A 72089-nucleotide genomic window follows, 5' to 3' on the forward strand; every position below is an offset into this window, starting at 1 on the left:
ATTGCTCTTTCTCTCTCTGTGCATGTGTATAGATACTATACATGCAATCAGCATCCCCTGGTTTCACTCTCTGATCTTTCTACAAAAGCAGTGAAAGAGACAGAAGAAACTCAACCCTCTGAGCTCCAAAAAGCTCTCCTGTCTATAGTGATAATGGATTTATCCAAGCTTTGCCCTTTGTTAGGGAAGGTCAGGGTGTTGTGTTCTTTGGTGCGTGTGTGTTTGTGTGTGTGTGTGTGTTTCACTCTCTAAATTCTTCAAGGCTCTGAATCCAGTTTGCATATTGAGCTTCCAGGAACTATTTTCAACTTCCAAGGGCATTTGAGCATGAAGAACACATTTCTTGATGTCTTTAGCTACAAATTGGCACGCAGCTGGGCTTGCAGTAGCATCGTGAGGAGGGGGCCAACATCTTAAATCCGCTGTTTATTACCCAGGAAGTTCTGATCAAGTTTATGGTTCTAAAGACTTCAACATATCAACTCCACTGAAGAACAGGACAAGCTATTGTAAATATGAACCATCAAAGCACCAGCCATTTCAATGAAATGAAGCAAATCAATTGTTTTTCGCAAAGGTGCCTTTCAGATCTCCTTTTTCAGGTTCTCCATTACTTTATTGGTTTCAGCGTTTTTGTATGTTAGGCTATTGAATGAAAATAAACTAACTGAAAGGGTCTCCCTCCCCTAATTAAACCTCTGAAGATCATTTGTCTCATTATGGCACCTTGACACGTTTTACTTGACCAAAACGAGTGGAGTTACCTTGAAATGTTGCAGACAGAGACACACCTCAAAGATCACAATCTTGCAGAATAATGTCCTGCACGTCACTTTGAATTTTCTCCTCCTGGAGAGGGAAAGCTGAAAAACAAAAAAAGGAAGAGAAGTAATGAACAGTGTTTGAGGAATCTGAAACCTTTCAATGGGGAGAAAGTGTCCAGCTGGTTTATCAGGTTTTCTTCACATAGGAATATCACTGATTTCCCTCACTAAGGAGGCATTGATGCCTTCTGTGACATCAGTAGCCATTCCAACAATCGCCACATACATATCAAACCTATTTAGTCAAGGTATGTATGCATTCGCCCTGCCTGTACCCCAAATAGTGAAGCAAATCAGGCTGATTTGGGGTGGTCTTTCAGGTTATTGAGTGGCTTCATACTGTTAAAAAGAGGTGTGAAGGTGGATCCGGGAGTGCCCAACCTTCCAAGTAGCTCTGCTGCCTCAGTTTTCCCATGAAGTTAAATATGTTGCAGATTCTCCCCACTCCACCCCCAATTTCTTTTCTTTTCTGAGAAATTAAGCCAAGCTGAGTGGGGAATGCCCAGAGATTGTGGGGGAAGGGTCCTCTCCATCCAGCCCAGAGCTGCAATGGTCCTCTACATTCTTTAGAGATCACCCCTTCTCAAGGCTGGCCCAACTGTGAAGCAAAATGGGACAATTCTCTCCGGCCAGAGGTGCAAGGATAGGAGAAGTGAATTGGCCCTCACATGCCTCAGAATTGGCTGTCCTGTTTTACAAATGGCTAGCCAACGTGCTTGCTCTCCTACAGTGGCCAGCCTAACCAGCAGCCCACCCGCTGAGGCAAGATGAGTCTGGCTGATGCCCCCTCAACTCCCCTCTCTGAGGAAGTGCGAATGGGCTTGTAATTCTGAGCAAGATGGCCAGGATTGTGCCTCAGCTGTTGCAGAGGTTCATTCCCACAGCTAAAAGTACAATTAAAGCTTTTTTTTAAAAAAGAAGTTGTAAATAATGTTCATAGAACTGTAAAGTTGGAAGGGACCACAAGGATCATTTAAGTCCAACCCCCTACCAACTTTGAAGTAACTTTTTAATGAAGCTTAAATGGGATTTGTGGCCACAGTTTTAATAGTATTAAAATGACATTTAATGGCACTTCTGTAGCAGCAGCAGTGCAGGTAGTCACCCAGTCACCTTGCCCAGAAGGATCCCCTAGGTTCCTTCTCGGTGTGATGTGGGGGGGGGGAGGTTGAGAAGGTGACAGAGAAAACTCCTGTGCTGCCACCAGCAACGAAACAGCAAAACAAAATGTGGCTGGGGAGGAGAGATTGATAGCTGGGCCACTCTGGGAATAGTAGCTCTGGGAGGGGAATACATACTTTTAGGCGCCAGGTGAAAACATTCTTCTATCACCAAGCCTTTGGCTAAATAAACAATCAATGGCCTTTTAAATGTGTTTGTGGGAGGGCTTTTTCCTGTGTTTGTTATGCTATGTATTTTGTGTTTTCATTTTGTAGTTTTATGCTGTAAACCGCCCGGCAATCTTTGGATGAAAGACAGTACAGTCAAACCTCGGCTCCCAAACACTGAAAACCCAGAAGTAACTGCTCCAGTTTTCGAACGATTTTCAGAAGCTGAACGTGCTACGCAGCTTCCATTTTGAGTTTTCCTGTTGTATTGAGGCTTCTGCTATCAGTTTTCGGTTGTTGAATGTTTTGGAAGTGGAACTGTCTTCCGGAACGGATTACGTTTGACAACCGAGGTTTGACTGTATATAGATTTAAATAAATAAGTAAAACAGGGTTCTCCTAACAATTCCCAGCACCTTTAGCAAACTACAGCTTCCATAATCCTTTGGGAGAAGCCATGATGGTTTAAAGTGGTGTCACGGTGCTTTAAATGCATGATGCGAATGTCCCCAGGGCTGCCCCATCACTTGGAGCTGATTGAATTACATGGCAAGTCACCACGTTATGTTGCATTGTATCGTGGCAAAATAATATAAACTAGCTTGGAGATCGTTTGACTAGAAAGCTGAGATATAAATCTTCAAAATACACAAATAAATGCATGTTATTACCTAGGACGACATGGTGAGATGAAAATGCATTTCTGGTCTGGAGAATCCCCTCCAGTCCTGTATTTTAGGTTATAAGGCAATCAATTTCTTCTTGGAAAAAAGAAGAAATGAAAGAGATCAAGGCTGAAAGAAGAACTAACTAGGCAAAATAATGGCTCCTGAAGTTGAGATGCAATTATAAGCCTCTTCTTGGCCTCAAACATATTATGCTACTAGCATGTTCTCCTCCTGTTCACCTGCTGCAGGGGAGGATGCTAAATTGCTTTCTTGTTTGTATTTTGGTATGGTGCTTGTCTCTTTATTACTAAAAGCCCTCCATTGATTCAGCTCCCCCCCCCTTTCCCGCATTCTCCCTGTGGCACATGCATTAGGCAAGGCTAAGTGGATAATGGAGCAAGAACAATCATAAGGATAATGGTGGGTTACAGAAACAATTATGTAAGAAATAACACATGACAGGTGATCTAATCCAAAATATATAGGCTTGCTGCCATCTCCGCAGGAAAATTATGAGACTCTGGGACAAAGGGCAACTGCATTTCACCAGCACACCCAGGATGTTTGTGTTAACACCGGCTACTGTTTATCCGTCACGTGGGAGTATTCTTATTATTAGTGTTATTAATATTTTGCATGCATTTACATTCCTATCACAAGAGTGCAGGAGGAGCCCTGCTAGTACAAACTAAAAAAAGGCTGATATAGGCCACATTCACACCACACATTTAAAGCGCGATGGTACGACTTTAAAGAGGCCTGCCTTCCCCCAAAGGATCCTGGGAGCTGTAATTCAGGCATAGGCAAACTCGGCCCTCCAGATGTTTTGGGACTACAACTCCCATCATCCCTAGCTAACAGGACCAGTGGTGGGATTTGTAGTCTCAAAACATCTGGAGGGCCAAGATTGAGGAAGCCCGATGCAGGATAACCTTAGCCTTTCAGGCTGATTGAAAACAACAGCATACAGAACAAAACCAAGTTTGCCTATGCCTGCTGTAGTTTAAGGGTGCTGAGAGTTGTTAGGGCACTCCTCTTCCCCACACAGAGCTGTGGGGGAAAGGGGAGTCCTATCAGCACGAGCCAACTGTCAGGGATAGTCCTGCAACATCTGGAGGACCACAGGTCCCCCAATGCTGCCTTCAGCCAAGCTTCCTTAACCTCGGCCCTCCAGATGTTTTGAGACTACAATTCCCAGCATCCCTGACCACTGGTCCTGATAGCTAGGGATCATGGGAGTTGTAGGCCACAAACATCTGAAGGGCTGAGGTGGAGGACGCCTTCCTTAAGCTCTGTAAGGGCGCCTTTCAATAAAGCCAGACTTGATTGCTGGGTGAAATGGAAAAGTTGTAGCACCAGGTTATAGGCAACAGCTTCAACTGCATTAGTGATTTTATTTCTGTTGGGCAGTCAGATGTGATGCTCTTTCGGAGTCCTGACAGAAGAATTTTTACACCAGCCCCCACCCCCATCTCACCAATTGCCTCCCTGGCAAAGTGCCACCTGCCCGCCTGGAATTAGTGCCACCATGGTGTGTCGTTTCAGGGCTTTGTGGGAAACTAAAAGAGCAAGCACCCTGCAGCCTCCTGCCAGCTGAGGTAAATTCCAAGCACGGGGAAGCAGGCAGGTTGGCCCAAGGCAACACAGGCAGCAGCATCCGTGGAGGGTTGGCAGCCACCCAAAGATGCCAGGGCTTCCTGAAACTACAGCAGTGCAAGTGCTACGGATCTGGCCCAACTGCTGCCAAAGCAGGACCCTGGGATCAGAGAGCAGGGCTTGCTGAGAAACATCGACGCCTTCCAGAATTATGAGAAATGTCCGTAAGCACATTTGTAACCTCTTAGAAAGCAATGCAAGAGGATTCTGGGGTGGGCTGAAGAACCTCAGGCCTGGGGGATGAATGCTGCTGTGTAGTCCTCATAACACTTCCTAGGCCACACACCCTCTTGTCCAGGCCTGTTTCACCTCCCAAGGGTTTTTGGCTGGCTGCAATGGGTCCTTGAGTGCTGATATTGCTTTCTGCATGCCTGGACAGAGGGTACAAAGGTGTGTATTTGTAGAAACTAGCCAATAATACAAAGGGAAATTTTACATTTGTTGCTCCACCCACTTTTGCCTCTGGCTCCTCCCACCACTGCCATGTGGCGTCCAAGTGGTTTCTCAGAATGGAATGTGGCCCTCGAGCTTCTCCACCCCAGAACTAATGTATATGTACGAGTAACCATAGATGGCAAAGCCATTCCCTCTAAACCATGGTCACTTGTCAGTCAGCTGATGTCAATGGGTGATGTCAGCTGATCGTTGTTGTTTAGTTAGTCGTGTCCGACTCTTCGTGACCCCATGGACCAGAGCACGCCAGGCACTCCTGTCTTCCACTGCCTCCCGCAGCTTGGTCAAACTCATGTTCGTATCTTCAAGAACACTGTCCAACCATCTTGTCCTCTGTCGTCTCCTTCTCCTTGTGCCCTCAATCTTTCCCAACATCAGGGTCTTTTCCAGGGAGTGTTCTCTTCTCATGAGATGGCCAAAGTACTGGAGCCTCAGCTTCAGGATCTGTCCTTCCAGTGAGCACTCAGGGCTGATTTCCTTAAGAATGGATAGGTTTGATTGTCTTGCAGTCCATGGGACTCTCAAGCGTCTCCTCCAGCACCATAATTCAAAAGCATCAATTATTTGACGATCAGCCTTCTTTCTGGTCCAGCTCTCACTTCCATATATGTCAGCTGATAGTGGGGTTCAATTCTGCATTGGCTGTGCATGCCAGTTCCCTGCTTAGACCCTTGCAGAGATCAGGCTTGGAGTCTCTGCTCATCGTCTGAGCACAGATGCTGAAGCAGACTCAGCTGAAGAGTGGAGCATTCAGTCCTGCCAGGTGCTGCTTCGCCAGTGTGTTTCTTGCAGGAAATGTACTGACAAAGCAGGTCAACCTCCCCTCATCCCTGCAAGTTAACTTTGATAGGTGAGTGGGACTGCCTGATGCCAGATGACTGACAAGTGATTGGCCCTACCTACCTGTGAAAGTTGGTCCGTGAGGTGAGGTGAGATAAAGATCTAGTGCAGTAGGCCCAAAAGGCCACCCCCCCAAATATAGACAGACACTTGGGATCAGCTTTGATGGACCCATCACTGATTCACTCGCAGAGGTATTAAGAAGAGTTGTCAGAAGGGTCCTGCATGACTGCTACACGAGATAAGCAATCTGAAGGGAAAAATAAAGTCCTTCAGTTAAAAAAAAGTTTGTTTATTCTCCTTTGTAAAAAGTATTAGGGGCTTTAAAAAAAATATTGGTTTCTTTGCCTTCCACCTTGTTTTTTGTAAATCACTCTGGAAGCTCTTTGAACAGAAGTATTTTCAATAAATTTTTTTTAAAAAAACCTTGGAAAGAGGTCCAGTGCTCATTGAACCAGACTGGAATTATGAGCTGGGGGGAAGGTTGTACATATATACATATCTCCCGCAAAAGGAGGAACATGAACTACACCTCCAGATAGTTAATGTACTTTGACATCAGGTAGAAAACGGCTATTTGATATGTAGGCTGCACCCACAAGGTATTAGTGGTATACCAGCAATTACTAACAGTTTGCAAAGAGTTCTACGCCTGCAATATTCTGAATATTATTTTTGTTTCCAAATGCTTTCATTTCTGCAGCAGGCTTTATAGATAATGAAATCTACTACAGGAGAGGGATTGTGAAGCGTGCCATCTCTTTAACATGATGCGCAGGTTAATATATGCAGGCTGAATCTAAAACCGGGAGGACAGCAGCAGAGGTAGAGAGCTTTATCCCATATTTCCATACGTAGAAAGCAGGATGCATTCTGGAACCATAATAATTGCTCACAATGGGGTGCAGGGGGTATGAGGTGGTTAAGGCACAGCAGGTGGGCAGCTAACGTAGGCTCCACTTCTGGGAGCATAGCTAGCGTGCAGCTTATTAAAAAACAGCCTGATGGGGTCAGTAGCCCAGTCTCAGAATACCACCCAAGAACAATTCAGTTTTAATAGCTTTTACTATGTATTTCATAAGCATGCCCATTGAAATTGAGTCATCAAAGCCTCCCGATTCCTCCAAGACAGATTTTAGCCCGAGAGCTTGGAGTAATTATCCCACTGGATGTAAGCCTGTGTAGCTATTTCAACCTCGTTCATCATTTCAAACAGCTACATACTCTGCCTGCTAATTTCATCAGATGGATTAGCCTCTCTTACTTGTCTATCTTTTTTTTTTTATTTCTGGGGGGTGAAATATTGCCTTTTCCCCATTTTAATAAGCTGAGCAGGCATGCACCGCTGCACCGCTTCTGACTCCTATTTCTTTCAGCTCAGGGAATGATCTACTGAGGGAAGATGTGAGAGTAAATGTGAAGGTGAAAAACTTGACCACTCTTACCTGCAGGCTCAAACCAGCTGTTTCAAGCTGTCTTAAAAAAAACCCCAGTAACAACACATTGGTTCATCTTTTTTCATCTGTTCCACATATATACATAATGGTTGGCTTTCAAATTGTTTTTGCTTTTACTTTTTTTTTAGTTTCTCTTACGGGAGACAGATAATCACATTGCAGGAAGCTGAAGTTGATAACGGAGGGTTGCAACTCAAGCAGCAGTGCAATGCTTAACTACTCAGAAATAAGTTCCACTAAAGTGCAGAAGGCTTATGCTCAGGTAGGAAGTGGGGGGGGGGAGGAGAGAGAAACTGACATTTTAAACTCAATCCAAAACAATATTAGAACCAAAATGCCTTTGAAATTTGCACTTCTCCTAGTTTTCTGATGCTGTTCTCTAACCAAAAAGTCTTTATGCATATATATGGGAAAGTGTGCACAAATATGAAAATTTTGTTGGAAATGACATATATTAAGGGAAATTGATTGAAAGAATGTGTGTATTATTAAAATCTGCATATGAAAATGTGTTTACAGTGGTACCTCGGGTTAAGTACTTAATTCGTTCCAGAAGTCCATTCTTAACCTGAAACTGTTCTTAACCTGAAGCACCACTTTAGCCAATGGGGCCTCCTGCTGCTGCCGCGCTGCCGGAGCACGATTTCTGTTCTCATCCCAAAGCAAAGTTCTTAACCTGAAATACTATTTCTGGGTTTTTGGATTCTGTAACCTGAAGCTTATGTAACCTGAAGCGTATGTAACCCGAGGTACCACTGTATTAGGATAAGTTTGCACCAAAATTTTCATGATAGTTTTTTTTTTTAAGCAAACTGATGCAGAAATGTGGATAATTGAATTTATGACCAGACAAATGAGAAACTGAAAGAACTGAAAGGGACAGATACTTCCATCTTTACTCCCAGGCAACCGGGTATACACAGAACAAATTTAGTTGGTCTCTAAGGTGCTACTGGACAATTTTTTATTTTATTTTTTTTATTTTGAGTGTAAAAAAAATGTTAAGTAATTAATCAAGCTTAGGTTGGTTGAATTGGCCGTGCTATGGCAATGTTAACCCTAGTGTACCAGCTTCCCAGCACTGCAAGGCAATAGGTTCATCTATTTCAGTCAGTGCTTCTTAAATCCTGGGGGGTGCAAATGAAAATGGTCGGCACGGTGAATTTTGTGTCAGTTCAGCAGATTGGACTTGATTACCTTTGCATTGCTTCGAGACTTAAGAGTCCGTGCCTCTAATTATGGGTTCCAAAATTTATGAATGGCAGGCATGTATCTTTAAAGCAGAGCAGGTTCTGCTCTGTAGGGAGCCATCTCAGTGCCACCAAGAGCAGAAGATGACGGCAAACTAGAGTTGAAACTTTCAGATAAATAGTTGGAAGTTCCATTGCTATTGCTGCCTTGTGAATCCATATAAGTGTTTGACTTAATACTAATGATCTTGATACTGGTACTGAACCATAACTAATGTTACAAATTTGCAAAAATTAAAAGAACATCACCTAAAATATCAATGAGTCCTAAGATCAAGGTCGTTGCAAATGATATGGATCTTGTCTAACTACTTGGATAATTTAGGTATAATTGAAGGATCTCTTTCCAGCATTTCACCACTTCCTAACACTGGTTTTTGCCTTCCTGCTGGTACAGGCTCCAGTTCAGTTTATTACTAAAAAGGACTTTGATTTTAGTATATTAACAGTCAGACAGCATCCCTTCCCACAAAATTTGTTATTTCTTTCTTGCCCATGAGTAAATAAAGTGTGTTTCCTCTCCCCACCTGATGACCACAATTTACACTATTATTTACACTTTTGTGTATTCAATGATTTGCACTATTCATGCTCCCTCCGTGGGCCAGAAGCACAATTCATGTCAACAAGGAATCAGGTTTACAATCAATCCCTCTTCACAAGGAACTCTGAGAATTGTAGCTCTGTGAGAGGAATAGGAACCTCCTAACTCTCTGCACTCTTAAGGAACAACAGCTGCATCTCGGCGGTTGCCTCCATGGCCCAACCCCCCCAAAAAATCAAAAAGCTGTGCAGAAGCTCCACACCCAACACCCACAGAACCTGGACTTCTGCCTACCTTGACTTGAGAAAGGAAATCCATGCTTTATAATACTGGACTATGTACATTGTAACATAGGAAGTCGCAGTGTGCACCAGCCCCAAGATTTGATTCACTTCAGGAAGTGGTACAATCTGTTCTGAGTCACTCCATAGTCTGTCCGATTCAATTCATGCTTCAGGTTCAAAGCAGCTTCATTAAAAACAAAGCTCCATTTCCCATATTTCGCTATTATGGAGAATCAAAATATGGCTATAACTTTTTCCCTTCTTGAAAGAAATGGATGAAATGTACAGCCTAGCAGCCACTCCAGAGTGGATTAACCCCACCAAATTGCAAGCAAATACCTCCAGGGTTTGGGGGTCTGGACTCTTTGATTTATTTATTTTTAGAAGGAGGAACAATCTCCTTCTTGTTTTATTTTGGGAGAACTGCATGGAATTTGTAGCCATGGTTGCCCCTTTGGAGTGCACAAACCCTACCAAATCGCAGAAGAATAGCTGCTTTTCCTGCAATGACACCTATGACAGTTTGAAGTGTGCCTCACTTACGTGTGTTTTGTGGGCAAGTTCTCTGCAATTGCAGGCATGAGAAAGGTGCTCTTCAGTAGCATACCTGCCGTATTGCAGAAATGTAAGCCCAGGATTAGCTTTTGTGCTATATGCATTTAAGGTTGAATGGGGTGAAATAAACAGGATTCACTTTCCTCCATGTCCTTTTGCTTTGTTTATTGAACCATTGCGATTGGAGAGCCACGGCAGGAATTTCCTCTATTTGAAAATGAGACGTGTTGCTCCTAAAGGAGTTCTCTTGCCCCTCTCCCTCTGAACCCCTGCCCATGTTTCCCTTATGCTTTGTTAATTTTGCTTCTGGTAGGAAGCTCCAACCGATAGTTTTTCTCTGGCAAGACACACTATCATGTTCACTTTATTCAGGGTTGTTGTTGTTGTTTAGTCGTTTAGTTGTGTCCGACTCTACGTGACCCCATGGATCAGAGCACGCCAGCCACTCCTGTCTTCCACTGCCTCCCGCAGTTTGGTCAAACTCATGCTGGTAGCTTCGAGATCACAAAATGCCATTAGGGACTCTTTGGTCCGTGATCTGCAATGCATCGTGGTAGCTGTGCTTTGTACTATCAATGCTGCAAATCACCCACAGATCATCTGATACCTTCCAACATTTCTCCAATGAAAATAGGGATGCCCTAAGGAAAAGTGAAGGGACGCGGGTGGCGCTGTGGTCTAAACCACAGAGCCTATGGCTTGCCAATCAGAAGGTCGGCAGTTTGAATCTCCGTGACTGGGTGAGCTCCCATTGTTTGGTCCCTGCTCCTGCCAACCTAGCAGTTCAAAAGCACGTCAAAGTGCAAGTAGATAAATAGCTACCGCTCTGGTGGGAAGGTAAACGGCATTTCCATGCGCTGCTCTGGCTCGCCAGAAGCGACTTAGTTGTGCTGGCCGCATGACCCGGAAGCTGTCTGTGGACAAGCGCTGGCTCCCTTGGCCAGTAAAGTGAGATGAGTGCCGCAACCCCAGAGTCATCCTATCGGTCAGGGGTCCCTTTACCTTTAAGGAAAAGTGGGACATTCTGGGATCAAATCAGAAACTGGGATCCAGAACAGTCCCTGGAAAATATGGACACTTGGGGGGTTTGTCATTCTCAGTTTTCCTCTTGCCTTGGACTTTGCACAGATCAGTTGCATCATGGCTAACAGGAAGCTGCTCTGTACCAACTCACACTATTTGGCCATTTACTCCTCTCCAGTGTCTCAGGCAGAAGTACTTCCCATCACCTGCTTCCATGATAATTTTTACTGGAGATGCCAGGGACTGAACCTGCTGTCTTCTTCATTTAAAGCATATGCTCTGACACTGGGCTATGGCCTTTTCCCGTGAGAGCTCCCACATGCTCTGTGCCTGGGGTGGACTGGGACTAGTGCACTTACTTGGCTCCTGGTCTGCTTGGGCATCCAGGGGCTGGATTGTGCTTCTTATTGATTGGTTAGTCTTAATTGCAGGTGGCTAAGAGAACTGATGCAAGATGAAAGGGAAAGCATGACTTCACAATGCCTCCGAGTGACATAAACCTTACAAACAGAATAGCCAAGTTTACAGTAAGCAAGAAAGATGGCTAGGGTTAACTCAATATAATAGAGTGGGCTTTCAATCAGAGTTAAAATATGTCTTTTAAATGCAAATAAAGAAAAATGATGGGCATTCACGTGATTGACAGCCTCTCCAAATAGAAGTGTTGCTATAATTAAGCAATAATGTATGAGTGAGTGTACATTATGACAAATTGGAAGTTCGGCTGATTAGATTGAGCATATAAACTGTCAGTATAATTATCACATTTTAATCATTTTTCTCCATTTTTTTTATAACAGCATTGTCTTCAGACTCATTTGGTGCTTATTAGATTGATATTCTAAGAGGAACCGTACAACATAAAACATGTCCTTTAACAGGATGAACTTTAGATAAGACTTCAGGTATGTCTATAAACATTTATAATGGTGGCTGTTGTGCCTTCACATCCTTTTTCATCCCGTGTGCCATTTAATGCCAGGCGCGTGTCCCTTTGATCATGATAGAATATGCTCAGCTTAAAATTCCATCGTGAAATATGGCAGTGGCCTACAATGAAATGCAAAGCATGGAAGCAGTGTACACATGAGACAGCCTTGGCTAACCTGGTGCCCTCTAGATGTTTTGTAGTGCAGCTCCCATAACCCCCAGCTGGCATGTCTTGGATCTAAAGGGCACCATATGGTTGAAAGGGCTGTATGTGTTTAGCCTGGAGAGGAGAAGATTAAGCAAAGCAATGATCATGGTCATCAGCTACAATGGTCTGTTTAATGTCTCTAGGAAGCCATAAGGAGCAGTCATTTGAAGTGTTGGAGCAAAGTGTCATTGGTACACTGATGACACACAGCACTATTCTATTGAGTCAGAAGAGGCTGTGTATTGTCTGGACTGTTGCTTGGGCACATAGCTTTCAACTTTCAGATTTGAAAATAAGGGATCAGCAGCCTCACCTGTCCCAGGCACTCCTGTCTTCCACTGCCTCCCACAGTTCAAACTCATGCTGGTAGCTTTGAGAACACTGTCCAACCATCTCATCCTCATGGTTCAATGTTACTAGTGAGCAAAGTTACCCAGTCAGAATTTGACTCTTGGTCCTAACTTTTGGGGTTAAGTTAATTTTTAGCTGTCCATTAATACTGACAAACCGTATCTCCCATTCATCTCTCAGATCCCCTTGTAAATCTAAAGTACTGACCTCACCACATCCTGCGGTAAAAAAATTCCCCAAGTTAACTACACATTGTGTGAAGGTAAGTGTGTGAAGCTACAGCATTCCTACTATCAGCTTAAGTGACACATTCTCTCTCTCTCTCTCTCTCTCTCTCTCTCTCTCTCTCTCACACACACACACACACACACAGAGAGAGAGAGAGAGAGAGAGAGAGAGTAGATCCCCTCCAATCCAAAGGCCAGAGGCAGAAAGCCCAGCCAGCAGCCAAACAAAGCCTCAAGCGGTGGTTCCCACAGTGCAGCAACCCGGCAAAGGGATACAGCAGCAAGGAAAACCACACCGTCACCTCTCCGCTGGGAAGCGCTGAAGCAAAGGCGAGTCCCCAGGCAACGCGGCCGATTTGATCGGCACAAGGCATGCAAGCTCCACCCCCCAGTCCTTCTCAGACTCCGTATTGGTGAGCAACGCAGCCGAGCAACGCAGTTGAGGAGCCTCCCTGGCCAGCAGGGAGGGAGAGGAGCTGCTTCCTTTGAAATCTGGGAAATTTACGGGATATCAACAATCCGGGATAGCAGCAGGAAATGGCGCTGGAATAAGGGATTTTCCCACCAAATAAGGGAAGGTTGACAGCTATGCTTGGGCACAGTGGTGAAGTGGATGCTAATAAGCAGAGCTTGAACCCAGGGAAGATGGAAGAGGTTCTCATGTCTAGGAGTATTGCTAGTTGTCTCTCTTCTGAATGGGGCTGTATTCCCTTTGAAAGAACAGGTTTGGAGTTTGTGTGTGCTCCTGGATCCATCTATTCATCGCTGGAGGCTCAGGTTACCTGATGTCATGGACTGGCTAGATACAGGGGAGTAGTGGGGAGTAGGGGAATAAGGCTTCTGCTTCTGCCACTGCTTCTGGACATGTCTTTGCCACAGACTCTCCTGTTCACTATACCCTGTTATATCTTCAGCTTCCAACACCTCCTCTTCCCAGTCTTCTCCCTCTTCTCCCACTCATCACTGCCCTACCACCACTCCCTGGGCTTTGAGCCTTCTTCCCTTAGGGGTTCCCTAGCTGGTGCCTCCCACAATTTCTCTGCATCCAACCAGCCCATGATACTGGTTTCAGCTTCCTCCTTATTAATCCCTATAGAAAACAAGGAGCAGGAAGGGGGGGAAACTAGAATTAGATGGCTTCATCTGTCATTGGCTATGGCTCCACCTGCTGTTGACCTTCCTACCTTCTGCCATTACCAGTCTCAATGGGCAGTAGTAGTACATCATTCAGAAGGAAAGGTTCACTGTGGATGTCCATCACAACACACTGTCCAAACTAAATATTTTGGGGGAGAAAGGGAAATGCTATTTGTGCCTCTCACCCCTTCAAAAGATGGTTACTCTGTCTGGTATAAGAACCAAGATAGGTGGACAACAAGAGAGCTGGTTTGCGTGGGAAGAGGACCAGTGAGTTGAAGCGCATGATCTACATAGCTTTGATCCAGAGAAGAACATGGCGGACACGTGTCTTTGATTAATAACTCTCTTATTTCACATTAGGTGCTGCTTCTGCAGTTTTTTTGCCTTCTGGTATAGAAATTGGGGGGGGGATTTCCATGTGGAATGGGCAGGTCTTCCCTCTGCTCTGGATTGGGGTGGTAAGCATGGGAGATCAGTTCTGCTTATTTTCATAGAACTGAGTGGCATTCGCCAAATGGAACGAAACGAGGAACAAGTTCTCTTTCCAGAGCAGTTCTTCAAAGTAACTTCCCATGCACGTGTACAATATTACTCTACAGATTTGCTATTGAAATGAAATACTGCAGTGACCTTTTTAATTCCCCTGATTTTTTATAATCTTTGAAATTTAGCACAACAGCAGGAGTTTAATCATATTCACTGATATAAAAGCCAAAATAAGGCACCTCTACATTCAATTAGAGATATGACCTCCAAGGTGCCAGACTCTTCAGAGATTCTGTGAATGTCTCCAAGGACAATTACATCAATGAGGCATGGGGCTTCCTCCCCTCATTTCCTTCATCGCAAGGCAATCCTATGCATGTTTACTTAAAAGGAGGTCTCGCTCAGTTTAGTAAGGCCCACTCCCAAGCAAATGGGCATAAAATGGCAGATTTAGAGCCAAACTACATGTTGTGTCACTAGTGTGTTTTATTAGTGTGCACACTAATCAAAGCAGGCATTCTGCCACCAAACCCCCAAATAAGGGCTGCAGGATAGGATTAATCCTTCCTCCTCTCCAATTGTTGCTAAAAATCCCCCAAGCTGCTACCCCCCCACCCCCTCGCTTGCAGAGGTGTGCCTGCAAAAGGGTTCTCGGTATTATTACTATCATGATTTATTAATGATATCATATAATTTACTTGATATACCGCTAATGCCAAAAATTGCATTCTAAGTGGTTTACAAATATAAAACCAGTTATAGAAGCATTAACATATCAGCACCCATAACTAAAATATGCAATAAAGCAAACCCATTTCTTATAGCCTGCTAGTAAATTTGGCACAAAAATATTGACACGGTTGTTATACTGTATAACAAAATTTTAAAGTTTGGAAATGAGGTCGCTGTGATGATGATGATGATGGTTAAATCCACATAGCTGTGTATGAATCTATCTCCATTTTACTTTCACATGTGTGTGTGTGCCCATGATTTTTGTAAACCACTTTGAGGTTTTTCAAGTGGTATCTAAATTTTAAGAAGTAAATAATAATTTATAAGACATGATTTAATTCTGATGTTTTCCGACGGTGTAAATTTAAAAGTAAAACATTTACCAGGATCCATATTTCCCCACTAGAGTTCATTCTTATTTTTCCATGTTGGAAGAGTCACAAAAGATAAAGCTTTGCACACAGTTTTGTTCTGTATGCTGTTGTTTTCAATCAGCCTGAAAGGCCGAGGTTATCCTGCACCAGGCTTCCTCAACCTCGGCCCTCCAGATGTTTGGAGACTACAATTCCCATCATCCCTGACCACTGGTCCTACTAGCTAGGGATTGTGGGAGTTGTAGGCCAAAAACATCTGGAGGGCCGAGGTTGAGGAAGCCTGTCCTGCATTTTGGTGCTCCAGTAAGTAATGTATCAAGAATTACATATGGCTTTTATATGAATCTTGGTGCCTCAGTACTGAAAAAGCTTGGCACTTATAAAAAAGTGTGAGATGGATTCCATTTTTTAAAAAAAGGTGTGTGGGGGGAAGCAAGTTTGAAAATAGACAACAAAAGGATTCAGGCATGCAAGCAAGAAACATGCAAGTAGAGTTTTTTAGTCTCACAACAACCCTGAGAAGTAGACTGAATAGAAAGCCAGAGACTCAGAATCAAAGAACTAAAGAATTGGAAGGGACTCTGAGGGCCATCTAGACCCACCTCCTATGATGCAGGAATCACAGCTAAAGCATCCATGACAAATGGTCACCCAACCTCTGCTTAAAAACTACCACGTTCCAAAGGAGTCCGTTCCACTGTTGAACAGCTTTTACTGTCAGAAAGTTATTTCTAAAGTTTAGTCGGAATCTCTCTCAAGAACAGGAGAAAACAAGCTTGCTCCATCTTCCACGCGACAGCTCTTTAGATATTTGAAGATAGCTATTCTATCTCTTCTCGGGCTTCCTCAACTGTTCCTCATAAGGCTTGATTTCCAAAACACTGGTTGCCCTCCTCTGCATACATTCCAGCTTGTCCATATCCTTCTTAAATTGTGGTGTTCAGAACCAGACACAGGACCCCAGACCAAGGCAGAATATAGCAGTACTATTAATTCCCTTGATCAGGGCACTATACTTCTGTTGATGTAGCCTGGAATAGCATTAGCTTTTTTGGCTGCTGCATCACGCTGTTGACTCATGTTGGGGTTGTGTTCTACTAAGACCCCTAGATCTTTTTCACATGTACTACTAGTAAACCAGGTATCCTTGATCTTATATTTATGCAGCTTGTTATTCCTGCCTAAGTGTAGAACCTTACATTTGTCCCCATTGAAATTCATTTTGCTAGTTTGGGCCCAGTTCTCTAATCTGTTAAAGTCCCAATTCTGTCTTCTGCTGTGTTAGCTACCCCTCCCAGTTTGGCGCCATCTGCAAATTGGATGAGCATCCCCTCAATTCCTTCATCCAAGTCATCCAGGACGGAACCCTGTGATACCCTACTTGTCACTTTTTTCCAGGATGCTGAGGAACCATTAGTGAGCACTCTTTGTGTTCAGTCAGTCAACCAGCTACAAATCTATCTAACAGCAACCTTGTCCAGCCCACATCTTACCAGCTTTTCCACAAGAATATCATGGGGGAGTTTGTTAAAAAACCTTACTGAAATCAAAATATACTATGTCCAAAGCATTCCCCTGATCCACCAAGCTTGTAACTCTATTTTCTAAAAAAGAAATGAAATTTGTCTGGCATGAATTGTTTTTGAGAAACCCATGCTGAGCCTTTGAAATTACAGCATCCTTTTCTAAGTGCTCACTTGCCTGAGATTACCCAGAAAGATTCATAGCAACGAAAGGACTTGGACTCAGATTTCTGACTTTCAAATCTGACATCTTTGCTGTTGTGCTTACTGTACCCCATTCATTAGGAGAACTCCAAGGTCAGAAAATGAGCATTTAGTGTGGAGCCCCTTAGTTTTTAAAACAACTTTAATTACTTGTTTTGTAGGTGTGCTCGTTCTGTTGGTGCATATGTTGAGATGTGTGCAAGCATTCATATACTGAACTGCATGCATATGTCCAGCCATTGCCTATAGAAGTGAAGATATCAGTAGAGTGATTGTCTTGTTCTTCCATACAATTTAACAATAAAAACATTCAGAGCCAATTGGATTTTTCATCAATCACCCTGATCACAGTGGCTGTATCAGCAAAGGGTTTAAGAGGGATGATCCGTTATGTCACTTGAGGCACGGGACAAAAACATCACTTTCAAAACATTAATGCCACAACAAAGCCCCTCTTTTTTTTTGTCAACCTGGCATCAGTCAAAAGGCTTATGATGCAATTCCTGCCAAACAGGGTGAGCAGAAACGCTTGACAAGCCTCTTACACAGCTTGGCGAAATATCCTCTTCATTTTATGCCAGACATAAGTGGCAAACATTTTGGTCTTAACTCTGTCTCAATCAGGGTGTATAACATTTTGCATTTGCAAAGTCAAAGTGGAGATTTTGAATGCTGGAAGGGTGGATGTTAATTTCCGCAATCTCTAGATCTCCAGCTTTCAGTTTGTAATGAACGGCCACATAAACCATGGTTGTGCATGGTTTATCTGCCTTGACAAAAAGTGGCTCAACAGTCCTTAAACCCGTTTAAGTCTGGCTACAGTTCAGGATGCTGTCATGCTGTTCAGTCATGCTGGCCACATGACCCTGAAGCTGTACGCCGGCTCCCTCGGCCAATAAAGCGAGATGAGCGCTGCAACCCCAGAGTCGGCCATGACTGGACCTAATGGTCAGGGGTCCCTTTACCTTTACAGTTCAGGATGCAAACCCACAGCTTGAAGGATATAATTATTATGCCTATATTGACATAATACTTAACCTGCTGGCATCGATCTGTCTTGAGAGACAGTGGAACGCACCTCCGGGGGTGAAGTCAAACCACTGTGTTGGCACCTAAGTGACCTCCCTGGAGCACAAGCTTGGGCAGTATGCATGGAGGTCCTGGGCTGCCCAGACAACAAGACTCCCCTCTCGACCTCGCTGATGCAGTCCAAAGGAAAGCAGAGCAGTATGTTCGGCACCAGCCTGGCTGCAGGAAGCAAAAAAAGAGAAGTATTTGCCACAAATTTCCTGCTCAATACAGTATACCACTTTCCCTTCCAATAAATCCAGGAGAGTCCATGCTACCAACTTGCAAAGGATTCATGGTCAGTCAAACACTCCGTGACACACCTTTTGATAGATAGATGCTGTGATAATCTCATCTTCCATGCTATAGTACTTATGTTTACCATTAAGTCATTTGCCCATACTTATATCTTCTTGACATGTTTTGGTAGGCTGCAAACTATTAGAAAAATACATCAGAGTGGCAATAGCTTCCGAGGGGCTGAACATTCACACAGGGACCTTTAACAAGCAGTTTGTGGCCATTCATTACAAAATTTACTGCAAGATACTTTATGTGCTTCTGTATCCCACACATAAAGAACTGTGCAGTAGTTTCAATAAAATTTGTGTGAGATACTTTATGGGACTTAATCTTGGCAATGTGGTGCCATCAGGAAGACCTAGTATCTGTGTATTAGACTTCAATTTGGAAGATTTTCCTAGTAAATGGCTAAATCATTATTCAGTTGAATGATAACTTACTGTAAACAGTATGTTGCTTCTGGATATATCACTTTTGATCAATAGGTTTTCTGTCTGACTTTGCATCTGTTAATATTGTAGAGTGGCTGGACTGAATGCTTCAAACAGTCTAAGTGGAAGGAGAGAGTTCATTAACAAAGATTCACTTTTTAAATATATCATAGGATTCACATATAAAGATGCAATATTAAGGCTGCAATCATGTCACATTATATACCAAGATAAGAGTCGGCTAATTAGTACATGTAAACTCAAAGCAGAAACTCTTTTTTTGGAGGAAACCATTCTCCACCACCCTGAAATCCAAAATCTGCCATTTTTTCACATTTCATTTTTATGTACCAGTGATGCCCTCCAAATTTCTGACAACAGCTGATACAATGCAGACAAGTATGATGCTGACTGGGCTGTTGAAAGTTGAATCAGCACTTTTCAGTGGATTTAATATAAATTTTGAAGTCACATTTCACAGATTGAATTCCACAGCCACGTTATGTGATGCCAGATATGAATGGTAGAGATGAAAGGGGAGAAAGAGCAAATGCCAAATCACATTTGAATTTAGACTTAAAAAATCTAAATTGTTTCTGTGGCAATTGCACGGACTTTTCTGGCAAGAAGTAAATGTGGCAGTAGGAAGTCATGGAAATTTTTCATTGGCTGACTGACTGATTTGATTTCTAGGCTGTCTTTCAGTCCTGAAGGATTGCTAAGACAGTGTCAGGGCCCAACTCTGAGCAATAGCCTGGTTCTTGGAGAGCAACTTGGATGAAGAGGAGCAAGTCAGGTCCATCTGACAAGCAGCAACACAGGCAGAAATGCTGGAAAACTACTTGGGCCCTGACTTCATGAGGCCTGAGCCCATTGGATTGGAAGCCTCTGAATCAGGGACTCCTGCATCAGAAATGCTGGAGTCTAAATCCAGTCCCGTCCCCAAAGAACTGACCACATAAGAACATAAGAGTCTCCTAAATCTGGTCCAGCATCCTGTTTTCACAGTGGCCAGCCAGATGCCTGTGGAAAGCCTGCAAGGAAGACACAAGCACAACAGCATTCTGCTCATGTAGCAACTGGTATTCAGAGGCATACTGCCTCTCACTGTGGTGACAGAACATAGCCATCATGGCTAGGGACCCACACCAGGGACCCACAACCCCAGGTCAACCCATTAAGACAGCAAGGAGCCAGGAGGGAAAATGCAAATGCCTTCTCTTTCTTTCTAAGCCACCCATGGTTTATTTGACCGACTTAGAGGCCTGACAAAGGAAGCCCCATGCCTGAGAAACTGCTGCCATCAGTATTCACATTAACAGACCTCAGCATCACTCTGCACACTGTGCTCATCATCTAAGCGGGGAACAATATCTTAATGGTATGTACACTTACATAATTCTAGGAACACTCTCCTCAAGTTACTGAGCCTATAAGAGTTATATGCTTTAAAACATTATGGCCCAGTCTTTGATGGATGTTTCCTAGCCTCAATTGTTTCTATCCTTGTCATCTTGGCTTCCCTTCCTATTTGCGGTCCCAGGTTCCGTCCCGAGTATTTTTTGAAGAGTCACTGGCAGCCAGTGCCCATAATACTGTGATAAGCAGATCCATCACCTGCCTCAGTAAGACAACTTTTTATGTTCCACCATCTCCCATCATTGGCTTTTTCCTGGATGTTTCTATATAAGCATAGGCACCTTATTATTTAAGTGGTTGGATGCCTGATCCCCAGTAATTCTTGAGGAACTGCTTGACTAACCCCTGGTAGCTTAGCACAGAGTAGAGCCTCTTGTTCTGTCCAAGGCCGTGGTCTCAGCTCAGGGATAATGTGGTTCTAGCCCGGTAGGGGCTTATGCTGAGCACAGAGGTCAGGGACACCAGATCATGTACCTCTAACACCAGTTTCAAATCCCAGCCTAACTCATATTCCAGCAAGGCAAGCTCAAACAAAGCAGAGAACGAGTCCAGATAAAGAAGGGAAGGGCAGAGGTTCAAGTACAAAAAGTGAAAAACGTAAGGTGGGTGGCACCCTGGATAGCTCCAGAAGGAGCCTAGGCTTAACAGATGAAGAGAACTTTAAAAATTGAACAAATGAATAACAAAATCTGTCCAAGTGAAAATCCCACAAAGGATGTTCTTATTTCTTTCTTATTTGTCCACAATAAGCAGAGACTAACAACTAAATGTTGCAGTGTTTCCTCAGCCCCTAGAAACAAGCCCTGTAAGGAGCTCCAACCAGCCTGGAACAGGAACCTAGAAGTGCAGATGTGGAGGCAGGAAAGGAAAAAGGACACCCCTTTTCCATTTCTGTTGTTGTTGTTGTTTAGTTGTTTAGTCGTGTCCGACTCTTTGTGACCCCTTGGAATAGAGCACGCCAAGCACTCCTGTCTTCCACTGCCTCCCGCAGTTTGGTCAAACTCATGCTGGTAGCTTTGAGAACACTGTCCAGCCATCTCGTCATCTGACGTCCCCTTCTCCTTGTGCCCTCCATCTTTCCCAACATCAGGGTCTTCTCTTCTCATGAGGTGGCCAAAGTATTGGAGCCTCAGCTTCAGGATCTGTCCTTCAGTGAGCACACAGGGCTGATTTCCTTAAGAATGGATAGGTTTGATCTTCTTGCAGTCCATGGGACTCTCAAGAGTCTCCTCCAGCACCATAATTCAAAAGCATCAATTCTTTGGCGATCAGCCTTCTTTTTGGTTCAGCTCTCACTTCCATACATCACTACTGGGAAAACCATAGCTTTAACTATACGGACCTTTGTTGGCAAGGTGATGTCTCTGTTTTGTTTTGTTTTTCCATTTCTACCCTACTGAAACTACCCTGCACGGTGCTATTAAGTGCTCAAGGGCTCAGTGTTTTATTGCTGTATCATTTGGTATCTGGAGAGTGGAGAAGTGGAAATGTGCTTTCCCCCCTTCCCTGTCCCAAAGCTTTTCATATAGCATGGAGAAGATTCACAGATCCTCTTAACTCTAAGCTCCCTTCTAGGATACCACAAGCAGTTAAGGAATCAAGCAAAGCAAGTCCTTCCATCACTCTCTGAAATATACTAGGAGTTGAGTGCTGATTTCGTGCTCTTTATTTCAGCTCATGGTAAACAGTGAGTGAGTGCTTTCCCCCAAAACCTCTGGCTATATATACATTATTTACACAATGGGTCCTATGTGATTGGCTGATTCAACTCCCTCCTGGAGCCTGATTGGACTGTTCCTGCAGGCCAATCAGGATGCTGAGTCACTTCCTCCTGGAGCCTGATTGGGCTGCTCCTGCAGGCCAATCAGGTTGCTGATTCACTTCCTCCTGGAGCCAGATTGGGCGGCTCCTGCAGACTAATCAGGTTGCTGCTTTCTAGGATCCTATTTGCCTATTGTTCTAGGATCCAAGCTCAGTACATAACACTCTCCACATTCCTTTAATCTGCAAACTGAAGTCATCAACATTTCATAAGTCCTGGGAGTCACTGAGCATAGAAAGGCATGTCTTTTGGATTTTCAAAACTTTTATTTCTTATTACTGTATGAACAGAATACTTTAGGATTTCTGCGTTGCTCCTTGGTTATACAGAAACCTACCTGTTATGTCTGGCTGGCCCCATTTTTCTTCCAAACTGATGGTCGTGTGGCATGAAGCCACCCAAGTTTGGTCATAGAGGGAAGGATGCCAGAGCTCCATATCTGAATGTCTCAGAAAAGTATGAATAATACGCACCATAGAATTAAAAAAATATCTATTTATCCTCTTTTATTCAATCTTTCTATTCTGTTCCTCCTTGGAGAACTATTTCAAAGGTTATCATGTTCATGTAGAATGGCACACACTGAGAATAACCACTTTATAACCCATGGATGGGTCAGTTTGTAGATTATTTTAGGTGTATTGTTTGCATAGCATCAAGTATATGAAAGTATCAGTTATCCTATCACAGCAATGGAAGAATGCAAGGATTTTTATTTCTAACCAATATCCCAAAATAACCATCCAAGAAGAAAGGGAAAGTCACGGCGCTGTATAGTTTTTGCCACAGAAGTTGAAGGCAGTTGCTTATAACTAGAGGCTGTAGAAATCTGCATGGCAAAACAGAGCTAGCCACAGCATTGGAGATACAGGGTGGGCGGGACAACCCCAGCTGATGTCAAGTTTATTTACATAATTTATTCTAGTTGCAGAACTTGTGAGAAAGTGATTGGCAGGGGGTTGGACTCGATGGCCCTTGTGGTCTCTTCCAACTCTATGATTCTATGATTCTATGATTCTATGATTCTATGAAATTCGGCATTCTAGAGACCCTTCCTTCCTTCCTTCCTCTCTGCTTGATGTGGCATAAAAACCCCTCACTTGTCTTGCTTTCTCCCACAAAGAAAGGTACTTTGAGATCAGAGGGGTAAATTCAGAGAAATGGCCATATGTTTTGGCACATAGACATTAAACCAATAGCAATCACCCTCAATAGCTCAGTTGGTTACAGCGTGGTGCTGATAACGCCAAGGTTTCAGGTTCCAACTCTATGATTCTATTATCATTAGTATTATGACCACACAGAGATGTTGCAAGAACTCAAATTCTCCACAGAAAAAAATTGAGAGGCTTTGAAAGTTTGTTAGGTAATGAAACTGTGATTTCCCATTTGCAATAAAACCAAGATTCGAAGCAGTCTTTAAACATTCTTGCTGCCTTTCAGGAAAGGCTGTCATTTCATTTCCAAGCCACCAGATGCCAGACGTCTACTGCAAATTTCTGTTTTATCACATATACAGGACAGACTCAGATGATCTTTCTATGCATTAATACATCCCTTCAGCAGAAATTCCCCGTCTTTTAAGCAGCGTGTTCTTGATGCTATTCATTTACTGTAACAATCCTTGATTATCCGCAAACTGTTTCTAAAGGTGATTACAATTTTGTCAAGGAATCCTTTTTAAAGGACTGTGATTTTCCTCTTCGATCATTTCGCTTTACCCCTCTAGAACCCGCGCCAGATAATAAAATTCAGTCCTCAGTTGCATGAGGAACAATGGCATCTAATGTGTAGCAATAAAAGAAAATTAAAATCTTTTACATGAAAAACTAAATTAAATAGATTCAACAATTTAGCAGCCAGACAAATCTATAAACATTACTCCTATACAGAGGAAGCCTGTCGTAAGAATATTTATTCTTACATCAAGATCTAAAATGAAGTACATTTAAACCACATATGACTTTCATATAACAATTTTCTTTCCAATTTAGTAGCCATGGCATTTATGTTTTATTTGAAGAATAAATATTTTTTTAAAAAATATTTTGATTCTTGAAATTGAAGTGGTTAAAATGTTTTTGGTTTTGTTTTCAAATGGCAGATATTCATTTACATTGTGGAGTGCAATTTATGAATAATATGCACATTTCCCCAACACATCCATAACTAAATGCTATTACGCCACAATTCATATGACACCAAGACTGTAAGCATGCAGAAAGACATATCTATGAACAGAGACATGTTGTTTTGGAAAAGAAAAAAATTGCAGCTCAAATAGCAATGTAAATTCTTTTCTCCGTTGCAACAGACACGGAATTTTGTATCGTGCTGTTTAAAAATAAACGTGTAATTCCATGTGCCAAAAGGACAGAACGGGAAGCTGGAGAAGGTATTTTTAAAACCCTCTTCCAATTAACAGAAGGGGATCCCCAGAGCCAAGTCATATTCATTAATTTAAAATGCTTGTACAAAACAAATCTTTCTAGATAAAACCCAAGTGTACTTGGATTAAAAAGATATATGTGCTGAAATGTATATACTGCAACGTTGCAGAGGGGGGGAGCACCTGTAAACACTGATATCAGAAATTAATAAAAAAATATTCTGACAATGCACAGTTTCTCATTAATAATTAAATTATTAATGATAATATAATAAAGCCATTTTGCCCTTATAAGACACATTCCTGCTGACAACCGGTTCTGTTTTCAACATTCCACTAAACAGAAAAGTAAAAGGCTGGCTTTTTGAAAAGCAATACATGGTAAGATTATTCATCATTTATACTCAGCATAAAGTCTCCTTTAGAGTGAACTGTATTTTGGAGCAAATTATCCAATTAAACATATGATTGGTCTTTTAAAAAAAAATTATCACAGGATTTCATCAGGAGTCAGAACATTACATTCAAATTTCTTTTCCGCATTTACAGCTACAAAAAAAGTGAAGTGTGAGGAATTGTAATGAACCAGATAGACTAGTCTGGAGCCTTTTTTACATAATCCCTTCATGTAGAATCAGGACTTATTTGGGATTGACTGAATTGCCCGTGGATTTCAGAAATCATTGTTTGCTCTTGGTTCAAGGAAGAATAGTCTTTTTCTTGACATAAAAATGTCAAAAAGTTATATAATTATATTTTATGATACCATTATAATTTCTGTCCATTCTTTCAAAATATAGCATTAAGCTACTCCATTATCTTATCACTTTCTTAATCTTTCCCCTTTTACAAAAAGAATTGACAAAATTATCATTGATCTTCCACCAGATGTTGTACTGGATGCCCTTTTTTTTGCAAAATACCTTTGTTAATCTGACCTCTCTTAATGATTACGCACATATTCCTTAGTAACTGAATAAAACTTTTCTTTCACAAGATAGCAAGTGCTTAATCCTCATTATTGGGAATATGCTAAAACCTTGAATACTTGTCAAAGATTCATTTTATAATCCTGAGGTTGGTTTGCCTTTAGTGATTTACACAAGGGCTGCGATTACAATAATTGATTTATCCTGTACTTAAAATCTACTGGTGACATTAAAATGACATTAACCAATTTTTGCTGCTGGAGTTTGGATTTACTTTAAGGAGAGGTAAGATTTGTCATTACATATGTCTTAATAGAACACTTGTGACTTAAAACAGCTAGTTCAAATATAGCAGAATAGAAGAAAAGCTAAGTCTATCGAATTGAAGCAGCTTATTAAAACAACATCAGTTAAGGATGGAGAGCAAATTTGCTTTATTAACCTTTTTTTGCATGCTATCTGTTGACATAAAAACTTTGCTTTAAAGTGCAGGTGCTATACTCTCTAGATCTATTCCTCAAAAAGTATGAAAAGAGGAGATTTGCATAATAAAAAAGCATGTTTCATCTGGAGTGTTAAAGAATTTCAACATGCAAACATTCACATATATGTTCACAATTATCTCCTAAATGGAATATATAATCTGCCATAATTCTTCATTCGATATATTCTCATGCAAGAGGGGAAAGAATCATATGCCAGTTGTTGAAGCTATTCCTCACTGTGACATGTACTTCCATTTTCCTGAGTATGTTTCTTGAGTGTGTTTGGCTTAAGGATTAGCTAAATGTCCCTCCCAAGGAAACTATGGTGTTTCCCCCCCTCAGGTTCTGGTTTTCTGATAAGAAAAAGCTCTCACTGAATGCAGCAATTATTGCACCGAAAACTGGAATAAGGAATAATTTCTATTCAAGAAAAAAACCAGGATATAAATAATAATAATAATAAAAGAGTTTGGAACAGCTCTTTCCATACATGTCATGTTAGTTTTAATTATGCTTCATTAAAGCTCCTAGATAACTAATAGTGATTACCATGGTTGGTTCATTAACACTGTGATTTTAGCCACAGCTGAAAAACATGCTGTAAAAAGTTAATAAGGACCAAAAAAATAATAATGAAATATATTGCAGAAGGCACAGAAAGAACAAAGACAGTTTGAAATAATTATGAGGCCAAAAGCTGATCAGGTGAGCTGTCAAATGTTGCCAGCAACAAATCAAGTACAATGTACGCAGAAAGAAATCTTGCTTTGCATATCCACTAACAAATTACCCAGAAGGAATATACAGGAAGCTTCTCCATTTACTTGAGAGTTTTGCAGATGCAGGGTGCCATGCAACTAATGTCAATGTGTGGAAGACTGAAAGGCATGATATTTTTGTATGAATGCTGAAGCTGGAAATAAGTTGCCTTTCCCTATTTTTTCACTGATTTGCATTGCGCTTCCATTTCCTATTAGGAACATAGGAAGCTGCCTAATATCAGACTACATTTGTGCTCCCCAGCCCAATAAGCCTACTATGACTGGGAGAGATTCTCTACGGTGTCTGGCAGAAGCCTTTCCCATCACCTACTCTACGTCACCCTTTTTATCCAAAGAGACCAAGGACTGGCGATGGGAGCATTCACATGCAAAGCAAGGCACTCGGCCGCTCACCATGGCCCCTCACCTGTTCTCAGATGTACCTTGGTCTCTACTGGGCAAATTAAACATGGCAACAGCATGTGTTAGAACTGGGTTGTCATCACTGCTATATAAAGCAAGGCAAAGCTAGGGTGATTTAAAAGTGCAGCATGAGTGAGTGGGTGGTAGAAATTATGTGCGGAACCCTTTCCCTTTCTTCATTCCTGCACCCACTGTTTCAAAACATGTCTCCTTTACTGTTTCTTTTGCCCATGAAACTCTTGTGCCTGGAAATAACCCTCAGTAGGAGAAAACTAGTGTTTTGGGGAGAGCAAAGTGGGAAGGGTAAGGTTCAGGACCTGCTTCTGCCTGTCCATGCAACACTGTAAACCCAGTTATCAGAGGCACTTCAGACATCAATTCTGGTTTCTCTCAGTTTCTCATTTTTCTAATCTTAAATTCAGGTCTCCGCATTTCCACAACAGTTTGCATTTTTTTAAAGAAGTCTTCATGAAAATTCACCTTAGTTTTAGTGCAAATTTCTCCTAAAATACACATTAATATAAAATGTTTGCAAAGCAACCATTTCCCAATATAATGCCTTTTGTGTGTTGTTTTCACTCATACATGCATTCATAGGGACACTTTGCACTAGCATATGCACTTCTGTACACATTACTTGGCTAGAAAACTGCATTGCAAAATTCAGAGAAATTTGAATTTTGAAGGATGGCTGTGCTTCGGCTTGGATCTTTTATGGGAAAATGTGAATGAGGTAAGTTTGCCTTTAAATGTGAACAGAATCAAATTGCTACCCCATTCCTATCTGAACCCTTTGGCTATCTGGGGTGCACTGGGAAGTTACAGGGCACAGAACTTTTTCCTGTGGAAATGCCCCAGCCTTGGAACAAGCTGCCCAAAGAAATTCACCTGGTGCCCACTCTCCTATCTTTCTGGTAAGCTGCAAGGACCCTTTTACTTTCCCAGGCTTCCACTGATCTGTTGTTGTTGTTGTTGTTGTTGTTGTTGTTGTTGTAATCCATCCTAACCACAATGGTTCACACACACCCCTCACACATTATACTTTGAAAGAAAATGTAAATGGCAGTGAGACGGGAGGAAGGACTCTGCCTCCTTCCATTGTGCTCTGTGGGCCTCTGCACACATACCATTACATTCTCCATCCTTATATTTTTGCATACACTGATGCAATGGGATAGCGGAGAGTGTCATTACTTTAGCACAATCTGAAGTCTACATAAAACCTATAGGTGAGATTACTCATGGTTTTGGAGTAAGGCACTGCCATGCTGATAACATCCAGCTTTGTTTGTGTTTTCAGCAAACTCAGGTATTGGTTATGAAGCAGCCTTTGGCAGGTACGGCAAATTGGATACTAACTTCTCCAGCAAGGGCCAGGAAAGGCTCCTCTCTGAAATACTAAAGAGCAATTGCTCATCAGTACAGTACAGAGAATATTGAGTTAGATGGGAAAACAGGTTTTTTTGTTTTAAATAGCAGTAGGAAACCCCTCATAGTCCATTTTGTCTGTCCCTCCAGGGGAAGGGAATTCCAAGACCGGTGAGCCACAACAGAGGAAGACCCCCTACCATATTGCCACTCAGTGGGCTAAACCCACTTGGGGCACAACAGAAAGAGATGCTGCCAATTGCAGTACCTGGGACTGTTTATATGGGAGAAGGCACTTTGACAGATAGGTAGGTCTTATCTGGGTCCAATGAGCAAGATCCTCTCTCAGTTTTAACTGCATACCAAGTGTGTAGAAATCAATACTTTATCTTGGTAGCCCCATTTGCACTCAACCACCTGTGCAGGTAAGCTGTGTATCAGGAGCCAACAAACACCTTCAAATTCAATAGGACTAAGCATGTTTACTTAAAAGCAATCCCAACCAGGGCCAGCCCTACTGTAGGGCAGAGGGAGGCCATTACTTCAGGTAGCAGGTTCCAGGGGCGGCAGCAGCCCTCTGGCTATTCTTCCTGATCCCTCTGTTGGAGATGATGAACTATGGCTCACCTAGCTTGCTGCCCTTTAGGGGTGCTGGAGGATGCAATCCTGTTGCCAGTGTTGAATTCGGATTCAGCTACTAGTCTGGCCAGCTTCTGTTGTGGGTGCCACCTTGTCCTTTGCTTCAGGCTGCAAAATGTCTCCCACTGTGCTCAATGGAGCTTGTTCCTAAGTAAGCATGCATAGGACTGCAGCTTTACTTTATTTGAAGAATGAAACTATAAGCCATATCATGAGAACAACAGCTGTTAAAGTGTGTTGTGCTTCCAGGCAGTATTATATAGGAGTGGTGAAGCTCTGTTCCCAGTTTTGGAAACTGATGAACTCTGAATGTGCTACAGTCACAAATTACTCAAATATCCCCTAGCTATTGGGGACAATGTGTACATTTCTCAAGCACATACATCCATTGTATTTGCTGGTTCTCAATCTTGGCTAAAAATTATTATCCATTTTGTCAAAGGCGGAGTTCTATGTAAGTCAAAGGCTTGCATAATCTTACACTAAATTGATTTGCTTAAGAGATCATTTTAGCTATTTTCTATCAAGCGTATTTGGAAATAGTTGTACTGCTTTATGACAGGTGTGCAGATGCTAGCCATCCTATTGGGGGGGAAAAAGTTCTGTACAAACAGAAAACTGCAGGAAGCCTTGAGCAAACTAGCAAACCCAATTTCAGTTTCTTATTGAAATTCCGTTTCCTCACAACTCACTGAAACAGGTAAATATTACGGTGGATAAACTGCTTAAAAATGTTAATCAAATAGCTGCAGTGAATAAGCAGATCTCTAGTCAGGAAAAACCCAGGTATGAAGTGCACTAAAGCAATCCTTCTTTCCTTCTTTATCTTGTCTTTGTTGATGGTTACAAAGAACGATATGACATGACCTGAAACTTATTGGTAAACTTCTAAAAATGGGTAGGACCCAGACTTCACCTTCCATGGATGGGAAAGAAGGATCCCATTGCCAAAGAGAGAATGGATACAAAGGGAGGAACAATCATCTCTTCCTCCATGGATGGATGCATCATCTTTTGAGTGGAACTCAGTTATGGGATGCTCCAATTGGTGGAAGGGAAATCTGGATCCAACCCAGTGGGAGGAATTCAGCTTGGCACTATGTCCAAAGGTTAGCATTTCAGCTTGCAAGATGGAATGATCTCCTTTTCTCCCCCCCCCCCCAATTCTGGAGGTTCTCCTGACCGTCTCAAGCCAATTTAGGAGCATGGGGCACATGTGGGTGGAGATGGGGGGGTGGGAAATGTCCTTGCATGAGCTTCTGCTAGTGAGACTCATTAGCTGAATCCAGTCCAATGTTTCTGTAGTGAACTGAACCTCCATTTCTTTTCCATTTTCTTCCCCTCAGGCTTAAATTAAGGAAACTTTTGATCAACAGGCAAATTACACATGATTTAAGATTATTTTTCCTGAAAACAGTGGTACTTTGGTTTTCAAACTTAATCCATTCCAGAAGTCTATTCCAAAACCAAAGCGTTCCAAAACCAAGGCATGCTTTCCCATAGAAAGTCATGCAAAATGGATTAATGCGTTCCAGACTTTTAAAAATAACCCCTAAAACACCAGTTTAACATGAATTTTACTATCTAACGAGACCACTGATCCATAAAATGAAAGCAATAATCAATGTACTGTACTATAAAACAAGTAAAACAGTATTGTAGATGATAAAAATTAAAATTAAAGCAATTTCTTACCTGCACTGATGATAGTCATTGTTTGGATGGGGGCTTTTATCCATTTCCGCAGTCACACAATCAATCAATCAATCAAATTAACTGAAAAAGCCTCAAAACAAAAAACACAAAATAAATAGCAAAAACAAAAGCACAAAACATAAGCTCCAAATATCACCTCAGAACACTGCAATTGGAAACGGAAGGCTTGAATTACAATGGGGGGATGCAAATTAGCAGTGCAACAGGAAACACAGGGGGACTCAAAATGGAGAATGTTTGGCTTCTGGGAAAAAAATTCAAAAACTGGAACACCTACTTCTGGTTTTGCAGCGTTTGGGTTCCAAGTTGATCGTGAACTTAGCTGTTCGAAAACCGAGGTACCACTGTAAACCCTGTTTATGCAGGGAGGGAATTCCAGGGCAAGGCTATTCAAACCAACACCCTCCCCACTTCTTCTGCTGCTCCTCCTTTCATCTGACTGCTAGCTCCCTGCCAGGGAAATTCTGACTACCCTTCCCCCGTCATCTAAAGTACTGTATGAGATAATGAGCATGCTAGTGAGGATAGTAGTGTCTACCAGAGGCCAAAGTGAACAGCCACAGGTATCCAAAGTGGACCTCTTTAACCTCTACCAATTTGTGTCTTATCTGGGCCAGAAATCAAAGTGCTAACCCACAATTTCCCATTAATTCCTGCTCCGAATTCCAGTAATACCATGGATGAATAGGGCTTCTATTTTGGCGGAAATACATTTTGCTTACATAGGGCCCTTCTGTGAGCCCCTAACTCTATGATATTTCTCTTTTATTTGATATATGTGTATCCACAGCATGGCAGAAGAATGCACATTACTTTCTCAGTTTAGCAAGGATCGCTGTAATTAAGAGTATTTTCATATTACACCAACAAGTGTCTTTTGACTTTTTCATAGTTTTTATCCCATCTATGATTGTTGTTATTAAGGTGGAATCTAGACACATTTTTTTTAAGTCGTGAAAATGCTTTTTTAAAAAACATATTGAATATGCCATAGCTCATCATCCCCATCTAGTGTCACATTTGTATAATGCACTTTAAAACTTTTTTTTTTTTTGCAGCTGTATAGCTGAGTCCTAGGTGAGAATGTTTGGAAGAGATATTTATTTAATTATAAGGCAGCCAGTTTAGACTACACAACACTTGACTGTTATAAACCAAATTCAAACCTGTTGATAATTGTCAGAGGCTCAGGAGCAGAAGAGCAGGGGAGAGAGCAAATAGAGAGCGGAGGAGAGGAATCAGAGGGGAGCGTAGGGGAGTATGACAGTGACCCGAGAGATTCCATGAGCTTCTCCAGCGAATCAGAAGATTCCCAGAAGGGGGCGCCTATGGTAAGGGCAAGGGGGGTCCCAGGGGGGACGCTCCATAAACAAGGGACCAGAGGGGACTCCCAAGGGAGCAGCGGAGGATCAGGACCAGTTCCCCCACCAGAGCACAGTGGGGGGGAAGAGTCACTTGAGTCAGGACCAGCCTCTCCTCCAGCGGGGAGAGAAGATGAGTCAGGGGTAACCACGCCCCCATCGGGAAGTGGGGAAACGGAGGGAAGGCCAGGTCCAGCTAGCCTCCCCGAAAGAGGGAGCAGTGACACAAGTGTAACGGTCAGAAGGAAAGTGGGAGGCTGCGCGCGCGCGCCAAGTTCAAATGTGGAGGAGCGCGGGACAGCAGAAAACCCGGATTGGGAGCCAGGTCAGAAAGCCCGAAGGAGGGAGGGGGAAGAGTCAGGGGACTCAGTGTCAGAGGAGTCTAGGAGGGCTGAGACTCCGACTAGCAGGCGGACCCAGAGAAGGAAGGAACAGAGGAAGAGGTGGAGTAAGGCTAGAATCTTAAACTGGTGTCAGGGGGGAGGAGATTCAGATGGAGCTTCGACGGTCTAAGGTATAGACGTAGCGTTGCGCGCTGCGCGTCTGGAAGTGAAACTGAACTTCAATAAAGACTTTTATACTAGAGAAAGAAGCAGCGTTGGTCTTGTGTGAGCTGGGACCTTGGGCAGCGCTGACAATAATTATCAGAGAAACTTGAGTTATACCATCATAGTTTAGGGCTCATCCACATGGGAGTTTAACATGAATTTGAAACCATAAGTGCCTTAAATATTTGTACTTTGTGCACTTGACTCTCTCCCCATTCAGCAGGCAGCCTGCAATTTCTCAACAGTAAACTTGGATTTTTTAAATTCTGGAAAAATCCATATTGGAGGACTAAATACAATATAAAATTCCTTGTTACCCAACTGTGGATGCACTGTGTGGACAGGTTCTCTGGCAACATCTCCTACCTAAGGGCTAACCCTTCAGACTGTATTTTAAAATGTTGATTCTTATTTTACGTTGTTTAGATGGAGCTGTTTCATTGTGAAACACCTAGATTTACTTTTTTAATTAGATGATACAACTGCTACTAAATAAACAAGTTGTAATTTGTTTTGTGAATTAAACTCATAAAATAATCTGTTGATTATAAAAGGTTACCTGGTCTTTCTCAGAGTCTTTGAAATTAATTGCAACTATTCATTCTTTACATTTGATTTGACTTTGAGTTTCACTTGCAATGTGTTTCTTCAAGGACTCAAAGGAGGAAATAAAAACAGGTTAATGCATCTTTAATTACTGTGATAGAGGCCTATATTATGAACCTCCCAAGATGAGACTGCCAAGATATTGCCTCTGGCCATGGCAGAAAACTGCCCCTGAGAACTTCCCAAGAATAAAGTCAATTGCCCTCCTACATATTAACCTCTGGGATTGCAGGAAATGGTTGACCCAAGCCAACAAGAGTCTGCCTACAAGAGCTGTGACTGAGCTGCAGAAACAGAAATGAGAAAGCCACAGGACAACAAGGAGCATTAAAGTAGCAGAGGAACATGCATGAAACAGAAACATGCATCACATTTATACCTGAATTTTGAACAATTACTTTTCCCCTGTATCCAGTAGTACTTACCCCCAGAGTGGGAGGACACTTTTGGTACATGCTGCCTAGCCGGATCCCCAAGAGACTAGGTCTCTCAGAGATTCCTCAGAAGAGGCCCTTCATTTGCTACCCAACTCTCTCAGAAAACATTAAATTGATCGCACTCAGTCCACACAAGGACTTTGTTTTTCCATGTCATGGATCTTATGAGGAAGGGCTATAGCTCAGTTTTAGGCTTTGTCTAAATTCTCGTTTGGCTTTTATTCTGATCAGTCTCATTTACAGGGATGGTTTTCTTTAAGAATGCCCCCAGCAGCTAGGTTATATGGAAAGGGCAGTTTCTTAGAAGCATAAGACAGGTTTTGTGTGAAAAGGGACTCTAGTTCAATCCCTGACATCTCACTTTACATACCCTCCAAGTATCCCGATTTCCCAGGGACAGTCTTGTTATTACAAAAAGCCATCCAGTTTCTGATTGGATCCTGGAATGTCCCTATTTCCCCTGCCCGCACCACTGCCAAGCTTGGGGAGGAGGGTGAGCCAGCGCTTGTCCTGAGCGACGATGATGGCGGCAGCTGCGACTGCAAAGGAGCATCCTTTTGCCTCTCCACTGCCACTGGCCTCCTCCCTTATCAGTGTGCGTCTTTCTTTTTGCAAATCTACCAAAGAATAAAATAAAATCGGGATTAACGGGTTTTCTCAGGACGTTGGAGGATGTGCACGTTGCGTCCTGTTGCCTTAGTGGTGGTGGCACTCGCCCTTTTTCTGAGAGGAAATGCTCTGTCTGGGGCAGGCGATTCAAAAAATGGGAGGTCAAGGAGGATCAGTTTGAGGGGGTGGGGGCAGAGTGGGAAGTGTCCCTATTTTCATCTGAGGAATGTTGGAGCATATTCAGTTAGAGATGGAAAAGATAGCTAATGCCAGTCAGCGGAGCCAGTTCTGAGGCAATGTGATAAGGCAGCTTCCTGGGATACAAAGGGCAGCTTCCAGACAAAAAACATTTTCAAGCATCTTGTTCGGTTTTCAGATCAGATTACCAACGAAGAGTGCAAAATAAATTATAAAGCTGCTGCCAAGCTGGATGATAATGAAGTCATTGCAACTGCTAAAATGTCATTATTTGAAATCACATGTTGCAGACATCTCAAGTGGATAGGGAACTGCCTTTCTGGGCCTAGTCGTTCCATCTGGGCCCTGTCACTCTAAGAACCACAGCCTGCCCAATCAAGGCCTTGTCTTATGTTTTTACCCAAACACTAAATGAGCTCCATTACGAGGGTGGGTAATGGCTCCTGGGAAGCAGCGTTTGCTCTGGGGTCAGCTGCCCCAGGGACAGAGAGACACAAAGCAGCCTGGTGAATAAAACTCATCCATTCCTCCCTACCTCCCACCCACCCAGCCACCCCCACTCCCCCTCTGTAACCTCTAAAAAGAAGCTGCTTTGGAGTCTCCTCTCATTTGCATGGGGAGATTTAATTTCCATCCCTTAAATATGACGAATTGCTGAGATTTCCTTCAGTTAATGCTTTTAACAGCTCCCAATAAACTTCATTAATCAGTCCAGCTCTAGGCCCAACGTGCAGCCTGGAAGCAGCTAATTTGCCTGATGAGCCTGAGACTTTAGTGAATAAACAGGTGGATAAGCTGAGGGTTTTATGGCCTTAATTACACTCTAATCAGTTCAACGCTTGGCGGGCAAAAAGGAAAGAGGGAAGAAGGAGGCAGCATGATCAGCCATCCCTTCATTATTATTATTTTTTCAACTGGTGCCTCATTTCTTCCACCATCCTCATCTTCTCCCGATTTTCTGATAGAAAAGGCAGGAAAAGGGGAGTGAAGTGAAACAGGGACATGTGTTTCTAAGGTTTTAGGATAACCGACAAGATGCCTTTAAGCCGCCCTTCTACAATCTCTTAGTAACGCAACCTCTGTTGCCTTTTCCTCTGCATTTCTTTCACATTTCCTCTTTCTTTTCTTGTTCATTCCTCAGTCTTTGCAAATTTACAAGAGGTCTTTGGGCTTCCTGGTTATATAGATCTATGTCATAGGACAGGGAATTATGTGGCCCTTCAGACCCTGTTGGACTACATTTCCTATCAGCTGCAGCCAGCATGGCCAGCTGTTAGGGATGATGGGAATTGTAGTTGAACAGCATATGCAGGGCTGTGGATTCCACAGGGCAACAAGGCATTTATTTTAGAATAGGACAGGATCTACATAACAGATTTCACAGCTGTGTTCGATGCCTTGAAGTTTGGAAATGCTTTTCCCTACTCATTGCCCCAGTTTTGTGTGGCTCTACCATTCAGCAGACTGAGGTGTCCACCTCAGCAGCCAATTTTGGGCAGTCATGAAAGGGCAGCAAATTGTTGTTGTTATTATTATTATATTTTGAATTCCATTGTGCGGTACTTGTGGGAGTTTATGTCTCAGGTGCCAAATAACTTGGCCAGTCTTGGATATTATACACCCTCAGTTGGGTAGAGAGCTACAATATGCTATTCAACCTCAGGCATCAAAGCATTATGGCCCAGCACTGATGCAGCTAAATTTAGACACTGCTTTCTCAATCCAGCAATGTTCCCAATTCTAATATTATCTGGAAGCTTTGTACTCAAGGGTGATGTGCAACCCCAAAATCCATGGGCTAGTTTTAGTTAAACAATGGTCAGGGAAAGGAATATGGGAATTACTGTAGAGCAGTGGTTAAGAGTGTTAAACAAGGACCAGGGAGACCTGGGTTCAAATCCCCCCTCAGACATAAAGTAGCTAGAGGAAAAGGGGACAGTGTGAAGAAAGAGCTATGAGTGGAGGGGGCCCCTCTTCCCATCCTTTGGACCCCTTGGGAAACTCAACAAACCTGTTGCACCTGGAACTGGCTGTGGCAAATGCAGATGAATGAGACCCAGCTGTGGGCATCCTGAGGAAGTACCATCCACCTTGGGTCTGCCCATAAAAAGCAAGTCTAGAGTGAGAGACTAAGGGTGGATCTACACACAAGGAAAAAAATACTATAAATAAGTCAGAAATTAAATCATTTATAACAAAAGAAAAGAAAACCCTATGTAAAAATCGCATAGAAAATTTGTTTGCTCTCTGGCGCCATCTGGTGTTGCATGTCTCTAACACATTCAAAGTCTTGTTGTTTGACTAATGTAGCTGAGTCCTAAAGTTGATATCCACTCTTTCCAGGAGACTTTTGTGGGTGAGCTGAGAGTTTGTTTGTAACCTGGAGGCTAAGAAGGAAGGAGTATGAATTGACATAGACAGATGGATAGATTAGTAACTTTGTATTAATGTAACAGGTTTATACACAAAGGTGTATTTTTGTAATATTTTGTTTAAGTTGTCTGTTCTTGCTTTAGCTTTTTGTATACTGCTTAGAGATACAGTGGTACCTCGGGTTACATACGCTTCAGGTTACATATGCTTTAGGTTACAGACTCCTCTAACGCAGAAATAGTACCTCGGGTTAAGAACTTTGCTTCAGGATGAGAAAAGAAATCGTGCTCCGACGGCGCGGCAGCAGCAGGTGGCCCCATTAGCTAAAGTGGTGCTTCAGGTTAAGAACGGACCTCTGGAACAAATTAAGTACCGTATTTTTCGCTCTATGACACGCACCCGACCATAACACACACGTGGTTTTTAGAGGAGGAAAATCTGTAGGCATGCCACCCGTAGGCATTCCCTCCATAACACGCACAGACATTTTCCCTTACTTTTTAGGAGGAAAAAAGTGAGTGTTATGGTGCAAAAAATACGGTACTTAACCCGAGGTACCACTGTATTTTTAATATATTTAAGTGGTATAAAAATTAAATAATGAATCACTGGATGACCTTGAGCAAATCTCTATCTCTCAGCCTAAACTACCTCACAAGGTTGTTGTGAGGTGGAAATAGGGACGTGGGAAAATAATTTTGTAAGCTGCCTTGAACTCCTTGGACCAAATGCAAGATGTAACTTTAGTAAATAAACATAAGCTCAAAGATACTCTCTTACACATTGAGTTTTAACACGTTCCAGAGCTCAATCCTGCCTAGTACGTATTTACCTCATATTAAGTCCTGGACACCAAGTCTGCACATTGGGATGCCATATTCCTGAGGGTGCTTATATTCATGGCACCAAATGTATTTTTTAAAAAATAAATATTTTATTAAGACTTTTCATAATATATTACAATAAAAAATAAAATAAACAAAAACAAAGAATTGAGAGAGAGAGAGAGAGAGAGAGAGAGAGCAACAAATGTACACCAAATATACTTCTGACTTCCCCTTGTACTATTGCACACATGTAATTACTAGCCATCACAGGGAGACTGATGAAGGAAGGGGGGTATACAAGCCTCTCAAATAAATAATAACAGAAGAACAACTAAAATGTTGTTAATGCAGGCTGGTAACAGGACACTCCCCCCCCCCCAAATGAGTATGCATTCACTGTAGCTGCCATTGACACGGGAAATGCAACTCCCCTTTTAAGAGCATGTGCTGGGAGAGCTGTTTGATTCAGGTAGGCTTGCTGAATCGGCAGAATGTCAGGGAAAACCTGGAAGCATGGCAACGTGATGGAAAAAGCAGTAGAAACAGCTCAAAAACTATTTTTGGGTCTAGGTTTCCCCTAACAGAGCTCAACAATTTGGGTTTGCTCCCCCCCCCAAAAAAAAAAACACCTCCACAACTTGGCAAGCGACAGGAATTTCCCTTTTTGAAATATGGCAACCCTAGTCTGAGGGCCTTGTGCTTGCTGCGCACGGTCTGCCACTTCCAGGAACCAGGAGCGACGTTTCCAAACAAGGGCCATCATCCCTCAAGCTAAAAGGGCTCGGCTGCTGTGCTTCCGCAATAATGCACTGCACCCTTTGCCACCCTCCTCTTTTCCCGGTTGCCTGGCCTCCCTCCTTCCCTTCACCTTTCCCTTTGCCCCGCTTTGGCGACCTTCTCTGCCCCTGGCTTCCAGGTCCCACTTCCCTCCCACCACATCGCCTCCCTGTCACGGCTAGGCCGCTTGACAAATCACTTCAAGGGCAGCCTAACTTCGAAGGACAAGACAAAGCTTTAGCATATGGTCCAATCCCCAGATGTTTGTCTTTCGCTCGCGCTCACGCTCTCCCTCCTCCCCGCTCCTCTCCCTCATAAGAAGGGGCTACTTGGGAAGCTCAGCCTTCCTTCCTTTTTCCTTTCTCCCCTCAGGTTTTTGTCGGGGGGTCGCTAACTAGCAGCTTGAGCGGCTGGTCTCTTTATAGCCCGAGAAGTGAGGGAGGAAAGAGACTGGGGAAGCAAGGAGGAGAAGAAGAAGGGGAGCTTTTGTGGAATGTAATGATATTTTTTACAGCCCTGGCTGAGGGGAAGTCTCAGAGCTGTTAACGCAGGTGCCACGGGGGCAATCCTCACCGCACACCGCTAGGCCGCGGATGGCGGGAAAGACGAGTGTCGCCTCTGTGATAGGAATTTTGAGACCTCCGCTCTCTTTTGGCATTGGCAATAACACCCATGGTCGGGGCTTTAAGCCACGAGGCAAAGTTCAGTACACTGCACCGAGAGTGAGCTAGGAAAGGCAGCCGGGTTGTGTGTGTGTGTTAAGTAGAGGAGTTATTTTCCTGAGCTTAGAAAGACAAGCCTGCTGGGCGTCCTTCCTTTGCTTTCAGCTGCAGACCGAGGTCCGTTGCAAATAAATAAGCTCCGGGCAGACAAGGGAATGAATGCTTCTGCTGCAGAGAAAGGAGAAGATTGCAGGCTTCATTCTGCAGCTGCTTGGAGAGAATAGAAGGAGCAAGGGCAGAGGCCGCAGCCGGCATCCTCTGGTATATATATATATATATATTCACAGCGTCTTCTTTGCGTGCAGGAGAGGCACACGTACCAAGCTAGTTTCATTTTGGCTGATCAGTGTGTGTCCCCCGCCCAATTGCTCTTGATAAAGTTATAAAGGGAGGCAAATAGCACCCACACACACAACTGCAACTGACGCTCTTCCCCGACGTCTTTGTTCATTGTGATTTCAGAGAGACAAGGACGAGAAAATTTGTGGAAGGGGGTGCAAAATATTGCAGAACGTCTAGCCCACATTTCCCTAAGTTTTAATCTTCAGTTGCAGCAGTGCGCACTCCTAGTATGCATTCCACTGAGCACCAGCTGATTCGTTGCTCAAGAAACAATGACCTGCTTTTGCAAAGGCATTCAGCCAAAAGCAAGGGGTGGTGGGAATGTGTGAAAGAAGACATTTGGCAAGCATCTTTAACAATGGAAAACTAAGGGGTTGGGGTTCTTTCAATTAAGTGTAGCCTATTGAAAAAAACGGGTAGAGTTTCCTGGAGGGTACAATCGCTTTTGTTCTCACATAAGCTATGAAGCAAATGATTTCCAACACTGTTTGAGATGAAAATACTTAACGGGGGGGGGATGTTGAGGTAATAAAATATGTCAAGAGCACTGAAACTTTTTAAAAAAGAAGTTACTAAGAAAATGGGAGCGAACCCTGAAATAACAAGGTCCCTGATTCCCAAATTTCAGATGTGAAATTTACCTGTTTTTTATTATATCCCTTCTATTAGGTGATTGTTTTGTTTTTATTACGATGATCATAGACTGCAGATTTGCATGTAATCTACTTCTTGAATAGTTTCAGAATTTGATTGAATTACAAACAGCAAACTCAATTTATATATGATCGATGCGGGATATTAATTAGATTCCACCAATTTATCCCCATAAAGACGACACGGCATTAAGCACAATTAAATTCCCAGTGTTCTTTTATGGCATAGATTGTAGCGTGTTCTGCTTATACGATTTTTAAAAGAAAAGAAAAACCCAGATTACTTTTTAGGTAACCAGTTCCAAAAATTTTGAACATTACATTTATATAAATTCATCGGTATCAAAGAAGAATTAAAGCGCCTTTTGCTTTGCCAGTGCTTCTCTGGTGTCGTTTTCCTAACATAGATGAATAATGACTTACAAGTTCTGCTTATTTTATCTCCATTCCATATGGGCCACTGATGTCTCCATAAGATGAAAACTTCTCATTTTGGTAAGAGAAATCAAATGGATTGGCTGCAGCCTGCATTTTTCATTTTGCTACACCTAGACTAAATTGCTTGCACTTTCATACGATTACAGCATGTCAGTGCTGCAATGCCTCGACCGAATCCTGGTCTTGTTAGCTTGCAGTTCATTTGCAGGTCCTTCCGCAGCACCGGCCCGCTGACTAATCAAATGGAATTTAAATAAAATGCAAGTGAATTCATGGTTCCTTCCCACCCCCTGCTCTAAATTCTGAACATTCTCAAACCGGCCCTGGAGAAATACAAAAGCACAAGTGACAGGCGAGGCAGGCCCTGTGTTCAACACTCAATCATTTCCTGTCACAGGTGCAGCCTCTATGCATTATCCTGCCATGATTGATAGAGTAGGTTTGTGCAGACTGGGGAGCTGGGCATGGTTCAGATGGGGCCCTGTCATTCCAGCACTGTGCTGTACTACCTGTAGGGGGGAGAAAAAAAGAGAAACTTTGCTAGGATTCAGCGACTCTGATAAGTTTTAGCTCTCTGTATGCAATCAAAAGGTCGTATTTCCTAAAAGTTAAATATAGCTTCTAGGTCTAGCTAGCTTGTAATAATCCGAGAATCAAAAAGCTAATTAAATCAGGAGTGCAAAAAATGATTACTTACAGGCTAAGGTAGGGTTGTTGTTGTTTTTTAATTAGTTGGACATTTTCGTGTGTGTATGTAAATATATATAGCCTGATTTTTCAAGTGAATCTTGCATACAATAAATCCAACTGGGGAGGCTCAGTGCCACCACTCACAAGCTTTTTGGAGGCTTAAGACACTTGCACTCTATTTAAGAAGGTTTTTCATTGGTTATTCTAGCACATTTGATTATGTTTTTATTTGAGGTGGCCTGTATGCTTCCTGTTGTTGCTTTTTTAAAAAATTAAATTTTGTGGCTTCTTAAATTGTTAAGTCAAATTTAAAGTAAGCTGCCTTGGGAACCAATTTGGTTAAAATTTGAGGTGGAAGAAATAATGATAATAAAAATAGTCTGTCACTGTCTCTTGTGGAAAATGGGTAAAACAACAACATCAACAACTCAAATGATCATAGTTCTTTAGCTATAAAAGAAAACTGCATTGAAATTCTATTCCCTCTGACCAGTGAATCTAAGTCGAGAATGGTTATTGCTTTAGGAAACAATGTAATTTATGCAGTAGGTATCTTTGACAGTTTTATTCAGCTAGGGAAGGGATTTTAGTTTTTGCTACCTATGATCATTCAGAATCTTGACTAATTGATGTAAGATCAAAGTTGACAACTATCTCACAAGTGTTCTGCAAAACTACAGCATCTTTTTGTTTGTTCATTGTCTCTGAAATGGCCAAAGGCAAGAAAATTTACATAAATGGTCTTCTATTTTTAAAATGCACTGTTTCTTTTAATGGGAGTATTAGTTAGTCCTCAGTGAATGATACTGACCTTACAAACTATATCAGAATAAATAAGTAACTCATATTTCATATCAACTGCTAAATAAAATGTAGCATTGCTTTAAAAAAAATTCATTTTGAGTTATATTAAATGAAGGTGAGTTTCTATAAGGAATAATGGGACCAAAATTAATTAGAATTTTTTTTACACATAGCATTACCTGAAGCTCATTATGACACCCCACAATGCATTATTATTATTATTATTATTATTATTATTATTAGTTTTGCAGGCAAAACATTTTATGAAACTAACAAAGCCACACTGAAAACCTCAATTTTGTTGATATTATAGACGAATAATATTAACTGTCTCTTATAGATATGTCAAATAATCCGAGATGACAAAAGATTACATATTTATAATTTTCCAGCAGGGAAGCTAATGTTATATAGATACTTTGGTTACTAAAAAATTATAATTAAGCAAAAACCATTCAGTGAAAAATGTTTGCCAAAAATCCATTAAAAAATTGTAGATTTGATCAGAATCCGAAGACCTACTTTGGGGGCATCCATCGGACTCTTAGGCGCTTACCTTTAAACTGTACAGCCAAAGGTATTTGCATGTATTGGGCTGCAAATCATCATTGAATATAACAAACTCCCTATGTGGCCTTGAGGGAGGGGATGTTACTTTTAAGTCCAGAGTTCCCTCAGAAGCAAACAACTTGTGCAGTTCTTTTGATCCACGCCTTTCTTCTCAAATGTTTGCATGGAGCTAAAGTCTTGGACACATTTAATTTGAACAGTTTTCTCAGTGATTTTGGGAAGACAAAGTGTTCTCTTTGAAACCTCTTATTATAAAGCAAGAACCATGTAAAAATGTCTGATTGATTTGGGAAAGCAATCAGCTATTTAAATATTGCCTCATGCACAATCACCAGTATGTATCCTTAATAACTAAGGGTTTCTTTTGCATGCTGGTGTCACCTTAAAAAAATTTAGTAACAGTTCTCTTAATAAACTGTTTTCCTCACAATGTGCAGCTTTTCCTGAGTAAGGTCACATCAAGAAATACTTGGTTAACCCAAGTGATTGTGCCTGTTTGTTTTAAAAGGCGTTGGTAAAGGTTTCTAATTCACCAGAAAGTTTTCCCGTGAAAGCTCTATTGAAATGAATGAGAGTACTACTGTGTAGTTGTATGGCTATAATGTCTTTCTCTAGGGTTGTTCAGGAGACCATACTCTGAAACCTAATACAGGATTTGTCCTATAGAGTTATAATTACGCCAGTTCAGTGTATCCTCTTTCGCATTTTTGGTGCAAGGAGAAAGTTACCAAATGCTTACGTATAAAGGATTTTCCTTTAACACCTCATTTATTATTGCAAGATGAAAAATGATCTCTTCCATTTATTATATTATCTCATTAAAGGGCTCACAAAGATCCTGTTTGTGTATACACATAGAAATACAAGCTTTACTGTTATGAATAATCATTTTGTTACACATGAACTGCAGAATAAGATTCTAAGAAGAAGCCAACTAATGGTAGACTAGAATCCACAGCCAGGGATCAGGAAAAAATCTTATTTATTTATTTGCTCATTAGATTTTATACATGCAAATATAAGTACCCCTTAAGAAATAGGAGGCAGAAAACAAATAGGAACCTGTATTGGCAGCCCATAGCCTTGATAAGCCCAGAGGCAGACCCAAAGCTGCCAACACAACTACTAAGTGAGCTTGCCAAGTAGCCAGATGCTGCAGCTGGAAAAAAAACCATGTTCGTTGTCTTAACAGCTTCATGCTGTTAAGGGGATATAAAATACAGAATTAAATTCAATAATACCAAGGCATATTTTGCTACATACATGTGCATGTTCAACAACAATGACAAATATTATTGTACCGTCAGAGACCCAAATGTGTGTAAACGGGTTTCCCCCTCCATTTGTATGGAATGCAGGTGCCCAGGCATATGTACACTAGTTTCTGTGTGCAAAGCATCAGAGGATTGGAGTGCATCTTATCTGGAAGAGAATTGTATGCCCAGGGAAGAGATACAGACATGCAGAATGGTGCAACAGTTGAGTGAAGATGTTATACATAGAAAAGTCTTGTGAAAACCATATTGTTTGGAGTGCAACAGCAGGGATAAGGACATAAGATCAAGTCCATGGCCTACATAGTCTAGCATCCTGTTCTCACAGTGGATAACCTGATGCGCATGGGGAAACCTGCAAGCAGGATTTGAGAATGAGAACACTCTCCCCTCGTGTGGTTTCCAGGAACTGGTGTTCAGAAGCATTGCTGCCTCCAACTGTGGCAGCTGGGCGTAGCCTCCTTCTCCGTTAATTTTTCTAATCCTACTCTAAAGCCTTCTGGGTTGACGGCATCACTGCCTCCGTGGGAGTGTGCTTCAACGTTCAACTATGTGCTGCTCAAGGAAGTACTTTCTTTTATATGTCTTGAATCTTCCAACATGAAGCTTTGTTAAATGCCCACAAGTTTAGGGTTACCAGGCGTCCCCGGTTTCCGGGGACAGTCCCATGTTTTGCAAATCTGTCCCCGGACAAATTCCGTCCCCAGATTTGCAAATCTGTCTCCAGGAAACATGGCAGTGGCAGCCTCAGCAGTCTGGAGCCAGCCTGTTAGCTCAGTTGGCTCTGACTGGCTTCAGGAGCAGCTCACTGCTGTGGCGCCCACCATTTTTCCTGTGCCATGGCAGCGAGCAGCTCCTGAAGCCAGCCAGAGCCAACTGCACTACCAGGCTGGCCCCTCCTGGGCAACAACTGCCCGCCCGTGACTCCTGAGCCTCCCCTGATCTGTCAAAACAAAGGGGGAAGGAGATCGGGGAAGGCTCGGGAGTCACGGGTGGGCTGCGCGCCGTTGCCCAGTTTTAAAAAAAACTGCGCATTTATGTTTCACAGGGTGTGAAAGAAGGGCTTTATACCTTTATACAATATGCATGTGTGCTTGGGCCCAGGGTCTTTTGCCTCACCATCCCCACTACAGACTCTCTGTTGCTACTCAGCTTAAAAAAAAAAAAGTGTCCCCGGATTCATTGAAAAAAATCTGGTAACCATACAGTTATGATGTTAAAGAAGAGGGAGGAAAACTTTTCCCTAACCACTTTCCCCATGACATGCATAGTTTTATCAATTTCATTAATTTTAGTAGATCTCCTCTTGAGTAAAACTAAGCTCGAGACAACCGGGGCTTTTTTTTCAGCCGGAACTCAGTTCCAGCCCCTCTCAGGTGGACGCCATTGCCATTATAAGAGAACAGGTGAGGCATTCATGGTGAGCTCCGGCACCACTTTCTCTAGAAAAATAACACTGGAGACAACCAAATCTCAAAGGAAAAATATATCGTCCCAGCACATTTTTAAAGGTTCTTCCTCAAGGTACCACAAACACTAGAAGCAAATTTTAATCCTGAAATTCTGTGGCACCTGAGAAGGTATACCAGGGGCCATCAGCTCTTCCTCTCCCAAGGTTTGAGAGAGAGTCAGAGCTCCAACATTGTATATATTAGTTTCCCTTCCAAACTGCCACAGAAACTCCTGCAGCCCCAGCCTTACCAAAGCTAGGGTTCCACACCAGGAGAGCCAAAATGGGGACATGCTAAGGGCTTTTTGGGGATATACCAGGACAGACGGCTTTGAAGCTTGGATTTTAAGCATCCCGTGCTCTCCCCCCCCCCAAAGAAAAATGCTGTTGCAGCTCAAACCCATTTCTTTCTTTCCTATTTTTCCCGAGGGGTGGGAAAGTAGTTCAAAACAAAAATAAACCAGAAGAGGGACAGAGGGGTGTGCAGTTAAAGATACAGCTAAAGAACAACCTTTGATTTCTTCCTGCCCTAGAATTGCAGCCTAAATAGTACATAGCACTTGATATCATTATTACCATAACTCCAAATCTTGTAACCCCAAAAATCCTTATATATACCAGGTTATATCCTGGATTCATTTGGCAGTGAAGCATGGTTGAGGATACCGATTTGTGTATCTAAGGTTCATAGCTTGTTTCATCAATACTGGGCATTTTAAAAAAAAATTCTTTAAACATTGTTTGTATTTCCTCTCATTAATTTTTTTTTCAAAACACCTGGGGCCAACAGACCTTCTTTCTTGTGTTCCTTTGAGATTTTAATCTTCTTTTAAAAAAATATCTCTCCAGCAAGCTAAGGAAACTCAGGAAGCACCTACCCAAAATTTGCAGGTGTGCTTTCTCACACACTGAAACTGAAATTTGTTAACCCTGCTTGTTTAGTATGTATGTCTACCTATAGGTATACAGCTCTGTCTGTTAGATAGACAGCTATTTCCCCCTATCAATTTGTCATGATGGTGTGAGATTACTGAGCTGCACAGAGTGGAATACTTGCATCTAATAAAGAGAAGGCAAAAGGAAAACGTCCTCCAAAGAGAAGTTGCAAGGTAGATAAAGAACTTCCGTTTGCCACTTAGTGGGATGGCTGTGTGTCCCAATAGGCTGAGCAGACCAGCTGATCCATCCAGACGGGATGGGTGTCAGACTGGTGCAGGTGTCAGTGGCGGCCAGTGAGTGATTGCACCATCAGCCTCCTACCGTGATCCATCATGCGGGCCCAGCCGGTGAAGAATCACAGCCTCAGCAAGGTGCTGCGCCCAGCAACATATCATTAAACAAGGTTACCACCGGCAGATTTGTTCCCATGATCAATCTGGTCAATAACCGTTCCACCTCACTGTCCCCCCCCCGCATTCCGCCCTTTAAACATAAACAAGCATCACGAAAGCGCTGTGAAAACAAGGCTTTAATAGGACTCCTGCAGCATTTTGCAACCTTTTTTTCTTTCCTTTTTGCCCCTTTAAACAACAACATGTAAATTATGAAAAATAACCTTTTTGTAGAAACTATATCCTCAGGCTAGCAGCCTGCCCCAATTCCATATTTTATGGCTTGATATATTTCCCTCTCTATTAATTACAGAATGGCATTTCATTACATTTCTACAGGTGACAACAAGTGTGGAATTCTAGTTCATCTTACAATATTACCCCTATCAGTGTGAATTGATGCTTCTTTCCTAAGAGGGCAGGAGTAAAATATGCCTTCCCATCTTTCGCCTGCAATTCTGGGCACAGCTCCCCACAACCTCCCCCCTACTATTCGCATGATACTATGCTGTTTTATTCATTTATTTAGATGTACAGTATAGGTCAATAACACAAAGAAGTAAGTGGAATAAAACAAGTTAATCTAATTCAGTAAAATTCCCTATTCTTTGCCATCTTAACGATGGTCTAAAGGTCAATCCAAACGGGTAAGTTTTGCTACATTTCTGAAAGGTGCTGAGGTTTGGAATTTGCAGACTCAGAAATGAGTTATGGTACTTCAGTAACAAGAGCCCTGCTGGATCAGATCAAAGGCCTGGCTATTCTTACTTCTTGTTTCCTACAGTGGCCAAACAGATGTTACTGGTAAGCTCACAAGCAGGACATGAAAACAACAGCCCTTCCCATACAGTTTGCAATCTAGGGACTTGTATTCACAGTGTGCATTAAGCCGAGTGTTCCTCTGTGAATTTGTCTAATCCTTCTTTAAGGCCATCTAAATGAGTGGCAATCAACACATGTCCTGCTAGTGAGTCCCATAACTGCATATTGTTTGAAGTTGCATTTTCTTCTGTCTTATCCTGACAAAATTCCATAATTGGGGAGCAGCCATCAAGCACACCACTTTTCATGTCCTCGCTGACCAAACTCAGTTGCATAGATGGTGTCATCTCTGTGCAAGGTTCATATGCCTGTATTAACATGAAAGCAAAATTCATGAGAATGTTGGATCCTTTTTCTGTGTGCAAATGAACAAGGAAGCTTGGTGGACATTGCTTTGGCTATACAATATCAACAGAGAAGAAAGGAACAAAGAGGGAATTTGATAAAGTTCATATATAATAATAATAATAATAATAATAATAATAATAGTAATATACCGCCCTATACCCAGAGTTCTCAGGGAGGTTCACAAAAAAGATCACAATATATAAAATTAAAATTAAAACAATAACCCAATAACACCCCCCCCCAAAAGGCCACATTTTAAAAGGGTATAGAATGTCAGTCAGGTCAACCAAAGGCCTGGTTAAATAGGAACATTTTTGCCTGACGCCTAAAGGTGTATAGTGTGAGCCAGTGTGGTGTAGTGGTTAAGAGCGGTAGTCTCGTAATCTGGGGAACCGGGTTCGCGTCTCCGCTCCTCCACATGCAGCTGCTGGGTGACCTTGGGCCAGTCACACTTCTTTGAAGTCTCTCAGCCCCACTCACCTCACAGAGTGTTTGTTGTGGGGGAGGAAGGGAAAGGAGAATGTTAGCCGCTTTGAGAATCCTGAAGGGGAGTGAAAGGCGGGATATCAAATACAAACTCTCTATAATGAAGGCGCCAGGCAAACTTCTCTGGGGAGAGCATTCCACAGATTGGGAACCACTGCAGAGACGGACCGTTCTCGTGTCTCCCTCTGGACCTCTTGAGGAAGAGGCACACAAAGGAGGGCTTCAGAAGATGATCTCAGGGTCTGGGTAGGTTCAAATGGAAAGAGGCGGTCCTTGAGGTATTGCGGTTCTGAGCTGTTTAAGGCTTTATATGTCAAAACCAGCACTTTGAATTGGGCCCAGAAACTAATTGGTAGCCAGTGCAGTCGGACCAGGATCGGTGTAATATGCGCAAACAGTCTTGCTCCAGTGAGCAACCTGGCCGCTGAATTCTGCACTAGCTGAAGTTTCCCAACTGTCTTCAGAGGCAGCCCTACATATAATGCATTGCAGTAATCTAACCTTGAAGTTACCAGAGCATAGACAACAGTAGTTAGGCTATTCCTGTCCAGATAGGGGCATAGCTGGGCCACCAGACAAAGTTGATGGAAGGCACTCTGGGCCACTGAGGCCACCTGAGCCTCGAGTGATAGCAAAGGATCCAGGAGTACCCCCAAACTGCAAACCTGCTCCTTCATAGGAAGTGTAACCCCATCAAGAGCAGGCGACCTCCCAGCCATCTGGTCTAGGGAACCACCCACATTTAAAGTCAAACCTACCAAAATTGCATTTTCTGAAACAATACGAGCACCAAAACACAGTCATCATTTGAAATTTGCACTTCTCTGAATTTTGAGATGCAGTTCTCTAAATAATGTGTACAAAACTGCAAGCACTAAGGTGAAGCGTGCATAAAAATGCATATATTGGTGGAAATAATATTCAAAAAAATACAAAAAAATGGGAAAATTGATTTGCAAACATAACACGTTGGGCAAGATTGCATTCAAAAATGTGAATGTTAAGAAAAGAATCACACTACAATTTTCGCAAACCGAGGTGGAAATGTGAAGAGCTGAATTTAAGATTAGAAAAATGAGAAATGGACATTTTTGCCCATCCCTATTGGTAGGCATCACCTAGGAATTTGATAAATGTTCCTCTTTGAGAAAGTGCAGGTGGAGGGGGGGGAGCATACTGCAGTTGTATACAGGTATACAGGAACTCCCCTGCCCAATGCTAACGTGGTGCAAATAATTCTTCCCATCTCGGTAAAAATTAGAAAATGAAACAAAATGACAGAAACCCTGAAGCAAGAAGGTTGGAATAGGCACCATCATCACATGATGGCAGCCACCTGCTCCATGTTTGTCCCTAAGGAGTATATATTCAGGGGTCTCCCATTATCAGTCTTCTCATGGAAGAACCCTTGTTAAGCCTCAAAGAACCTTGATGTTTCCCACAGCTCAGGTGGCCAAAGCAATAGAGCCTCTTTTTGCTCCATTGGGTTTATCAAGCACCTGGGTTGTGTCACCGTCTACACCCGTGTGAATCTGCCCAGACTGTATATTGGGTCACATCCACACAACACATTTAAAGCATCCTAAAGAAACCTGAGAACTGTAGCTTATCTCTCACATAGCTACAGTTCCTAGTACCCTTAACAAACTACAGTTCCCAGGATTCTTTGGAGGGAATAAATGTGCTTTAAATGTATGGTGTGGATGTGACCACCAACCTTAAGAGATCCTGGTCTCTGGCCTGGTTTGGTTAGTGGGTACCCAGGGCTGTGCCTTTCCAGTGGTATCCATGCATGTGTGGAATTTCCTTCTACTAGGGCCTTTCAGTAGACTCCAGGTCTTAGTTTTCACCCACCAAGCTTTTTATTGATTTTATAACTAGCTTCCTATACATATGATTTTATCTAATGCTGTTTGTTCATTTGTTTTGCTTTAGACATTTTTTTTTACTGTAGGCTACTTTCTGAGGGGTTGCCATAAAAAAGCAAGACAGAAATAAAGTAATCATAATGTAAACGCTATGGGCTGCATGCAGCATATGAAAAATAAGATACACACCTGCACATCAGTAAAAGCTGGGTATGTTTATACACCTGTTTTCATATCGTTTTTTTAAAAAATGCCAAATATTAAATATTTGTTGTAAACAATGCATTCTTAAGTTACAAATAAAATTTGGGTTACTGTGCCTTTCGCCCTAGACCTTCACAGGTTCTCCTATACAGCTGCTTCCTCATTCTCTTGGAGGAAAAGAACAAATTGCAGGCTGGAAACAGCTGCAGTTAAACATCACAAGTCTGGCTGGGCAGTACCCTTGAACACATGCCCAGCACGAGGCCCAGTGGTGCTTCATTTGCATATCTCATGACTGTGGATCACTTCACAGCTGTATCACAAGGCCATTGACATGTCTTCATGGGGTGCTTTGCTTTGCTTTGCTTTGCTTTTCAAACAAGTATATGAGGTGAACTCTCCTCCATCCAGGGTAACTGTTAATAACTCCATGTAGCATATTACGTACTTGTATTGTTTCTCCAAAGTACTATCACATCTTTATCCAATAAAAATAGGGATGTTCTATATAATAATAATTATGGTGCTGGAGGAGACTCTTGAGAGTCCCATGGACTGCAAGATCAAACCTATCCATTCTTAAGAAAATCAGCCCTGAGTGCTCACTGGAAGGACAGATCCTGAAGCCGAGGCTCCAATATTATGGCCGCCTCATGAGAAGAGAAGACTCCCTGGAAAAGACCCTGATGTTGGGAAAGATGGAGGGCACAAGGAGAAGGGGACGACAGAGGACGAGATGGTTGGATAGTGTTCTCGAAGCTACAAACATGAGTGTGACCAAGCTGCGGGAGGCAGTGGAAGACAGGAGTGCCTGGTGTGCTCTGGTCCATGGGGTCACGAAGAGTCGGACACAACTAAACAAAATGATGATGATGATGATACCCCGCCCATCTGGCTGGGTTGCCCCAGCTACTTTAAGCAGCTTCCAACATATATCAAAACATAATAAAACACTTAAAAACTTCCCTATACAGGGCTGCCTTCAGATGCCTTCTGAAAGTTGTACAGTTACTTATCTCCGTAGCTTGGGGGTCACATACTATACCCCATGGGCATAGGCGGGGGGGGCAGCTGCTCCACTAAATCATTACAAATCAATACAAATCTGAGGTTCTGCCTCCCCTAACAAAAGCCTGCCCCCTCAACAACAGCCTGCTCCCCTGACAAAAATCCTGGCTACGCCTGTGCCATACCCTCCAACGTTTCTCCAATGAAAATAGGGACGTCCTAAGAAAAGCAGGACATTCTGGGATCAGAACAGAAACCATGATGGCTTCTGCAAATCTGGGACTGTCCCTGAAAATAGGGACACTTTGAGGGCCTGCTATCGATGTTGTTGTTGTTGTTGTTGTTGTTGTTGTTGTTGTTGTTACTCCACTTAATGCCAAAATTGGCTTCTAATGATTCAACTAAGAATCCAATGAACTTGAAACTAAGAAGGTCACGTGACTTAAGAGAGTCTTGCAGCACAGGTAAGGGGGGAACTGGTGGAAAGATGAGGGAAAGAAAGGGAGAAAGTAGATGAGGGAGGCATAATAGCATTAGGAGAGAGTGGAAGAAGAAGCAAGGGGTCAAGGAAAATATCAGCACAGTCTGCACAGTGTTAGACGCCCTTAATAGCAGGCTTCCATTCTCTCCAGTATCTATGCATGAAAATTACAGAATATATATCTAATCCCCCACTCCCCGCATGGAGTTTTTCCTTTGTACATCACAATTTCTGGAGTTGGACAGCAGGCTAAGAGCAGCACCGTCTAATTCATTTCGTTCCTGCCCTCTATAAATTCTACTTTGGTGATCATTGCTAGTAGAGGTAGTATCAAGATTTCATCTACCTGATCTGCCAATAGCAGGCCTCCAGCTTCTATTGATATATGCACTACAAAATTGATTGCCTGCCTGTATAGATAAGAACACGTATTGTTCTTCCACTGGGTGTAGTGCATTACTCTTTTCTGGATAATGTGATCTTGGAATCCTTCTCAATAACATAATTTCACCAATCAAACTGGATGACAAAATATAAATTTTATGGAGTTGTAGTCCTCAATTCATAATCGTTTGAGAAAGACAAATACAGATGAGTGAAGTTTTCCTGTAATAATGAAAATGGCATAAAATTTACCAGCAGCTGAGGGTTGTCAGATGTTCCAAATTGCCACTGAGAACTCGTATGATTCAATGGATAATGTGTCTTTTGGACTTGGGTCCTGGGGAGTTAAGCTTTCAACTGTGAACTCATTAGGTGGGTTTGCCTGGTGCTGTGAGTAGCCGATCTCCCAGGAATGCCATAAAGGTTAATGAAATAACCACAGGAATGCTCTTCGGCTACTTCCAGTGTGAACTTAGTGAGCTAGCAGTAGCTGCAATGTAGACTCCTCTGCCGGAAGGATCGTAGTGCTGCAGAGGAGTCGCTTGTTCATCGAAAGGATTAAAAACAGAGGTACCATCCACACTTAAAAGGTAGGTTCTTGTGTGTCCTTTGAGAGTGGATGGGACTTATCACAGACTCACAGAATTGTAGAGCTAGAAGAGATCCCGAGGGCCATCTAGTTCAACCCTCTGCAATACAGGAATCTCAAGTAAAACGTCCATGACAGATGGCCATTCAACCTGAGCAAACATGGAGAGAGGATTGGGCTGCACTTTCAAAGAATTAGGTTATTTCTAATATTTAGAGGGACGCGGGTGGCCCTGTGGGTTAAACCACAGAGCCTAGGACTTGCCGATCAGAAGGTCGGCAGTTCAAATCCCTGTGATGGGGTGAGCTCCCGTTGTTTGGTCCCTGCTCCTGCCCACCTAGCAGTTCGAAAGCACGTCAAAGTGCAAGTAGATAAATAGGTACCACTCCGGTGGGAAGGTAAATGGCGTTTCCGTGTGCTGCTCTGGTTCGCCAGAAGTGGCTTAGTCATGCTGGCCACATGACCCAGAAGCTGTCTGCGAACAAACACTGGTTCCCTCGGCCTATAGAGCAAGATGAGCGCCGCAACCCCAGAGTCGTCCGCGACTGGACCTAACGGTCAGGGGTACCTTTACCTTTAATATTACATTTTAACTAAAAGAGCCAGAGTAGCTTAGAACTGTTCCATATGATGACAATGTGCTTTTCGCACCTCCAAAGTAGGAATGTTTATACTTATTCACTCAAGGTCATTCTATAAATGCCTTTGAGTACATTTATTCAAAACGGAATGGCTGTGTTCCTCATCTCCCTGCTGTAAACTTTCGTAGAATGCAGTCCACAAATTAAAAAGTCGGGCAAAGTAGCCCAGCTACGTCTCAGATAAAAAATTTATTCTCAGTGGAAATTTTTGCATGAAAAAAACCAATCAAGGAATTTGTGCAAATTTCACAGACATCTGCAGTGCATGACAAATTTAACCCTTCTTCTGCATAAGGAATTCTGTGAGACAGCTCATCCATAGGTTTGCATCAGTATCTCAGCAATGCATAACAATAGGACAGGAAGAAAAGTAGCCACTCTGCCGTTTATAATCCAAGAGTTCCTTTTTATTTATTAAACAATTAACATTGGCCGGTATTCTGACATTGTTTATTTTGTTTCAAAGCCCTTCTCTGCTTAAAGCAGGGTGTTCTTGCTTGAACCTTGATAGCCTCCTGGTCTGTACCAGAGCTTTTTATTCGGACTGTTTCATCATTTTCGGAAGAAATGAGGTCACAGAGTAAGAGAACTCTAAAATGTAACAATCTACATGTTACATTTCACTTGCTGGCATGGGTCGCCCTAATCTGAACTAGCACCATGGTATACAGGAAAAGGTGTTAGCTCTCCCCTCCGTGACCCTGACAAAAATATCGCCCAGCTAAAATAACCTCATCAGTGCCAATGAGAACTTCTATCCCCAGACAAATTAAAGTTGCAAGAGGTGACTTTTGCCACCCTTCCTCCCCACAGGTCCATAGTTGCAATCCAGGTTGGACCTCCTCTCTGCTTCCTCTGTGGCAGCAGCAACTGAAGTTTTTCCCAGCCCTCCAGCCAATCTGATTCAGGTCCCAATTGGATGATCTGGACCTGATTTGGTTTGGATCATTCTGGACCTGATCTGCACCCAGATTGAGAAAGCCAATATTGTACTCCTATTCACTTTTTATAATTAATAACTGCAACACTATGGAGACTATCTAGCTTTAGAGAAATTTTTTTTAGTTCCAAATCAATTCAGGTCCACCCAACCTGCTTTGTAGCAGTTTGCAGCTGCCGTGACCCAATCAAAATTCAGTATGATTTGGTCTGAAGGAGATATTTGTGAACAGAAGTATTTAGGAATCTTGTTAGACATGTCTCATTAGTTGTTTAGGATACATATATGCAGAGTGGGACATAGTAAAGATACAGCTTCCATGATAAATGGTTATAGCAAAAAACAGGATTCATAAGTACATCTTAGCCAATAATATGGGTATCATGTAAAACATGTTTTTAAAGAAGAATTGTAGATTTTCTAACGTCTTTTTTAGTCCAACTTCCAAAAAAGTCCAAAATAATAATTAAAAAACCACTTTGGCAAAACAATATGAGCAAAAGCTAAAAAGGAGGTGGAAATGTATGATTTAGTGACTTTGTCAGGAAAAGCAACTATAAGTGATTGGTTTGAACTTCCTGGAGCATAAGTTTGGTTTTAATAAATTTTGGGCTCTTCATTAAACCATGGGCTGCAATACACCTTCAGTATTTTGGAGAGAGATTTTGAGTTTTTTAGATTCAACAGTAATACTCGTGAATTCTCAGATTTTTTTTTAAGTGCAAAGAGATCAAATTATAGATGGGTTTAACTGTTACAATATTTTCCGTTTCAGGCACTTACCCTGCTGGGTTGTAATAGCTTTGTCTACTGAGAATCAGACAGAGCCATTATGGTTAAATATTACAAACATTACATAAAGCTAAAATCACTGTGAATGAAATGTGTTATGGAGCTCTCTGCTTTCCCAATGCACAAGTCACCCAGAGGAGGCATTTTTGAAAGGATACACACACACACACACACACACACACACACACACACGGGCCTTAGCTACAGTTTTAGAAAGTGGAGGTTGCAAAATATGCATGAAAGTATATTTTACTTGAAGGCCAGTGAATAAGGACTGATTTATGGGAAGCCCAGGAGATAACTGAAGCATTATAACAAGAAGCAACTAGGCTGTGGAGGAGGGCCATACATCAATGGTAGAACACCTGCTTTGAGTGCAGAAGGTTCCATTTGCGGTATCTCCAAGTTGGCCTGGGAATTCCCTTGCCTGAAACGCTGGAGAGTTGATGCAAATCAGTGTAGACAATACCCAGCTAGATGAACCAATGGTATTCTCTCACACAGCACATAACAGTGGCCTAGTTATGAGGTTATCGATGTGTGGCCCCCTGTGGCCGGGATAAACCCCTGGATCCAAGGTGGGCTTTTCAACAGGGGCTGCACCACTGCCTCCTTCAAGGCAGCTTAAGATGGGTGCTACTTTGGGCCATATTTCTGCAGGTCTATCAAATTCAACACAGAAACCAAACTTATTCAGTGCCTTCATAATCATCTATATTTATATTAGAAAGAGCTTGGTGGCCAGCTAACAAAGGTGGAGGCAAATCTAACCTAGCGTGGGTTTTGAAATTGTAGGAATCTAAATAAAATGATTAGTCTTTCTTTTGGGAGTGGGTTGTTTGAGCAAAAATCAGGCCAACGTTCTAAAATGGATAACTTGATAGTATTATACAGTACCTATTGAGTTTGCAAGACATTCTCCCCAATTATGTGTTTCACCTTGCTTATTGGTCTTGTGTTTTCCAGGTCACAACCGGCAGGAGCACCTAATACCAACTGGAATTAAAGAAACCTTGTGGGTCATTAAAAAAAAAAATCTTATGTGTACATATTCAGTGTCCAGAGACAAGGCTTGCTATGGCTTAATGATGTAACACTGCTTGCTGTTCTCCAAATGCTTCCGTGTAGCCTGGTGGGTTATCAGAGACCTTGATCTTAGTACATGGTTAGAAAGGCTGCTCTCTCAATAGTGCTCCTCACAGATGTTGCTTTTTTGGCCTGCCATGTTCCATTTTAATTGTTCCCTACATCTGGCCTAAATTTACATGATCATACACATACAAAATACATCTGGCGTATATGGGAAATGGTGTGTGTGTGTGTTTGTGTGTACACACACACACACCTCATTAAACTGGCAGTACAAATTTTCAAGGACAAGTTGGCATTCTTGATTCATGTGTTCCCTTGGGTTGAGCAATTTTTTAAACAACAACAGGGGGAAAAGGAATAAGGAAACAGTTGCAGTTTTCTTTTATGCCTGCAATTCTTGAGACACTTAATTTGGAAATAAATCCAATTAAAATCAATTGTGTTTATACAGTTGGGATAAGGCTGTTTGTCTGGAAGATGTGCATATCAACCCTGTGTTTGGTAGAATTAAAACCAATGCTATTAAGAGTGTGTAGGTGTTTACCTCTGGAACTGTTTCAAGAAAGAGGTTTTCTAAACATGAAATCTTCAGAAACAGTTTTCTTGGTCATTAGGACAGTGTGTGTGTGTGTGTGTGTGTGTGTGTGTGTGTGTTAAGGGAAATGTAAGTTGAGCAGATCATGTGTATAACAACCAGCCATCGCATACATTCACCAGACCATGGAGAATGTGCACATAATCTATCCAAGAGGGAATTGTGCACGTTTCCCAGGCAATATACATTTCCCAGGCAATATCTCCAGCAGGCCTTGAGGAATGTGCATATCTTGGCTGCATTTTGTACATTCTCTAGACAATATGCACAATCCCCAACAGGCCTAACAGAATTTGGAAAGTTGGGAAAGAGTGTGCAGTACCTCTGATCCTACCCACTGCCTTTTCTGGCCCAGTCCACAGCTGACAAATTACCAGCCAACTGGCTTTCACCCCAGCTGGCATGAAATTTTCTTAATTCCACTAACATTGGGGGGGGCATATCATTGTGTCTTTTTTAAAAAATTACACATAAACAATAAATCTATAATGTTTTGACCATTTTTAATACCTTGCTTTGAAATGAAAGCTTGTAACACATTAGAGAATTGGTATTCCAGTCAATACAGTCATACCTCAGGTTACAGATGCTTCAGGTTGTGTTTTTTCAGGTTATGGACGCGCCGAAACCCAGAAGTACCTGAACAGGTTACTTCCGGGTTTCAGCATTCGCGCATGCGCAGAAGCGCTAAATTGCGCTTTGCACATGCGCAAAAGCACCAAATCGCAACCCACATGTGTGCAGACGCGGTGCTGCAGGTTGCGAACGCTGTGGGTTGTGAATGTGCCTCCCACACGGATCACATTCGCAACCCGAGCATCCACTGTATTAGATTTTTTTCTAACATCTCTTCAGAGGCTACGCATATGCCTTGCATCATATATTGGGATTGCAATCCAAACCCTGGCTAGAGAGTATTCAAATGTGGTGGCAGGCCAGCCCTGATTGCCATACCAGCTGGGGCAAATGTGGGGGTGCTGTGTTTCTGACTTGCCAGCATTCAGCCTGCACATTTTTGAACAAGAGAGAGTGTCCAAAAAGCTTGAATTCCCCCCTATGTATACTATGTGCATTTTCCTGGAGAATGTCCAAATCCAGTCAAAAGATGTACATTCCCCAAGATCTGTTGGGGATTGTGCATATTGTTCAGAGAATGTACAAAATTCACACCAATATATTTTGTGTTAAGACAGCAAAACAAAGGCAAAGAAAACACCCTAGTACCCCTTTTTGTAACCAAGCATCCTCAGATGTTTTTCTGGTGAAGAAAGATACTTCCTACTGCATTGCTTTAAGGCTGAACGGTGTATTTGGATCTTTTGTACTAGACCCACTTTGTAAGTCAGGAGGTAGGCATCTCATTCCACGCCCCCTGCAAGATTTGAGTTATAGAGTAGCTCAGATTTAGTAATGATATTGGCAAGATCAAAAGAACATTGCATCATTGCTCAGCTCTATGCAAGTTAATTAGCTTACATTTTGCAACAATGTTCTTTTTCATTACAAGCTCATTTGCAAGGAATTTCTACTGAACTGCAAAGTTCACTGGTTCCTACATTATGTGGGGCTCCAGGCATGAAACCTGCAGTATCTGCCTCTCCACTATAGCACTTTTCATTCACTTCCATGAATTGCAGAAGTCACCCTGGGTCCATGACGTTTATCAGTGGATCCTTGAAATATCTGTGCACCAGATGTTATTGCTCAACCTTGCTAGGTGTTGGTTTAGGCCATATGTAGGAGCTCTGCTAGCCTAAGCTATTAACTAACTCCAGTAGCAGAGCCAGTGATGATTTGTCAGAAGGTCCTTGTACAGAGAGTTGTTTTGAATGGCTGAGCATCAGGGGTGACCTGTAATAGTCCCACAAAACTCCCTCTACAAGCATCCATCTGTCTCAGGAGACAATGGAGAAGCCGTTGTGGATGAGGTCAAACTGTTAGTATAAGTTGCATTGCCTGTCATGGTCATAAAGACCAATGCAGGACGCAACTCAGGTTGGGCTTATATTTCGTAACAGCTTCCTCCCGCATTGTTTTTGCTGCATTCACAGTACTGAAATGACCCGGACAGTGTGTATGGAGGTCCTGAGCTGCCCAGACAACAAGACTCGTCCTTGCTGATGTGGTCCAAAGGAAAGCAGAGCAATACATTTGGCACCAGCTTGGCTGCAGGACTTGCAAGAAGGAAGTGTACAAGGTGCCATCCATCTGCCTGTCATTGGATTTCCTGCCAGCCACCAGACAGTGGTTCTCAAGTGTTAAAATGTAAGACTCAAGCCTTTCTGACATTTGGTTACAAGTGTCAACACAGCATTGAAAGACGCCAACAAAACAAAAAGTTCAGACCCTCCAAGTCTCCCTATTTTCCAGGGACGTCCCTGATTTAGAGAAGCCGTCCCAGTTTCTGATTTGATCCCAGAATGTCCCACTTATCCCTAGGATGTCCCTATTTTCATTGGAGAAATGTTGGAGGGTATGGGGTTATCTGATCCCTGAGCCGTCTGAAGGCAATCCTTTATAAGGAAGGTTTTTAAAAATGTTTAACGTTTTATTGTGTTTTTTAATATATGTTAGAAGCTGCCCAGAGTGGCTAGGGAAACCCAGTAAGATGTGTAGGGTATAAATAGCAAAATTATAATTATGGAAAGGGACATCCCTATTTTCATTGGAGAAATATTGGAGGGTATGAAAGTTGTGAAGAGATATCATCACACCAGCTAAGAATTAAAAGCAATGATTTTGGGGGGTTTGCTTATAAAGCGGCCTAATTGCACAGGCTTCACAATCCACTTGCAGGTGGTGACCCATAGGTTGGGAAACACTGATTTAAGAAACCCTCCCTAAAGATAAAACTAATTAGAATAAAGACCAAAGCAAGAGAGTAGATAGATCTATCTAATATACTCTAAAAGTCAATGTTCCCCTTTACACTATTCTAATTGCATGATGGTGGGGTGAATGCTTGAGCAAGGCTATAGTTATGGATATATAACCTATTTGCTATTTAATCTCTCTCTGTGTGTACACAGACAGACATTTTTCTTGTAGTAAAAGTGAGCAAAAATAGCACGAGATAGAAACAAACCCTCCAGGAAGATCACTTTACCAATTTTTTTTTTAAATCAAGCTTCCCTTTTACACTATTACTACACAAGAGTCATTGGCTCTTAACTGCAAGTGGCTCACATTTTTTATGTTAATATAATTGTAATATATTATAAGAGCACATTTGCTGTAAGTGTATCAGCAGAAATCTTTAATTAATAACAACATTCATTCATACCTGGTAGAAGCCTGCATTTAGATTAGGCAAAAGGCAGCCATTAAATTGAAGTAGTGAGCTTATTAAGGAACACAGCTTTATTTCTGTTGCCTGAATTTACTGATGCTCTGATGTGCACATTTAAATTCCAGAGTTAGTTCCTAGAGACAATCAATAAAACTTGTTCTCTTTTCCCTCTGTGCTCATTATTTTCCTGTAACATTACATCTTTAACTTTATATTTGTGAGCACGCTCTTTCTCGTCTTTTTAAAAATTCTCTACAAATTGATTTTCAGGGTTAGGTAAGCCACATGTGAAAGGTCTAGTGTAGAAAAAGAGTATAATGGTAGAGGAGTCTTTTCAGTCCATCACCATTTAAGGTGCTTCACTGAAAAGGACATGGACAGAACTGCCAGTGGTTTGTCCCCCTCATCTGATACTCACAGGTGCTTTTATTCAATGGATTTATGCTTCCCCAAAAGTCAACTCTCAAAAACAGACAGCTAACCACAGAAGAGGAATAACAATATATAAACATTCTATATTCAAAGGCGATGCCTTTCTCAGGCTAAGCAACAGGTAAGGAAACACGGTGTGAGCTTTCAAGCTTTCCAGAGCTCTTCATTAGGCTAAGGTGGTAAACAAAGCAAGGAGCGGAGGGGGAAAGTTGGCTGGCGGGGAAGCCACGGAGCCCTGCATCTGCCCAAAGTGTCAAGATTTCCCTTTGGAAACACAAAATCCTGCTGTTAAGCCAGGTCTGTATCCAACCTTAGGTGAAACGCACAAGTTTCCTGGTAGGAAATGGTTAAAGAGCCAATTTTAGATTAACATAGATGAAGAGTAATTTCATGTGATATGTTAGGTAAAAAAGAAAGGCAACAGAAACCGACTTAGAAAGTGACTACAGTGGTACCTTGGGTTAAGAACTTAATTCGTTCTGGAGGTCCGTTCTTGACTTGAAACTGTTCTTAACCTGAGGTACCACTTTAGCTAATGGGGCCTCCTGCTGCTGCCGCACCACCGCCTCATGATTTCTGTTCTCATCCTGAGGTAAAGTTCTTAACCCGAGGTACTATTTCTGGGTTAACGGAGTCTGTAACTTGAAGTGTCTGTAACCCAAGGTACAACTGTACTGCTATTTGTTGTTGTTATTATTGATCACAATAAATAAAATAATAAATAGAATCACTCAAGGAATGTCACCAACGATGAATATATACACCTCAACTCCCACATCCCTAGTAGCATCATTATGTTCACCTTCCTGTAATCTGTAGTATTAACTAACTGGCCTGGGATAAGTTGCCATCACCTTGTGGGTCTGTTCAGTCTGTAATTCACTAAACAGAATGAAGCTTGCTAGATGCTTCTTTTCGCAATCCCAGACAAGCAGCTAAATAGGTTCATCAAATGCCTGATGGCTGCCGTGGCTGGAGAGCTGTGTTCAGCTTCATGGGTCACAGCCTACTTACAAGAGGTCTCCTTGATGTTAACAGACTCTTACTTAGCAACATCCTCAGAACATTATGCATTAAAATACTTTCCTTCAGTAGCTAACATGGTCACCGCAGGTCTTGTGGGGCTGCAGTAAGTGCACAACATTTTAACATTGCTTCTCTAGTAGCAGTTTAATCTGAAATTGCCACTCACATTTTACAGAGAACCCAGATGACACCATTGTCAAAATGTTACATTGCAGTGTTTTTTGTGTTCTCCATTTCTTTTTCTTCAGGTTTGTGGTATTTTCTAAAATTTAAAATGCAGTGGCAATGACAGCCTGTCCAGTGCGAATAGACAAAGCATCATTGAAACATTTAAGGGCTACTGTACCTTTAATCAAAAGCTTCCTTTTACAGGATCGAACCATTTTATTGTTCCTTGTTGACTGTAGTTTTTTAGTTGCCTCTTATCAGTTTCTGTTTCTGCTTGGGGAGGAATCTTTCCTTACCGATTTCTCATTATTGTTGCCTTTTCATTTTGATATGGGAAAAGAGCATTCTTTCAAACCATTGTTTTATTTCTGATTCCAGCTGATTGTGGAAATGCTACACCACAGCAACACCAAAGGGCTTTAGTATGAAAGCAACTTACATACCCATCTTGGAGAGGCATCATTTGCTGCCATTGTTTGTAAACACAATATTCTTGCTGAAGTTCTTCGTGCATGCAATAAAACTTAAAAAGAAAAGCTAAAAGTCTTGTTAATATAAGGCTTGGAAAGATTAGATGTTACAGTGAATCACTCTCTTATGGCTGAATTGTAGATGATACAGAATCCCAAGTGGTTATTTGTCCGAAAACTAGCTTACTATTAAAACTCCATTGTCATCAGCCTTTTTTTTTTTTAAGGAGGTTCCGCCATTAGATGAGCCGACTGTGACAGAAGAGGACCAAAATCCAATCTGCCGGCAGAGGTGGGAAGAGGAGATTTGCTCTATATTTGCCCTCTTGCTGACAGTCACTTGCTAATGTTGTTAACCCCAAATTCTGTGTCTTAAGGAGTTCGGCAGCTTAGCCTGCGTTCGTTTTAAAGGTGATATTTTTCTATTTTTCAAAAAAGGCCTCTAGAATCACATTGCAGGATTAAAGGGTATATTATAATTATCAATACCAATAGCAATAAAAGTTTATTAAAGGTCATTAAAATGAAAGGGGATGGCTATAGATCCCATCAATCTGAACTGACTCCCTCCTCTGGTGTTAATTAGAAATCTCAGATAATGGTTATATGGGGGAGTAGTGGGGAAATTTAATTACGAAAGTTTAATGGGCCACTATCTACTTCCTGCCAGATTAAAAACTGATGATTTACACTATTTTTGATACCACGCTGGACTTTTCTTAAAAATAATAATAATGATAATAATCAAAACACATGTTGAAGAATGCAAAATAACACAGGAGTTTAGGCTAAATGCTTTTGCCTGTTTTTACAATGACAAAGAACAAAAGGCAGGGACCTCAGAATGCATGCTTCAAATACAGAATACAAATAGAGAGTTGTCATCAGAGGCATAAGGAACTAAATGGCAGCTAGTATAAGATTTGACTCAAAGACCTGCTTTTCTGCTCTCATATGGATGTTGGTGTCAATTCCCTTTCCCCCAGCTCTAGCCTAGCATGCTTCCCCAAAATCAGCCGAGAGAATGAAGCAAATGATATGTTCAGGTGATGGGGAGTCCACCTTATTTGGGTGTACGAATGGTCCTGCCATAGCCTGGAATCTGATAGCAAGGATTGCTGTTAATATCTTGGCATCTACATGAATTAAGGAGATTGACCTGGTCCTAGAATTTGCACAGCTAGCATGGCTTTCTCCAGACTTGTGAATAGCAGAGATAGGAGTATCATAGGATGAAGATGAGAAGGTACCCGATTCAAAGACCTTTTGAAAAAGGCAAAACAATTTAGGGACTAAAAACATCTGAACCCCAGAACTTTCCAGTCCTCACATTATTAATGACATTATTGATGTCTTGTACCTGCAAAGGTTCTGCAAGAAGTTCCCTTTGCTGCAAATCTAACAGTGGAAGGACCAATTGTGACATGGAATTTTCAAATTCACATTCCATAGGCTCCATATCTTTTCTGTACAACTTAAAATAGTACATGTGAAACTCTAAATTTATATGATTTGGCATTGTGCATTTGTCATTGTATTAACCCTTAATGGACGGACTATTCTGACTTCTTTGTTGTTTTCAGCAAAGTTGAAACAGGCAGTCCTGTTTAGGGAAGCTTTTAATAAACATTAAATAGGTTGTTGTATTTTGGTGTTTTGTTGGAAGCCACCCAGCCAGATGGGTGGGGTATAAATAAATTATTATTATTATTATTATTATTATTATTATTATTATTATTATTAAAGTGTCCTAATATTTCCCAGCCTCTCTCCACTCTCTCAATACCTCTGCCACAAGCATGTCTCATCCAATAGGGAAGAGATGGTCCCTAAGTTTAAAGCAGGGAGAACTCTGGAGGAAAGCCATCATGTAATGTTGGAACTCATGTATTTGCATACACAGGCCTCTAATGCAATTAGCTACTGGCCTTCAGGATTGCAACCAGTGTTTTGAAAATAAAGAGATCAGATCACAGATCACTTTGAGCTGTTGTAGCAACTTAACACTGCTCACTGTTTGCAGACTTTCTTAATAAAGAGAGGCAACGGTTTAAGGGATGCTTTTATTAAACCTCTCTTCTCAGTACTGCCATTTTACAATAAGATTTCGGCACCTAACTGCCCCACAAAATAAGTAGGCAGGTTAGAAACTTCCATTTGGGTGCCCTTTGGATGGAACACAGAGTTAAATCCAGCAAGCAAGAGAAATGTCAAGTATTTCCCCCTGCAAAACAAAACAAACCCTTCATGCCACAATAAAACAGTAAAGTTCCAATTGCGCTGGGCCAAATGTAATTGCACAGAAAACAGGAAGAATAAAACACCACAGTCCTCATTTACTGAGTTTAACATGTACATCCAAAGCAAAAATATGGTCCAATCTATAACTCAATTAAGCCCAAGAATATCCTGCATGTGAACTCACTAAAAATTACTTGTGTTATGCACCAAGCTGAGTATTTTTAACCCAAACCAGTGTTAACTGGGTAATGCAATATCAAGTGTTCATGCCACTTTAAGAAAATACAGAGGGGGGCGGGTCTTTGGCGAGGATGTGTCACCATATTCCATACAGTAGGTCTGGGTAAGATGTACAGGGTGGTGCAGTGCAGATACATTAGCAGAGCCAATTTGGTGCTCCTGCCACTGTGTCAGCACTATGCCCATCTCCCTGCCACCTTGCCCCTTCCCTTCTGCTAGAAACAACAGCAACTCAGCTGTCAGGAGGTCACTTGAGTGCCGCCGCCACACCATGCTGTCTGCTACTATATTTCCTGCTACTCAACCCTATCTCACTCAGTGACTTGAAGTGAAGTGAGGTGGATTTGTTTTGTGTGTGATGGCTAATTTACATATACCAAATATCATCCAGTTACACCTCCACTGGTGGCATGGGCATGTTTACCAGGGATCTCATTTGCATACTCCTGGGTGTGCATCCTGTGTGGAACATGTGCAGTTGCAATGCTCATGTGATCAAAGCATCAAAGAAGACACCGGGTAAGGGAGACTAATGCACACACACAAGGTTAGGCAAGAAGTCCTTTGAGATCCCTTCTACCTCTCTGATGCTGTTACTGGAACTATACATATATGCACATACATACTGCAGTGCTTTGAGGAAAAGGTAAATCAGCTCTAACCCATTCTGAGTATATATATTCAATTTACACTTTCTCAAAGATGAGAATTTCAGACATGAAGAGAGTGTGATTTGGTATTACTAAAAGAACAGTGACCTATATTTGTGGGTTTTAAAAACATATATATCTATATGAATTAAGGTCTCATTAACAAAGTTGCTGAACCACTGGATCTCCCAGTAAAAAAATAATAAAAAATTGGCTTTAAACATGGGTACGAGGTGACTCTGAAATTTTCTCCCCAAGAAGCGTCTCGCGTTTGACACCTGAAAATTAATGAACATGTTGAAAAGAGTTAGACCCAAATGACTTGTCCAAGGTCATGTTCCAGCGTGTGGCAGAGCAGATAAGAAGATACAGTACCAATGCCTCCTGGTCTCATGGAACAGACAACTACTTTCTCTAAGCAGCATAATGAATGATTAAACCTTCAAGAATGTAACAACCTTAAGTGGGAATATTCCCACTCTGTTCTATGTTTTTGGCATATTAAACTTTCATGAGCTTGTTTCAGAAAAAAAGAAAGAAAAATATTTTCAGTTCCTAGGATTCCTCTTGCCAAAGAATGAGACTAAAATAGTTAATATTTCAAATGATGGAGTGTAAAGAAAGAAAGAAAAAAAGAATGCCCAAAAGCAATTCAATGATAATAATAATAATCTAATGTGCTCTGTTTCCTTTTCTGGATAGGTTTTGGTGTCCAAAAGTTGAGAACTCAGCATTATAAACCAGGACTTGTTGTCAGTTCTAATTTAGGAAGACGTAGACAGTTTTCTACAGCAGTTCCATGGCCCGGAGCGCTCTGTCTTCCTGTTGAAGTCCCACTGTGTCAATTGCATGTCCTTGAACATTTCAGGTAGACTCACAGCACTGGGATTTGCCATCCTTGTGGATTTCAGGTGTGTAAACAACAGCTCTCCGCTTTCCTAATTTATTAAAAGATAATGAGGTGGCAAGCAGACATTCAGACATTACGTTCTTTGTATTCTTCAAGGTGGAAAGAAGCAAGTCTCCTGTCCTTTTTTATGGAATGAAACTTACTTCCTTAGGTTCATACCATTGTGTGGCTTGAGCTCAGAGATGGTGAACCTGAGAACCTCAAGATGTTCTTGGACTACAGCTTCCATCGTTTTTGATGGGAGTTAGGTTTCCACAACAACTGGTGGGCCACAGGTTCCCATTCCCTAAGCCCTTCCAGCAATACAAGAAGGAATAAATAGACAGTTCTCCAAATGAGATGTAGAAAATGGAGTCTCCAAGGATTGGGATCTGTGCTTTTAAACATGTTCATAAATGATCTAGAGCAGTGATTCCCAAACTTTGGTCTCCAGCTGTATTTGGACTACAATTCCCATCATCCCTGACCACTGGTCCTGCTAATTTGGGATTATAGGAGTTGTAGTCTAAAAACAGCTGGAGACCCAAGTTTGGGAAACACTGGTCTAGAGTTAGGCAGCGAGCTGGGCAAGTTCTCAGATGATACTAAATTGCCAAGGGTCATTGAAACAAAACGAGACTGTGGAGAGCTCCAAAATGACCTCTCTAAACTGAATGAATGGGTGATGAAATGTCAAATGCAATTCAGTGTAAACAAAAGTAAAGTGGTGTGTGTTGGGGGGTGGGGAAACCAATTTAATTTCACATATACATTCATGGGGTCTGAACGGGTGGTGATGGACCAGTAATGAGACCTTGGGGTTATAGTGAATAGTTCAGCGAAGATATTGACCCATTGTGCAGCAGTGGTGGAAACAGCAAATTCCATATTAGGAATAATTGGGAAAGGAATTATACAACTGCTGAGATCATAACTGTACAAAATCTATAGTGTGTCCGCATTTGGCATGCTGTGTACAGTTCTAATCACCTCACCTCCAAAAGGATATTGCAGAGTTGGAAAAGATTCGGAAAAGAGTAACTCAAATGACCCAAGGGGATGGAGAGCAACTCCACTATGGGGAAAGGTTGCGGCATCTGGGACATTTTAGTTTAGAGAAAAGTTAGAAGTGACATGATCTGCATGGCTTGGAGAAAGCGGATAGAGAAAAGGTTTTCTCCCTCTCTCATAAGACCTGAACTCATGGACATTTAATGGTTTAAAGGCATTTCCAGCAGAGGCCAACATGGTGGGGCAGAGCCATAGAGTCCTCTTTCCAACACCAGCATTCTGGCAGCTTACCTGGATTAGGGCTGCAGTGAGGTCAGGACACCCATTCCTTTGCCCTGCCTTATTCTCATCCAGGTAAGGGGCAGTGACACCAGCAGGGGGGAAGGCAACATATGCCACCACACTAGATGCTACCAGCTGTTTCTTATAAGCTTCCAAAGACTGGATCACTCATATTTGCTGGGAAAGAGAGTTCCATATGTGTGGAGCCACTGCCCATGAGGCCCCACCCCTTCACCAGTGAAAGTGAAGGAGCTTCAGTTCGCTACTATGAACTGATGAGGCCCAAAACCCTTTCTTTATTTTATTTGTTTTAGTTCAGTTTTATATATAAAAAAAATTCTTTAAAGGATGTGTCCGAAATCTGCAAGTGGGCTATATTAATCAAAGCAAAACAAAACATACTTTGAAGACTTGGGAGCTTGTGTGTGTTGTGAGGATAGAGAGATGGGTTATCTTTTTGTTTTTACAGCTCCCTTCCCACCCTTCTGATAGTTTAGGTGTGCTCTAGGTCAGGAGTGGGCAACATGGCGCCCTCCATGTATGGCTGGACTACAGCTTGGCCATGTTAGCTGAGACTGATGGGAGTTGTAGTCCAACCACATCTGGAGGGCACCACATTGGCAACCCTTGCCCTAGATGATCTCCTATTTCCAAAATGGCACCTGTGAGCATCATGGCACCCTCAGAAAACCCTTCTTGGTTCCTGCCAAGCCATTTGTCCCTCCAAAGTTTTATTTTTTTGTTGTTAACATTACAGTGGTATTTGAAGGAGATTAGATTGTTTCATTGAGAAGGGGTTTCTTGGTGGTGCCTGCTTTTTTTAATCTCTGTTTTATCTCAGTGGGGTGTAGGGGTTTCCCTGTTTAGGGGCTGGGGTTCTGAGTAGCATTACTTTTTCTACTTCTGTGAAACGAGTATATTGTAGTACCAGCAAAAGTTTCTTAGATTCTCAAATATGTCCCATGGCCCAAAAGCAGTTGGGGAGTCCTGCCCTAAACAGCCTTGGCCCTACCTGAAGGAGCATCTCCACCCCCATTGTTCTGCCCGGACACTGAGGTCCAGCTCTGTGGGCCTTCTGCCGGTTCCCTCACTGCAAGAAGTGAGGTTACAGGGAACCAGACAGAGGGCCTTCTCAGTAGTGGCGCCTACCCTGTGGAATGCCCTCCCATCAGATGTCAAGGAAATAAACAATTATCTGGCTTTTAGAAGACATCTGAAGGCAGCCCTGTTTAGGGAAGTTTTTAATGTTTGATGTTTTATTGTGTTTTTAATATTCTGATTGGAGCTACCCAGAGTGGCTGGGGAAACCCAGCCAGATGGGCGGGGTATAAATAAATTGTTGTTGTTGTTGTTGTTGTTGTTGTTGTTATAGGTCAACCTATCTCTATCTATTCATCTAACAAACCAAGGAGAACTACAAATGAATCTTGAAAAGTTTAGTTTTAAAGAAAGGTTCTTTTGAGAGCTTACTTTGAGAAAGTGGAGCTCCTTCCCCGAGAGAAGAGGAGGAGCAGAAGGCCTGTATAAAACTGGTTTCTAGAGAAGTGCCATTTAAGGGTTCCCAGAGGAAAAGCTGAGGGGGAGAAAAATCTATCAGTTATTGTAGAAAGTGCATCACAGGTGAAGGAGCTTAACACAAAACACATGCAATCAATGATGGGCCACTTGAACTATGCTTGTACAGTGCTCTCTCGAGGAAGGGATATTCCGTAGGTGTTAACTGCCTGCCTTTCCCAGGATGAGGAGGGTACCAGAAAAAATAAAAGAAAGCAATAAAGGAAAAGTGAACGATGATCAGAGAGCTTGGTGGGCTTTTCTGGAACGCAACAAGGAGACTGCCATGTTGAACACTGGAATGGCTTCAGTTATGGATCAAAAACAGATCAGATATTTTTAAGCTTCCCAGAGTAAGTGCAGAGATCTACCAAGAAGTGTAGTTGTCTTTTTTGCCCACAAGACTTCCTTCTTTTTGCTGTAGTTCCATCTCTGAGTTTGTATCTTACAGAGCATCCTTTTCTTGCTACTTTTAAAGCATTCAGGTGTCCATTGTTAGGATGAAGGACTCCCCACAAAGTAAACATTTCCTCCTCAATTCTCACAAGGTAATAAATGCATTTTTAAACTGCACCTTCTTCCACACATGGTTTTCCAGGGTGGCATACATAAAAATGCAACTCTTTGTATGATATTAAAACAAACGATAAAAATTCCGAATAACATAAAATAACAACTAATAAAACAGAAACCATTCAGCCACCTTAAACTGTTGATTTAAAAAGCTTCGGCCGATAAAAACATCTTTAACCTGGCACTGAAAGAGTACAGTTCTGTGCCAGTCTTACTTATTTTAGGGATTCTAAAGCTGGGGTGCCACCACAGAAAAGGCCCTAAGTTTTGTGGATGCATCTTACAAACAACCTGTCAGGGTCAACAACCCCTCAGGCTGCAACACCATTAATGCTACAAGATCATGACCAGCTTTGGTATGGTAATTTAACAGCAGACTTCCATATCAGACCCAAACTGATAGCTGTTTGTGAAAGATTGTCATAATTGACTTGCAAAAGTTGTACTCAAGGCAGAAGCGCCTATACGTCTATATAATTGTAAGTATTGTTAAATGAAGAGTTTGTTTCCATAAATATCTGAGGAGTCTGAGTGCACAGAACTCAACCACATTCCCTTGTAATACAAGTATTTAATGGGCAAACATCATCTGGACTTAATTTAGCGCAGCAAATTAATAACTACTGCTTATTTTCTATGCTTTTAAACTCAAAAGACCTTGATTTGCAATGGAAGAAATCTATAGTCAGGGGCCAGCACTGTTAGGGACCTGCCCAAGTCCCATCCCTCAAGGAGCCAAGGGCCAAAGCTCAGTGATAATGGATATTCAGGAGGCCCCAACCTCAACGTTCTGCATCTCCAGGTAGGGCTAGGAATGTGCCCTGCCTGATACACTGGAGAGCTTCTGCCAGTTGGTGTAAACCGGGGACAGCCCACTCACGAGGCAAGGTGAGGTGACTGCCTCATGTGGCGGGATCCACCAGAGCCGCAGATCCTGATGTTGATCTTTCTTCCCCCCTTGTTCCAGATGGCACCATTTTGGGGTCTTCCTCGGGTGACAAAATGTCTTGGGCTGGGCCTGGTGCAGACAACACGGAGCTTGGTGGATCAGTGGTCTGACTTGGTAGTTTCCTATGCTCCTTCCTAATCCAGTAGGTAACTTACTGACAGTTCCTGGAGCCTCCTACCTTCACCAGGCCTCTCTAAGCACAGAAATAGCATCCAGGAAGAGGCCTACTAGGTGCATCTGATCCCAAACCTGGAACCAGCACGGTCTATAGTTGAACCTTTTAATGGGGAATATTGATCAGAACAAGTCAACACAGAAGAACCACCAGGATTCCTTGCCTACTTGTGGGATGCCTCTATAATAATAATAATAACAACAACAAGTATTCCAACAACTTAATCTAAAAGACTGTTGCTCATACTGATTACTTTTTATACTATCAGGCTGCACCTGCAATAATCCAAGTAGAATAAGGGGGGTGGGGATGCTGTATATTTCCAGTAGCCGACTGTGAAAATGTCTCTTTTTGGTGTTATTTTCAAAGGGCTCCCAAAAGACAATGGTTTCCCCCCCCTGTGATAAATCAGTGACCCAAGGGCGATGTGAGAGGAACGCAAGGGACTTGTTGGAGAGTAGAGCTTACTTAAACTGGTCACAATAAATATGTTGGTTCGGGAGAAATTAAGCGACGTTAAAGTAGAAGCCTGGCATGCTTGTGTTTGAGGGGAAACTTGTTTGTGTCTAATATATCATAAAAATTGCTCAAGAACAGTTTGTCCTTGCGATAGGATTGCCCTGTAGAGCTGCTAACGTCCTTAGGTTGAGACCTTAGGTTATGTGCTGTGTATTTGCCGATCGTGCAAGATGAAGCTGACTTTTCCTCCCCAAAGCACGGCCTTTATCTCTGCAAATACATTCGCACTTCTTCTTTGTGCTGGATTTGCCTTTCCCCCCACAAGACAACTTAAAAAAAGAAAGGAAGAACTGAAAACTAGCATCTTCATTGTAAATACAATGTGCCAGACCATAGTAGTGCATACTAACTAAGCAGGGGTTGCTGGACTCTGGCTCCTATCATCTCCAGCCAGCATGACAAATGGTCAGGGGAGGTGCAGAATACAATCCAGTAATGTCTGGAGGGCACCATGTTGTCTGTCCCCGAACTAATGCATCATTCATCTAAGTATGAGAACTCGGACTATTATTATTTATTTATCATTATTCCTTATTAAAGGGAATATC

General features: G+C 42.1%; 1 long non-coding RNA gene across 2 annotated transcripts; it reads right to left on the reverse strand.

Annotated features, from left to right (window-relative positions):
• Positions 1–17218: 17218 nt before the first annotated feature.
• Positions 17219–35835, reverse strand: LOC128411122 (uncharacterized). Of its 2 annotated transcripts, XR_008329694.1 has the most exons (4): positions 35650–35835; positions 34136–34382; positions 18872–18980; positions 17219–17303 (listed from the first exon to the last, which is right to left on the reverse strand). It is a non-coding gene; the product is annotated as an uncharacterized LOC128411122 (long non-coding RNA). The 2 variants fall into 2 exon arrangements; XR_008329693.1 differs by lacking the exon at positions 35650–35835 and having other exon boundaries at positions 34136–35097.
• Positions 35836–72089: the final 36254 nt, after the last annotated feature.

The sequence above is a fragment of the Podarcis raffonei genome, chromosome 3, assembly GCF_027172205.1.
Source record: "Podarcis raffonei isolate rPodRaf1 chromosome 3, rPodRaf1.pri, whole genome shotgun sequence".
Classification (NCBI taxonomy): Eukaryota; Metazoa; Chordata; class Lepidosauria; order Squamata; family Lacertidae; genus Podarcis; species Podarcis raffonei.